Below are 72,089 nucleotides of genomic sequence, written 5' to 3' on the forward strand. Positions count from 1 at the left end.
ATTCAACATTGTGCTGAAAGTCCTAGCCAGAGCAATTAAGCTAGATAAAGAAATAAAGGGCATCCAGGTGGCAAGGAAGAAGTAAAACGATCTCTATTTGCAGATGACATAATCTTATACACAGAAAACCCTAAGGAATCCTCCAGAAAACTACTGAAACTAATAGAAGAGTTCAGCAGAGTATCGGGATACAAGATAAACATACAAAAATCAGTTGGATTCCTCTATGCCAACAAAAAGAACATTGAAGACAAAATCACCAAATCAATGCCATTTACAGTAGTCCCCAAGAAGATAAAATACTTAGGAATAAATCTTACCAGAGATGTAAAAGACTTATACAAGAAAACTACAGTACACTTCTGCAAGAAACCAAAAGAGACTTGCATAAGTGGAAGAATATACCTTGCTCCTGGATAGGAAGACTTAACTTTCTGAAAATGCCTGTTCTACCAAAAGCGATCTATACATTTAATGCAATTCCAATCCAAATCCCAGCGACATTCTTTAATGAGGTGGAGAAAAAAATTACCAACTTCATATGGAAGGGAAAGAGGCCCCGGATAAATAAGGCATTACTGAAAAAGAAGAACAAAGTGGAGGCCTTACTTTACCTGATTTTAGAACCTGTTATACCGCCACAGTAGTCAAAACAGCCTGGTACTGGTACAACAACAGATACATAGACCAATGGAACAAAATTGAGAATCCAGACATAAATCCATCCACCTTTGAGCAGTTGATATTTGACAAAGTCTCCAAAACAGTTATATGTGGAAAAGAGTCTTTTTAACAAATGGTGCTGGCATAACTGGATATCCATCTGCAAAAAAATGAAAAAAGACCCATACCTCACTCCCTGCACAAAAACTAACTCAAAATGGATCGAAGACCTCAATATAAAATCTAAAACTATAAAGACCATGGAAGAAAAAATAGGGACAATGTTAGGAGCCCAGTATACAAAACATTCTAAAGAATGCAGAAGAAAAACTAGACAACTGGGAGCTCCTAAAAATCAAAAACCTATGCTCATCCAAAGACTTCAGCAAAAGAGTAAAAAGACTACCTACAGACTAGGCAAAAGTTTTTAGCTATGACATTTCTGATCAGCACTTGATATCTAAAATCTTCATGATACTGCAAAAACTCAACCTGAAAAAGACAAAAAACCCAGTTAAAAAATGGGCAAAAGATATGAATAGACACTTCACTAAAGAAGACATTCAGGTAACTAACAGATATATGAAGAAATGTTCACAATCATTAGCCATTATAGAAATGCAGATCAAAACTACAAGGACATTTCATCTCACTCCAACAAGGCTGGCATTAATCCAAAAAACACAAAATAATAACTGCTGGAGAGGCTGTGGAGAGATTAGAACACTTATACACTGCTGGTGGGAATGTAAAGTGGTACAACCACTTTGGAAATCGATTTGGTGCTTTCTTAAAAAGAAAGAAATAGAACTACCATAGGATCCAGCAATCCCACTCCCTGGAGAAATAAGAGCCTTTACATGAACAGATACATGCACACCCATGTTTATTGCAGCACTGTTTACAATAGCAAAAAGATGGCAGCAACCAAGGTGCGCATCAGTGGATGAGTGGATAAATAAATCATGATATATTCACACAATGGAATACTATGCACCGATAAAGAACAGTGAGGAATCTGTGAAACATTTCATAACATGGAGGAACCTGGAAGGCATTATGCTGAGTGAAATTAGTCAGCTGCAAAAGGATGAATATTGTATAAGACCACTATTACAAGAATTTGAGAAATAGTTTAAACTGAGAAGAAAACAATCTTTTGTGGTTATGCAAGGGTGGAGGGAGGGAGAGTGTGAGGGGACATTCACTAATTAGTAGATAAGAACTACTTTAGGAGAAGGGAAAGACAGCACACAATACAGGGGAGGTCAGCACAATTGGACTCAACCAAAAGCAAAGAAGTTTCCTGAATAAACTGAATACTTCGAAGGCCAGTGTAGCAGGTGCAGGGGTCTGGGGACCAGGGTTTCAGGGGACATCTAAGTCAACTGGCATAATAAAATCTCTTAAGAAAACATTCTTCATCCCACTTTGAAGAGTGGCATCTGTGGTCTTAAACACTAGCAAGCAGCCATCTAAGATGCATCAATTGGTCTCAACCCACCTGGAGCAAAGGAGAATGAAGAACACCAAGGACACAAGGGAATTATGAGCCCGAGAGAGAGAAGGCCACATGAACCAGAGCCTACATCATCCTGAAACCAGAAGAACTAGATGGTGCCTGGCTACAAAGGATGACTGCCCTGACAGGGAACACAACAGAGAACCCTTGAGGGAGCAGGAGAGCAGTGGGATGCAGACCCCAAATTCTCATAAGACCAGACTTAATGGCCTGAATGAGAGTGGAAGAACTCCGGTGGTCATGTCCCCCAGACCTTCTGTTGGGCCAGGACAGGAACCATTCCTGAAGCCAACTCTTCAGACATGGATTGGACTGGACAGTGGGTTGGAGAGGGATGCTGGTGAGGAGTGAGCTTCTTGGATCAGGTGGACACCTGAGACTATGTTGGCATCGCCTCCTGGAGGGGAGATGAGAGGGTGGAGGGGGTTAGAAGCTGCTGAAATGGACACGAAAAGAGAGAGTGTAGGGAGGGAGCGGGCTGTCTCATTAGGGGAAGTAAATTGGGAATGTGTAGCAGGGTATATATGGGTTTCTGTGCGAGACACTGGCTTGATTTGCATTAAAGCACAATAAAAATTATTAAAAAAATATTTTATTGTTTCCATTGGGTCTATGGCATGGATGGTTTAAATATTTACAATTTTCTTTGTAATTTTTCATGTTGAGCTTAACTGTCATTGTGTTTCTTTGCTTTAAATTTAAAATGTATTTACTATTTTTGTTCAGTTTTATCAAGCACAACCATGGAAGGAAGCTTGACATAGGTTAAGTGAAGCTTTTAAACAAGGTAGACTTAGTATCCAATTTCATTTCCTCTACTTATTAGCTGTTTGAATATAAATATATCTTTAACCCATCTTAATCTCAGTTTTGTTTTCTTTAACACGGTGTAAGAACATCTGTTTTAAAATCTGTTTTAAGGAAAAAAAATGGTGTGAATAAAGGTTCCTGGTGGCAAAGTGTTTAAGTGCTTAGCCACTAACCCTAAGGTTGGTGGTTTGAACCCACTAGCCCCTCCAGAGGAGAAAGATGTGGCAGTCCTTCTGTAGAGATTACAGCCTTGGAAACCCTACGGGGAAGTTTTATTCTGTCCTATAGGGTCAGAATTGACTCAATAGCAAAGAGTTTTTTTTTTTTTTTTAATATGATGGCCCTACCCCAAGGTTGTAAATACTCCATCATTCGTATCTAGGATTATTGTTAATCATATTACCATAGGGAATAGATTGTTTCTGTAGTCTTTCTAGTATTTGTTTCATTATCTACAAAGTCACCATGAATCTTCCAATGACATGGTCTGGGGTAGAGTTGTCTTTAATCTTTGATTGAATTATGTCTTACGTGTCAGAATGGAAGTCAAATGATGAGTGTGTGAGTGCACATCTCTTCGGCACTGTAGATTTATGTGAACTCTTTTTTGAATCATGACAGCAGCCTTACTAGCTGACTTGTTGAAGTTTGAATCACCTCCGCCTTCTGATTCTCCGTTGACAAGGGAATCAACCTGGGAATGACAACACCTAATATATTTTTTTAGAGATCTCTGGAATTTATTCGGTATCGCTTACTTCTAATCCTCTGCATTAGTTAATTTACTTCAAATTCTACTTCAGACTATCCTTGAAGCACTTGTGTAAAAACACTTTTACACATTATTTCATTTCATAGTCTCTGCGTGTTTTTCAAAATATTGTCTGAAGTTACTTTTCTTTATAAGTCCCAGTGCTTGTAAAGAGAATGGGTTTATGGTTCTTAATGTTTGTGATAATTACCTAATAATACAAGAACAGACAAACCATAAATGACGGCACACTAGAACAAAACAAAGCAGCTAAAGCTCACATTTAAATCGTTAAAGTTATATATTAAAAAGTGAAAAATGGGATTAGAGGGAACCAACCCTGAGGTGCAGAGGTTAAAAGCTGGGCTACTAACCAAAAGGTCAGCGGTTCAAATCCACGAGCTGCTCCTTGGAAACACTGTGGGGCAGTTCTATTCTGTCTTACAGGGCCAGTATGAGTCAGAATTGACTCAATGGCAATGAGTTTTCCACCCCTATGGAAGAATATGGAAAGTGGTGATGAGAATAATATGCTGGGCTTACTCATATCTAGGTTTTTTGTTTCCATGTGTGCATCTGTGTATTCCAGCAGTTCTACACATATTTTAGGGCATTAGAGGTTGAACAGCACTTCCTAACGCCTTGGTGTTCCACTGATTTCTAACTGCACATGGGAAAATTCAACAAATATTAGCAGAACAAATACCAGATAATGGTAATGATATGGAAAATATGTGTGTGTATACACACACACACACACACGGAGGGAGAATGATAAAAAGAAATCCCTAGCCAGGGTTGATGTGGGTTCAATCAGGTAACGCTTAATAATAAAGTGATATTGAACAAAGGACTGAAGAAAATGAGGGAAAATTCCATGGGGATGGTGGAGGTAGCTTTCCAAGTGGAGAGAAAGCATGTGTAAAGTTCCTGAGGTGGTATTTTCAAGAAAAATCAGAAAGACAGAGTCTGGGGGAGAGAAATAGGAGATGAGAAGTCCAGATCATTTATATAGTTGTAGGAATTAAAAGGTTCCTGGATTTTGCTCTGTATGAATCAGAAAGTATTAGAGGGCTTTGAACAGAGAAGTAACACAGTCTCCTGGCTGCTGTGATGAGAATAGATTATAGGAGAGGCAAGGACAGAAGCCAGAAGATTTACTAAGTAGGAGGCTGTTGCAGTAAGTCAAGTGAAATGACAGTGGCTTAAAAGTGTTGTTGTGGAAAGAGCAGTCAGATTCTGAATCTACTTAACAAAGAAACAATAATATTTCCTGATACATTGGATGGAAGAATTGAGGAAAAACAACAACAACAACAACAATAACACAGTAGTCAAGGATAAGTCCAAAATTTTGGAACTGAAAAACTGGAAAGAACATTTTACTGATATGAAGAAGACTACAGAAGGGGTAGTTTGTGGGGTGGTGGAGAATAGGATTTCAGCTTCAGATATACTGAGTTTGAGATACCTATTGACTGGGCAAAATACCTATGAGTATCATCAGCGTATTAAAAAAAAGGAAAGCATACCCATTGACTTCGAGTCAATTTCAACTCATAGTGACCCTCTAGGGCAGAGCAGGACAGCCCCATAGGGTTTCCAAGGAGCCCCTGGTGGATTTGAACGGGCAACCTTTTGGTTAGCAGTCAAACTTTTAACCATTATGCCATCAGAGTATTAAAAAAATCCAGAGAATGTGTGTGGTGTAAGGGAGTAAATATAGACAGAGAAAAGGACTTAGCCTGGGGAACTCCAACATTTGGAGATCTAGGCAGTGAGGACAAATAGAAAAATAGTCTGAGAAGAAGCCAATGAGATATGGAAGATACCTCAGGGAAATGGGTGACCTTCATTCAAATGAAGAAAGTATTTCAAAAATCAAGGATGTATCAACTCAATCAAATACAGACCTAGTGACATGAGGACTTGGATTTGATCATTAGAGCTAGTAACTTGGAGGTCACTGACGACTTTTATAAGAGTAGATTTAGTAGCATTGTGGTAGAAAATGCCTGATTAGAGTGTATTCAACAAAGAAAAATGACGTTAGAGGATATGGAAGATTGAATAAGTATGGTGAAAGAATACGACTCTGACACACACAGACTTTCTGATTTTAAACCATGCAGTATCCCATTGTTCTGTTTGAACGACTGTCTCTTGGTCTATGTACAGTTTCTGCATGAGCATAATTAAGTGTTTGGGAATTCCCATCCTTTGCAATACATATATATGCGTGTGTGTGTAGTATAATATGTGTATATGTACATGTGTAAGTGTATGTATATATATATTCATCTATATTTATGATCTATATCTACCTTTTTATCTATCTGCTATCTAATAGTGTTTCTCTAGGTGGAGCAAATGGTTTGCATTTGACTACTAACTTAAAGGTTGGTGGTTCTAACTCACCCAGCAGTGTCACAGAAGAAAGGCCTGGCAATCTGCTTCTCTAAAGATTACAGCCCAGAAAACTCTATTGGACAGATCTACCCTGTAACACATGGGGTCCCATAAGTCAGAATTGACTTGATAACAATGTTTTTTTGTTGTCTTTGTTATCTATTTTGAGGAGATTTGATGAAAAGAGAAATAGAGAAATGGGGCAGAAGCTGGAGGCCAAGATACTTTTTTAAAAAATGGGATAAGTTTACATAATGACATTAATACGCAATAGAGAGGAAAGCATTGATGATTCAGGGGAGAGATGGTATAGATCAGAAGTTTTGGGATTCAGTATACAAATGGAAAGCTAACTATGAGCAGAAATGATTAGTCTACAGGTAGAGGTGCTGGTGAGTGAATTGATGCAATGATGGGAGCTTGAGAAAGCTCTCTTCCAACTGTGTCTTTTTTTGTTTTTCGAATGAAATAGGAAAAAGAAACACTTTCTGAGAAGAAGAAAGGGGATGGAGATTTTAGAGAGTTCAAGAGAGAGGAGAAATTTTGGAATAATATGGGAAAGTAGAAGGGTGAATGGACTTTGAGAATTAGTACAATTACCAGACATCGATTAGGAACTACTTGAGGTTACTAGCATTGACTTTACAAGACCCTTTTCAAGTAGTTTTGTTCCTCTGTATCCATATTCCTCTGAGTGGATAAAGCACAAATTATGGAATGGGGGGACGAGAAAATTAAGTTCCTTGACCAAGATCACAGAGCTAGTAGGTGGTACAGCCAGGATTCCAATCCTGGCAGTTCTATTTCAGAGTCTGTACTCAACCCACTGTGAATGAAAGAAAATTTTGGTAATTCCAAGTACTGATGAGTAAGGATAGAAAATAATGACCCAAAAATGAAAAGATTAGTTATAGCTGCAAATATATACTCCACATGTTTCTCCAGATAGAAAACAACCATTACAGAACAAGTTTGAGACCACTTTGGCAGACCACATGGCAATCTCTGCCTAACATAGGGCTGAAAGCCCAAAGATCTGATTGAAAATTTATTTTATGAAAATACTTTTTAATGCCTCTAGCTCATCTATATGGAAATAGCCCAGAAATAGTAGTGGTAATGCAGAGAAGTGTGTATGTTTTTGTTTCTTATTGCTATTGTTGTTTTAATATAATAATTCCTTGGAGAGTGTAAACCCTTCACAGTTAGATATGAACATATTGGCTTCTGTGTGTGTGTGTGCATATGTGCACAGGTGTTTGCAAATTTTTTTGTGTGTGTGTTTTTAATACATAGTCGGCTTGTTGTATACTGTTTTGTTGCTGGTTTTGATAAAACAACTGTAAGTATTTAATCTTTTGTGAGCTAATCCCTTTTATTAAATTATTATTGATCATAATTAGATAAACATAGATGTCTTGTTTTAGGGAAGACCTTACAGAAATTCTAAACTTGTAGCTATTAAACTGAAGGTCTATGGACCTTCCACAAACACCCTAAAGCTAAAAGCAAAATTGTTGTATATAAACAATTTCACTAAGTTGTTTGCATGTATGGACATTTTTCTTTGGAAGATTCTGTATCATTCATTGGATAACAGATTACTTTCAGCTGGATCTTCTTGAAGTAGTAAAATTATTAATATCAAGAGGGGTGTGTGTTGTGTTTGTGCATGTGTAATATGTAGTTTGACATATCAACTACATTAATATTTTGATATGTAGCATTATAGATGAAAGTAGACATTTTGATTGAGGGTCTTCTTGTTTTCTGACACATTCTGCTTTCTTCAGTTCATTATTCATTCTATAATTGAGGGAGTCTGAAATCCACTTTCCTGTGTTAAGTATATATAAATATAAATATATAAAAAACCCTATTACCATTTATTCAGTCAATTCCAACTCATAACGGCCCTATAGGATGGAGTAGAACCACCCTGTAGGGTTTATTGGCCTTGGTATTTTTGTTGAACTGATTCAAATAGAAACTTGAAGAGGAATTAGCTACGATTATAGTCTATCTACTGAATAAGTCCTAATCTGGTTCTTGAATATGAACTTTTTTATTGGTAATTAAATTTAACAGTGGGAAAATGTGCTGAAACTAAAAATGATCCCTGGAAGCTGACTTCTTCCCAGCTTTTACTGGAAAAATTCTCCAAAGAAAAGATACTCATGTCATGATTTTTAATAATAAGTGATTTGATTTAAAATGAAAATAAAAAATAAATTGAGGAGGTGGAGCCAAGATGGCAGAGTAGTCAGACACTTCTTGTGGTCCCTCTTACAACAAAGACCTGAAAAATAAGTGAATCGATTTTATATGACAATCTAGGAGCCCTGATCATCAAAGACAAAGTTGAGGGAATCAAACTAAGTGGCAGGCAGAGAAAGAGATGATTCAGAAGCAGTGAGGAGTAGTCAGACTGCAGGCTGGATTGGCTGGCACAAGTAGGTTGAGGCAAGCAGTGGCACTTGGGACACATTTTTCTACATTGAGAGAGACCAAGCAACAGACAGTCTTCTGAAGCCTCCAGAACTAGAAAGAAGTGGGTCTCAATCAGCAAAAGGTAAATATATACATCTAACCTACCCCTCGGGGAGGCACAGACATAAAGGATTCACAGACTTTGAATGCCTTTCACCCCTGCATAGACACATGTGGACTCATTTAAACAGTGTAAGCCCCCATTAGCACTGTACAACAGAATATATACCTGAAGCCTATTTTCAACCGTATCGGCTGTAAGGGGGAGTGACAAATTAGTGACATTTGACATTACCCTGCATATTAAGCAAGTTCCTCACCTACCCATATCAGGGGCCTGAGGACCGGTGGCTCCACTCATGTCACCTAGCCACCTGTGACAAGAGTCCAAGAATAAGCTGTGCCTCTCAATCCTTACAGCCAACATCGTTGGGTGCCCATAGTCCGGTTGAAAAATCTACCCACTTACACATTCTAGGAAACAGGGAAATACTTTCCTCACAGACACTCAGGGGTGGCTGTCAGCCTCCTGGCTTGCTCAGCACATGACCCCCTAATGCACTGAGATACCTGTGCCTACAGCAATCACCCCTGCTCATCTAGGGCTGTAGGTGAGAGTCTGAACCACACACTTGGTGGATGACTATCTGGACACCTGAGCTAAGTCCATACAAGAGTAGTAAACAGACTCCTGGGTTCACATACCTAGTAACAGATCTGACCACCTAATGACAGTACATTAGAGCTTCCAAGGTGCCAATAATCAAACTAGGTCATTCGAGCAGCCTATTTGGGCATATCAAAACAAAACAAAACAAGAAGCTAGTACACAGTAAGCAAACACAAAATAAATACAATAACTCATTGATGGCTCAGAGACAACAGTCAATATGAAATCACATAAAAAGGCAGACCATGTTGGCCACAGCAAGCTTCCAAAACAAAGAATCAAGAAATCTTCTGGATGAAGAGAACTTCCTGGAATTGCTGGAGGTAGAATACAAAAGATTAACCTACAGAATTCCTCAAGAGAGAAAGCAGGAGATCAGGCAAACTGCAGAACAAGCCAAGGAATGCACAGACAAAGCATCAGAGGAACATAAGCGGATTAGGCAGAGCATAATGACAAATTTAATAGGTTGCAAGAATCCATAGAGAGACAGCAAACAAAAATTCAGAAAATTAATAATAAAATTTCAGAATTAGACAATTCAATAGAAAGTCATAAGTGCAGAATTGAGGCAACAGATGTCAGAATTAGTGAGATTGAAGATAAAAGACTTGGCAGCAAAATATTTGAGGAAAAGTCAGATAAAAAAATTAAAAAAATGGAGAAACCCTAAGAATTCTATAGAACACTTTTAAGAGGAATAACCTACAAGTGATTGGAATACAAGAACAAGGGAGGATAACAGATAAACAGAGAGACTTATTGAAGGTCTGTTGGCAAAAACATCCCTGATATTATGAAAGAGGTGAAGATATCTATCCAAGAAGCTCATTGAACCTCAAAAAAGGTAGATCCCAAAAGAAAGTAACCAAAACATATTATAATTAAACTTGTCAAAACCAAAGATAAAGAATTTTAAGAGCAGCTAGGGATAAATAAAAAGTCATCTACAAAGGAGAGTCAATAAGACTAAGCTCTGACTACTCAGCAGAAGTCATGCAGGCAAGAAGGAAATGGGATGATATATATATAAAGCTTTGAAGGAAAAAAAATTGCCAGCCAAGAATTACATACCCAGCAAAATTGTCTCTCAAATATGATGGCGAAATTAGGGCATTTCCAGATAAGCAGAAGTTTGGGGAATTTGTAAAAACCAACCCAGAATTACAAGAAATACTAAAGGGAGTCCTCCAGTTAGAAAATCAGTAACATCAGATAACAACCCAAGACTAGAACAAAGGACAAAACAATCAGATATCAGCCCATATAGGGAAGCCACAAAAATAAATCAAAGCTAAAACACAGAAAATAGGGAAACAGAGATGTCAATATATAAAAAATGACAACATTAAAACAAAAAAGGGGGACTAAATAATGTAGTCATAGATCTTTCATATGGAGAGGAACTCAAGGAGACACGAAGAAATAAAGGATTGGTTTACACTTAGAAAAAATTGAGGTAAATATTAAGGTAACCACAAAGGAAGCTAACAATCCTACACATCAAAATAGAAAACAAGAAAAACATAAAGACAAATGATTCAGCACAGAAAATTAAGTGAAACAGAAACTGTCAACACCACACACACACACACACACAAATACATAAAAATGACAGCACTAGACTCATTAAAAAAAACTCATACATATCAATAATTACACTGAATGTAAATGGATTAAATGCATCAGTAAAGAGGCAGAGAATGGCAGAATGGATTAAAAAAAAGATCCAGCTATATGCTGCCTAAGGAAACATACATTAGACATAAAGACACAAATGAACTAAAACTCAAAGGACAGAAAAAAAAAATCAAGCAAACAACAATCAAAAAAGAGGAGGAGTGGCAGTATTAATCACTGACAAAACAGATTTTAAAGCAAAATCCACCACAAAGGATAAGGAAGAACACTACATAATGATAAAACGGTCAGTACACCAGGAGGACATAACCACAATAAATATATATGCACCCAATGACAGGGCTCCCAAATAGATAAAACAAACTCTAACAGCATCAAAAAGAGAAATAGACAGCTTCACAATAATAGTAGACTTCAGCACACCACTTTCGGTGAAGGACAGAACATCCAGAAAGAAGCTCAATAAAGACACAGAAGATCTAAATGCCACAATCAACCAACTTGATCTCATAGACATATAAAAACACTCCACCCAACAGCAGCCAAGTAACTTTCTTTTCCAATGCACGTGGAACGTTTTCTAGAATAGGCCACATATTAGGCCACAAAGCAAATCTTAACAGAATCCAAAGTATCAAAATATTACAAAGCATCTTTTCTGACCATAAAGCCATAAAAGTAGAAGTCAATACCAGAGAAAGCAAGGAAAAAAATCAAATACATGGAAACTAAACAACACCATGCTCAAAAACTACTGGGTAATAGAAAAAATTAAGGACAGAATAAAAAATTCACAGAATCAAATGAGAATGAAAACACATCCTACCAGAACCTTTGGGACACAGCAAAAGCAATGCTCAGAGGTCAATTTGTACCAATAAATGCACACATCCAAAAAGAAGAAAGGGCCAAAATCAGAACGTTAACCCTACAACTGGAACAAGTAGAAAGAGAGCAGCAAAAGAAACCCTCGGAACAGAAGAAAGCAAACAATAAAAATTAGAGCAGAATTAATTGAAATAGAGAATAGAAAAACAATTGAAAGAGTTAACAAGACCAAAAGCTGTTTCTTTGAAAAGATCAACAAAATCAATAAATCATTGGCCAAAATGACAAAACAAAAACTCAAGAGGAAGCAAATAACCAGAATGAGAAATGAGATGGGCTATATCACAACAGACCTAACTGAAATTAAAAAAATCGTAACATAATATTATGAAAAATTTACTCCAACAAATTTGAAAACCTAGAGGAAATGGACAAATTTCTATAAACACACTACCTACCTAAATTAACACAAACAGAGGTAGAACAACTAAATAAACCCATAACAAAAAAAGGGGTTAAAAAGGTAATTAAAAAACTTTCAACAAAAAAATGCCCTGACCCTGACGGCTGCACTGGAGAATTCTACCAAACTTTAACACATTCTCTGAAAATTAAACGTATTTCAAAGCACAGAAAATGGTGGATGCTCCCAAACTCATTCTATGAAGCCACCATATCCCTGATACCAAAACCAGCTAAGGACACCACAAAAAAGAAAATTACAGACATGAACTTTGATGCAAAAATCCTCAACCAAATTCTAGCCAACAGAATTCAACAACATATCAAAAAAATAATTCACCTTGACCAAGTGGGATTCATACCAGGTATGCAGGGATGCAGCAACATTAGAAAAACAACCAGTGTAATCCATCATATAAAAAAACAAAAGACAAGAACCATATGATCTTATCAATTGATGCAGAAAAGGCATTTTATAAAGTGCAACAACCATTCATGATAAAAACTCTTAGCAAAATAGGAATAGAAGGAAAATTCCTCAACATAATAAAGGGCGTTTATCAAAGCCAACAGCCAACATCATGCTAAGTGGAGAGAGTCTGAAAGCATTCTCTCTGAGGACAGGAACATGACAAGGATGCCCTTTATCATGGCTTTTATTCAACATTGTGTTGGAGGTCCTAGCCAGAGCAATTAGGCTAAAAAAAGAAATAAAGGACATAGAAATTGGAGGGAAGAAGTAAAAGTATGCCTATTTATACACAGAAGACTCCAAAGAATCCAGAAGACAGTTACTGGAACTAATAGACTATCTCAACGGCGTATCAGGATTCAAGATAAACATACAAAAATCAGATAGATTCCTGTACACCAAAGACAACTCTGAAGAGGAACTCACCAAATCACTTACAACAGCCCCCAAGAAGATAAAATACTTGGGAATAAATCTAGCCAGAGAAGTAAAACTATAAGACACTTCTGCAAGAAACCAAAAGAGACCTACCTAAATGGAAAAATATATCTTGTTCATGGACAGGAAGATTCAACATTGTGAAAATGTCGATGAACCCAAAGCAATCTACAGATTCAAATTCCAAGGACATTTTTTAATGAGATGGAGAAACAAATCACCAAACTTTGTATGGAAAAGGAAGAGGCCCTGGATAAGAAAAGCTAAGAAAAACATTTCTGAAGAAGAAGAACAAAGCAAGCGGTCTCATGCTACGTGATTTGAGAACCTATTATACTGCCACAGTAATCAAAAGAACATGGTACTGGTACAACAACTCATACACAGACCAAAGGAACAGAATTGAGAATCCAGACATAAATTAATCCACCTTTGAAAACAAACAAACAAAAAAAAACACCAAACCCATTGCCGTCGAGTGGATTCCAACTCATGGTAACCCTATACGATACAGTAGAACTGCCCCATAGGGTTTCCAAGGAGTGCCTGGTGGATTCGAACTGCCAACCTTTTTTTTTTTAGCAGCCATAGCTCTTAACCACTATGCCACTAGGGCTTCCAATCCACCTATGAGCAGCTGACATTTGACAAAGGCCTAAAGTTGATTAACTGGGGAAAAGACAGGTTCTTAGCAAATGATGCTGGCATAACTGGCTATTTATCTGCAAAAAAAAAAAAAAAAAAAAAGAAAGAAACAAGATCCCTACCTCGCACCATGTGCAAAAACTAACTTAAAATGAATCAAAGACCTAAATATAAAATCTAAAATGATAAAGATCATGGGAGAAAAAAAGGGACAACGTTAGGAGCGCTAATACAGGGCAGAAACAGAATACAAAACAACTAACAATGCACAAACACCAGTAGAGAAACTAGATAAATAGAGAAAAAAAAAAATCAAGCACTTATGCTCATTTACCAAAAGGGTAAAAAGGCAGCCTACATACTGGGAAAAAAATTTTGGCTAAAACATATCCAGTCAGGGTTTAATCTCTAAAATCTACAAGATACTGCAAAACTTCAACAACAAAAAGACAAATAACCCAATTAAAAAATGGTCAGAAGATATAAATATGTATCCGCCAAAGAAGACATTCAGATGGCTAACAGATAACACGAGGAAATGCTCACAATCATTAGCTATTTGAAACGCAAATCAAAACTACAACGAAATACCATCTAACCTCAACAAGGCTAGCATTAATCCAAAAAACACAAAATAATAAATTTTGGAGAGGCTGTGGAGAGTCTGGAACATTTATACGCTGCTGGTGGGAATTTCCACTTTGGAAACCGATTTGGCGCTTCCTTAAAAAGTTAAAAATAGAGCGACCATACAATCCAGCAATCCCACTCCTTGGAATATATCCTAGAGAAATAAGAGAAATCACATGAGTAGATATATGCACACCCATTTTCATTGCAGCACCGTTCACAATAGCAAAAAGATGGAAACAACTTGGGTGCCCATCAATGGATGAATTAATAAATTACAGTATATTCACACAATGGGATACTATGCAATGATAAAGAACCATGATGAATCCGTGAAACATTTCACGACATGGATGAATCTGGAAGGCATTATGCCGAGTGAAATTAATCATTCACAAAAGGACAAATATTGTATGAGGCCAGTATTAAAAGACATCAAGAGAAGGTTTAAGCACAGAAGAATATTCTTTGATGGTTACGAGGGTGGGAGAGAGGGAGAGAGGAATTCGTCAACTAGATAGTAGACAAGAATCATCTTAGGTGAAGGGATGGACAACACACACTACAGGGGAAGTCAGCACAACTGAACTAAACCAAAAGCTAAGAAGTTTCCTGAACACAACCAAACACTTTAAGGGACAGGGTAGCGGAGGTGGGGGGGTCTAGGTACCATGTTTTTAGGGGACATCTAGGTCAATTGGCTCAAGAAAGTTTATTAAGAAAGTGTTCTGGATCCCACTTTGGTGAGTGGTGCCTGGGGTCTTAAAAGCTAGTGAGCAGCTATCTAAGATGCATCAATTGATCCCAAACCACCTGGAGCAAAGAATAACGAAGAACACCAAAGACATAAGGAAAATATTAGCCCAAGAAAGAAAAAGGGCCACATAAACCAGAGACTCCATCAGCCAGAAGAACTTGATGGTGCCTGGCTACACCTATGACTGCCCTTACGGGGTGCAGAACTCAAATTCACATAAAAAGATGAAATTGAATGGTCCGACTGAGACTGGATGAAGCCCCTGGACTCTCTCTTAACTCAGAACTAAAACCATTCCTGAAGCCAACTCTTTAGACGAAGATTAGTCTGGACTATAAGACATATCTGTCCTATAGGGTCAATATGAGTCGGAATCGACTCGACAGCAGTGGGTTATTTCTGGTTTTTTGGATAAGAAATAAAAAGATACTTGTGAAGAGTGTGGTTCTTAGTTCAAGTAGATACATGAGACTAAATGGGCAGCTCCTGTCTGGAGGCGAGGTGAGAAGACAGAGAGGGACAGAAGCTGGTTGAATAGACATGGGAAATCTGAGGTGGAAAGGGGGAGTGTGCTGTCATGTTATAGGGAGAGTAACTAGGTTCACATAACAGTGTGTGTATAAATTTTTGTATGAGAAGCTAAATTGAGCAGTAAGCTTTCTTTTAAAACACAATAAATTTATAAATAAATAAATAATTTGAACTTTTGTTTCCAATGAGATTTCCCTTAAGCAAACATTAGGCATCAGTCACGTGAGCAGTGATTTTTTTCCTTTGCTCAAAATTTCCTTTGAGAAGTTCATTTAGTATCATGTTGATAAAATGCTATCTTCAACCTGGACCAATGGACACCAGGCTCCCAGGGTGGAAAGGGAAAGGAGAGAGTGCTGACACATTGCGGGGATTACAGCCAATGTCACAAAACTATTTGCGTATATATTTGTGAATGAGAAACTAAAAAAAAAGGAAGCGCTATCTTCAGGAGTTTTTTTCATTGTCTTGAAAATAATTTCAATACTTTAAGGGTGTGAAGAAAGTAACTCTGAAACAATTAACTGCTCTTTTCAGGCATCCTAGCCCAGTCTGTATTTATTTACCAACTAATATTAAAAAGCATGTTGACTAATGTATTAAAGATCTCAAAGTCTTAGTTCAAATTATATCTCTCACTTCTTTCTCAATCATTTTGTAAAATAAAACTGTATTGCCTTATTTACTTTATAGGTTTTATAATTGATACAGCTAAAGCAATTTCACTGTTAGAACTTTTTAGCAGAATTACTACACAAGGGCTAACTGCAATTATTGATTAAATTTGTACATGTTTTGTGTTGGAACTATACCAAAAATATTACTTACTGGGATTTTTCAGTGCTTATCAATGCAAATTCAGTCTAAGATTTATTTAGTTTTCTTTTGGAAATACTTCACAGACCTTATCTGTTTGCATATTCTGTTTTCCTTCACTGTGTGTATGTCCTATTATTGGCGTCTTTGTAAGTGCATTTGCTATACCTAGTTATAGGAATGTAGGACACTTTTATACAATTTGCATAACACTGGTATAAGCAATTGTCTTTACATTTATGTGATTGCTTCAATAAATATTTCTTACTTGGGTACATATTTAATGTTACTATTTATTTGATTGTTTTTGTTTGCTGTTTCTAAGGTTTGGGGCATGATCAATAAACAGCTTATTTGGGTATTTTAAAATATTGATGCAATTTAATTCTTTAAAAAAACTCCATATCATTTGATTTAAGCATGGTCTGTTTTGGAGAATGCAACATAAGGTGGATTTATCTTGTGAAACACAGGTACTGAAAAATGCTTTGAAAGAGCATGTACATATATGTATGTGATGTAATTTACTTTTTCAGAATAGAATTAGTATAAGTTTGTACAGCTATATATTTGGATTCACATTTTTAAACTCGTTATAAAAATTTCCGGGGGCCAACATGGCTGACTAGGTAGAAGCTCTTGCAACAAAGACTTGGAAAAAAAAGTGAATCAATCACATACATGACAATCTACGAACCTGACCATCAAACACAGATCTAAAGAGTTTACCTGAGTGACAGAGACTGAGAATGAACAACTACAGGGAAGCAACAACTGCTTTCAGAGCCAGTGTCCCAGTCAGAAAACCTTGGCGCCAGGCTTTAGACTGGGCACAGGGGAGCTGAGCACGGACATACTGAGATGGCGCAAACACCGGATGCAGCCCTAGCCCCCAGAAGTGACCTTGGGGGAAGCCCAGCCAGTGCACGCAGGCAGCACAGAGACACGGCTGACAGGAGGAGAACTCACCGGGAGGCAGCGACTGGTTTTGGAGCCTGGAGTGCGGCATTCCGCCTGGGAACTTGGCGTTGGGCTTTGGACTGGGAGCATAGGAACTGACCATGGCTTCTGAGACAGCGCGAGCCCGGGATGCAGGCCTGACCCTCAGGGGCAATCTCGACCCAGACAACACACGCAGGCTACACACCCCTCGGGAATCTCAGATAAAACATTCATCAACAAACAAGATAAGTAACTTTGTCTATATTCCGGGGTGCTATTCTCTCCTATTTATCTGAACCCTCCCCTCCCCTTCCCAGGCGTCTTCAATAACACTGGAATTTCCTGAGCCAGACAGTGCAATGCTCTGTGGTTTTTCTCTTTTTTTGGTCTTTTCCTAACCCATTCTCCTGGCCTGAGAGAAGCAGCTATAAAAAACCCAGGGACCAAAAATCATTCCCAAATTGGACTAAAAATACAGAACCAGCTCAGGCCAAACATATGTGATCCACAGTCTTGGGCTTTCATCCCTACAGGGAACAAAGTGGCCATTATAATGCAAAGGCAATTCTGATAGGGATCTGACTGTAATTGTTTTAGCAGATTACAAGTTTCCCAGGTCTGATATCTCTGCATATTCAACAGAGCCCTCACTGACCCACAACAGGGAACTGAGGGCTAAAGCTCCCCCCTAGAACACCTAGCCTCCTGCCTTAGGGGTCTAAGGAGGGTGACACCTACCAATCTGTAGAGGTACTGGCATTGGGGGCCTAAGGCACAGCTGCAGAGCCCACCCACCAAGGTGCCTTAGGAATAGAGACACACCTACCTCACTGGCACTTGGGGGAAGCCTGTCAGCATCCTGCTCCCCCTGGAGTGTGAAACCCTGCTGCTACTAGAATCTGGTGCACACAACTATCACCACTACTTCTCTAGGAGGATAGGTGACAGTCTGCACCACACACTTGATGACCCAAATTCAGATTCTACTCAAGAATAGTGAATGGACACTTAGGCTTATCTATCTGGGAACAGCCCAAAACGGCTGGTAATAGGACATAAGTGATTCAAGGGCTACAACAATCAAGACAGCACAATCTAGTAGCCCAACTACGTATATTGAAAGAAAACAAAACAGGATAAGACTCAGTAAGCAAATATAAAATAAATCACTGCAATATCTTAGTGATGGCTCAGAGATAGCAGTCGATATCAAACCACATAAAGAAGCAGACCATGATTGCTTCTACAGATCCCCAAACTAAAGAATCAAAATCTTTCCCAAATGAAGATACAATCCTGGAATTGCCAGATGCAGAATATAAAAAAACTAATTTACAAAATGCTTTAAGACATCAGGGATGACCTCAGAAATGAAATAAGACAATCTACAGAAAAAGCCAAGGAACACACAGTTGAAGAAATCAAAAAGATTATTCAAGAACATAGTGGAAAAATTAATAAGCTACAAGAATCCATAGAGAGACAGCATTCAGAAATCCAAAAGATTAACAGTAAAATTACAGAATTAGACAACTCAATAGGAAGTCAGAGGAGCAGAATCGAGCAATTGGAATACACAGTGGGGGAGTAGGAGGATAAGGCAATTGATACCAATATAGTTGAAAAAAAAAACAGAAAAAAGAATTAAAAAAAATGAAGAAACCTTAAGAATCCTGTGGGACTCTATCAAGAAGAATAATTTGCGTGTGATTGGAGTCCCAGAACAGGGAAGGATAACAGAAAATACAGAGAGAATAGTTGAAGATCTGCTGGTAGAAAACTTCCTTGACATCATGAAAGATGAAAGGATATCTATCCGAGATGCTCATCGAACCGCATATAAGATAGATCTAAAAAGAAAATCACCAAGACATATTATCATCAAACTTCCCAAAACCAAAGAGAGAGAGAAAATTTTAAAATCAGCCAGGGATAAAAGAAAGATCTCTTACAAAGGAGAATCAATAAGAATAAGTTCAGACTACTCAGCAGAAACCATGCAGTCAAGAAGGCAATGGGATGACATATATAGAGCACTGAAGGAGAAAAACTGCCAGCCAAGGATCATTTATCCAGCAAAACTCTCTCTAAAATATGAAGGTGAAATTAAAACATTTACACATAAACACAAGCTTAGAGAATTTGCAAAAACCAAACCAAAGCTACAAGAAATACTAAAGGAAATTGGTCAGAAAATCAATAATATCAGACACGAACACAAAACAAGGTCACAGAACAGAACATCCTGATATCAACTCAAATAGGGAAATCACAAAAACAAATTAAGATTAATTTAAAAAGGAAAAAAATGTTCAAAACAGGGCATCATTGAAGTCATTATGTAAAAGATCACAATAATCAAAAAGAGGGACTGAATACAGGAGGCATAGAACTGCCATATGGAGAGGAAAACAAGGCGATATAGGATGATACAAGTTAGGTTTTTACTTAGAAAAATAGGGGTAAATATTAAGGTAACCACAAAGAGGTATAACAACTCCATAACTCAAAATAAAAACCAAGAAAAACAAAATGACTCAGTAAACATAACTTCGACTACTATGAAAATGAGGAACACACAATTTACAAAGAAAAACTTTTCAGCACAAAAAAGTAAGCGGAAAACTGAAATTGTCAACAACACACACAAAAAGGCATCAAAATGACAGCACTAAACACATCCTTATCCATATTTACACTGAATGTAAATGGACTAAATGCACCTATAAAGAGACAGAGAGTCTCAGAATGGATAAAGGAACACGATCCATCTATATGCTGCCTACAAGAGACACACCTTAGAATAGAGACAAAAACAAACTAAAACTCAAACGATGGAAAAAAATATATCAAGCAAACAACAAGCAAAAAAGAGCAGGAGTAGCAATATTAATTTCTGACAAAATAGACTTTAAAGTTAAATACACCACAAAAGGTAAAGAAGGACAATACATAATGATTAAGGGGACAATAGACCGAGAAGATATAACCATATTAAATAATTATGCACCCAATGACAGGGCTGCAAGATACATAAAACAAACTTTAACAGAACTGAAAAGTGAGATAGACACCTCCACAATTATAGTAGGAGACTTCAACGCACCACTTTCGGAGAAGGACAGGACTTCCAGTAAGAAGTTCAATAGAGACATGGAAGACCTAATTGCTACAATCAACAAACTTGACGTCATTGACTTATACAGAACACTCCACCCAACACCTGCAAAGTAAAATTTTTTTTTCTAGCTCACATGGAACATTCTCTAGAATAGACCACATATTAGGTCATAAAACAAACCATTGCAGAATCCAAAACATTGAAATATTACAAAGCATTTTCTCAGACCACAAGGCCATAAATATGGAAATCAATAACAGAAAAATTTGGAAAAACAAATCAAATACTTGGAAACTGAACAATACCCTGCTCAAAAAAGACTCGGTTATAGAAGACATTAAGGAGGGAATAAAGAAATCCATAGAATGCAATGAGAATGAAAACACTTCCTATCAAAACCTCTGGGACACAGCAAAAGCAGTCCCCAGAGGTCAATTTATATCGATAAATGCACACATACATAAAGAAGAAAGAGCCAAAATCAGAGAACTGTCCCTACAACTTGAACAAATAGAAAGTGAGCAACAAAAGAATCCATCAGGCACCAGAAGAAAAGAAATAATAAAAATTAGAGCTGAACTAAATGAATTAGAGAACAGAAAAACAATTGAAAGGATTAACAAAGCCAAAAGATGGTTCTCTGAAAAAATTAACTAAATTGATAAACAATTGACCAGACTGACTAAAGAAATACAGGAAAGGAAACAACCCAAATAAGAAACGAGATGGGCCATATCACAACAGACCCAACTGAAATTAAAAGAAACATATCAGATTATTATGAAAAATTGTACTCTAACAAATTTGAAAACCTAGAAGAAATGGATGAATTCCTAGAAAAACACTACCTACCTAAACTAACACAATCAGAAGTAGAACAACTAAATAGACCCATAACAAAAAAAGAGATTAACAAGGTAATCAAAAAACTCCCGACAAAAAGAAGCCCTGGCCCGGATGGCTTTACCACGGAGTTCTACCAAACTTTCAGAAAAGAGTTAACACCACTACTACTAAAGGTATTTCGAAGCATAAAAAATGCCGGAATACTACCTAACTCATTCTATGAAGCCACCATATCCGTGATACCAAAACCAGGTAAAGACACCACAAAAAAGAAAATTACAGACCTATATCCCTCATGAATGTAGATGCAAAAATCCTCAACAAAATTCTAGCCAATAGAATTCAACAACATATCAAAAAAATAATCCACCACGACCAAGTGGGATTTATACCAGGTTTTATGCAAGGTAGGTTTAATATTAGAAAAACCATTAATGTAATCTACCATATAAATAAAACAAAAGACAAAAACCACAGGATCTTATCAATTGATGCAGAAAAGGCATTTGACAAAGTCCAAAACCCATTTATGATAAAAACTCTCACCAAAATAGGAATTGAAGGAAAATTCCTCAATATAATAAAGGGCATCAAAGCAAACAGCCAACATCACTCTAAATGGAGAGAACCTGAAAGCATTTCCCTTGAGAACGGGAACCAGACAAGGATGCCCTTTATCACCGCTCTTATTCAACATTGTGCTAGAGGTCCTAGCCAGAGCAATTAGGCTAGACAAAGAAATAAAGGGCATCCAGATTGGCAAGGAGGAAGTAAAACGATCTCTATTTGCAGATGACATGATCTTATACACAGAAAACCCTAAGGAATCCTCCAGAAAACTGCTGAAACTAATAGAGGAGTTTGGCAGAGTCTCAGGTTATAAGATAAACATACAAAAATCACTTGGATTCCTCTACATCAACAAAAAGAACATCGAAGAGGAAATCACCAAATCAATACCATTCACAGTAACCCCCAAGAAGATCAAATACTTAGGAATAAATCTTACCAAAGATGTAAAAGACCTATACAAAGAAAACTACAAAGTACTAGTGCAAGAAACTAAAAGGAACCTATATAACTGGAAAAACATACCTTGCTCATGGATAGGAAGACTTAACATAGTAAAAATGTCTATTCTACCAAAAGCCATCTATACATACAATGCACTTCTGATCCAAATTCCAATGACATTTTTTAATGTGATGGAGAAACAAATCACCAACTTCATATGGACGGGAAAGAAGCCTCGGATAAGTAAAGCATTACTGAAAAAGAAGAAGAAAGTGGGAGGCCTCACTCTACCTGATTTTGGAACATATTATACAGCCACAGTAGTCAAAACAGCCTGGTACTGGTACAACAACAGGCACATAGACCAATGGAACAGAATTGAGAACCCGGATATAAATCCATCCATGTATGAGCAGCTGATATTTGACAAAGACCCAGTGTCAGTTAATTGGGGAGAAGATAACCTTTTTAAGAAATGGTGCTGGCATAACTGGATATCCATTTGCAAAAAAATGAAACAGGACCCATACCTCACACCATGCACAAAAACTAACTCCAAGTGGATCAAAGACCTAAACATAAAGACTAAAATGGTAAAGATCATGGAAGAAAAAATAGGGACAACATTAGGAGCCGTAATACAAGGCATAAACAGAATACAAAACATTACCAAAAATGATGAAGAGACACCAGATAACTGGGAGCTCCTAAAAATCAAACACCTATGCTCATCTAAAGACTTCACCAAAACAGTAAAAAGACCACCTACAGACTGGGAAAGAATTTTCAGCTATGACATCTCTGACCAGCGCCTGATCTCTAAAATCTACATGATTCTGTCAAAACTCAACCACGAAAAGACAAACAACCCAATCAAGAAGTGGGCAAAGGATATGAACACGCACTTCACTAAAGAAGATATTCAGGCAGCTAACAGATACATGAGAAAATGCTCCCGATCATTAGCCATTAGAGAAATGCAAATTAAAACTATGATGAGATTGCATCTCACTCCAACAAGGCTGGCATTAATCCAAAAAACACAAAATAATAAATGTTGGAGAGGCTGCGGAGAGATTGGAACTCTTATACACTGCTGGTGGGAATGTAAAATGGTACAAACACTTTGGAAATCTACCTGGCGTTTTCTTAAAAAGTTAGAAATAAAACTACCATACAACCCAGAAATCCCACTCCTCGGAGTATACCCTAGAGAAATAAGAGCCTTCACACGAACAGATATATGCACACCCATGTTTATTGCAGCTCTGTTTACAATAGCAAAAAGCTGGAGGCAACCAAGGTGTCCATCAATGGACGAATGGTTAAATAAATTAAGGTATATTCACACAATGGAATACTATGCATCGATAAAGAACATAGAAGAGTCTGTGAAACATTTCATAACATGGAGAAACCTGGAAGGCATTATGCTGAGTGAAATTAGTCAGAGGCAAAAGGACAAATAGTGTATAAGACCACTATTATAAGATCTTGAGAAATAGTATAAACTGAGAAGAACACATACTTTTGTGATTACGAGGTGTGGAGGGTGGGAGAGGGTTATTTACTGATTAGTTAGTAGATAAGAACTACTTTAGGTGAAGGGAAGGACAATACTCAATACACAGAAGGTCAGCTCAACTGCACTGGCCCAAAAGAAGTTTCCCGGGATAAACTGAATGCTTCAAAGGTCAGCGGAGCAAGGGCGGGGGTTTGGGGACTATGTCTTAAGGGGACTTCTAAGTCAATTGGCAAAATAATTCTATTATGAAAACATTCTGCATCCCACTTTGAAATATGGCGTCTGGGGTCTTAAATGCTAACAAGCGGCCATCTAATATGCATCAACTGGTCTCGACCCACCTGGATCAAAGGAGAATGAAGAACACCAAGGTCACAGGATAACTATGAGCCCAAGAGACAGAAAGGGCCACAGAAACCAGAGACTTACATCATCCTGAGACCAGAAGAACTAGATGGTGCCCGGCCACAACCGATGACTGCCCTGTCAGGGAGCACAACAGAGATCCCCTGAGGGAGCAGGAGAACAGTGGGATGCAGACCCCAAATTCTCATAAAAAGACCAGACTTAATGATCTGACTGAGACTAGAGGAATCCCGGCGGTCACGGTCCCCAAACCTTCTGTTGGCCCAGGACAGGAACCATTCCCGAAGACAACTCATCAGACATGGAAGGGACTGGACAATGGGTTGGAGAGAGATGCTGACGAAGAGTGAGCTACTTGTATCAGGTGGACACTTGAGACTGTGTTGGCATCTCCTGTCTGGAGGGGAGATAGGAGGGTAGAGAGGGCTAGAAACTGGCAAAATCTTCAAAAAGGAGAGGCTGGAAGGAGGGAGTGGGCTGACTCATTAGGGGGAGATTAAGGGAGAGTATGGAGTAAGGTGTATATAAGCTTATATGTGATTGACTTGATTTGTAAACTTTCACTTAAAGCACAATAAAAATTATTAAAAAAAAAGAACAGAAAAAAGAATTTCCTTTGTTAGAAATCTGGATCAGTTACAATTTTCAGATTTTCAGTGAACTGTGGAGTTGGAAGAAGCACCCAGGCAAATATCAATTATACATAAACACATTGATTTCTAGTATTATACTACAGGTCCTTATCTGACTACCTTCTAGGGATGTTCATGAATTGTTTTACAAAACTTTTACTTAATCCCTAATGAGTCTGACATGGTAGTCTACAAATTGTTACAGTTTTATGTGGCTCTTTTAGTTAATGAGGTATCATGGGCTCACTAAATGAATGCCTCAATAAAAGAACTTCTATTTCTCCATATTTTGGCAGAGAAATGATTCACCTACCCTAACTGCTGATTTAGGGAATAAGTTTTAAATTACATAATTTCTAACCATGGGAGAAATCTAGTGCTTGCTGGCCTGATGTATGTTTTATGTATAACCCAGATATATACATTCATCTTTTGAAAAGTCTATTTTGCTAAAAGAATGGTAAGCACTTGTATTTCTGCTTCTATTAGATTTAAAAGGAATAAAACAAAGGGACGCTTTTTTATTCCTTATTTAATTCAATGTGGTTGTCATGCTTATCAACAAGCCATGATACTGTTGCAATTTCACTACGTAGACTATTTCTTGATTTATTAACTTTCAGACCCAAGCTCTGCTGTGCTGTTACATTCTTTGTCTTACACAGCACCTGTGTAGACCTCTGGTGATATAGTTTTATTTTTCATGCAACTTTCAGGGATAAAGAGGAGACAAACTGATTCGGAAGTCATCACCATCATTTCAGGTCAAACTGTTTGGCTTCCGAAGTCCCTTAGGTAATAGTCTTTCTGATTTCCTTATGAGTAGGAGCAGTCCAATCAGCTGAAATGTAAATGTAAAATGTCATAGCCTTTGGAAAATGGCTAACTTAAATGAAAAGAAATTTGCTTAGGACTTGACATTCCTGCTTGCTTTAACTCATCGCTTTAAATGTTGCTGTATCTTTTGTGGAATGGGTGGACACGTGGAGGCTATTGAGTATCATCAATCTCCAGACAGAGAATTTTGAAGAAAAGGGTTTTACCAAGCTGCATCTGACCATTTGTTATCATTAGGGAACTGTTTGTGAAAAACAGAATTTTCTTCTTAGCTGACAAGGCAGAAACATCAAAGACCCAGATAATCAAGAGTCAGGAAAGAATTTTTGACTCATTCATCATTCTTGAACAGAAATCTACCTTTCTAACTTGACAACATGTGTGCTTTGTGCATGATTACTCAGCCATTCCTTATAACCTACAATCAGATGGCACACCAGGAATCAGAATGAGATACAATTTGAGTAGAAAGTGACTTTAGAAGTGATTTATCATCTTTTCATTTTTAATGATGAGAAAATTGAGGAACTACTGTGAAACAATGACGTTCATTATAGTTTATGAAGAAATAAACAATTAAATATACCTAAAAACCCCTACAGTGACTTGCAAATTTGCAACTGTAGGTTTTTTAATGAATTCTTAAGTGTCCGCAGTGAGATTGAGAGAATTACTGTACAAATGTATTTTTTTTTACTTTTATTGTGATTTAGGTGTAAGTTTACAGCACAAATTAGTTTCTCATTCAAAAAACTTAAACACAAATTGTTTTGTGACATAAGTTGCAAACCCCCAATGGTTAGCATTTTCCTTTTGGACAGATGTTGTCCATTTGGTCTCATATAATTGACTGAGCTAAGAAGCACTTTCCTTACGTGTGTTATTGTTTGTTTTATAGGCCTGTCTAATCTTTGGCTGAAAGGTAGACTTCAGGGATGGCTTCAGATCTGAGTTAGGTGGGTGTTTGGGGCCAATGTCTCAGGATTCCTTCATTCACCATCAGACCAGTAAGGCTGGTCTTTTTTGATGAATTTCAATATTGTTCTTCATTTTTCTCCTGCTCTGCCTGGGACCCTCTATTGTAACCCCTGTCAGAGAAGTTGGACCTGGTAGTGGGGAACAATCTAGTTTTTCCTCCCACCTGTCTGTCAATTTGTCATACTGTGGGGGCTTTCATGTTGCTGTGATGCTGGAAGCTATGCCACTGGTATTCAAATACCAGCAGGGTCACCCAAGGCAGACATGTTTCAGCTGAGCTTCTAGAATGAGACGGACGAGGAAGAAGAACCTGGAAGAGTACTTCTGAAAAGAATTACCCAGTAAAAACCTGATGAATAGTGGTGAAACGTAGTCTGAAATAGTGCCAAAAGATGAGCCCCTGAGTTTGGAAAGCACTCAAAAGACAACTGGGGAAGAGCTGCTTCCTCAAAGCAGAGCCAACCTTAATGATGTAAGGGGATTCAAGCATTTGGGACCTTCATATGCTGATGTGGCACTAGTCAAAATGAGAAGAAACAGCTGCAAACATACATTAATATTCAAAACATGGTATATATGAAGTATGAATGTAGGAAAATTGTAAATCATCAAAAATGAAATAGAATGCATAAACATTGATATCCTACGCGTTAGTGAGCTGAAATGGACTGGTATTGGCTGGTAAGGACTGATATTTTGAATCAGACAATCATACAGTCTACTATGCTGAGAATGACAAATTAAAGAGGAACGGCATTGCATTCATCACCAAAAAGAACATTTCAAGATCTATCCTGAAGTACAATGCTGCCAGTGATAGGATAATATCCATACTCCTACAAGAAAGACCAGTTAATATGCTTTTTATTCAAATTTACACACCAATCACTAAGGCCAAAGGTGAAGAAATTGAAGATTTTTGCCAGCTTCTGCAGACTGATTGAACATGCGATCAAGATGCATTGTTAATTACTGGTGATTGGAATGCAAAAGTTGGAAATGAAGAAATATGGTCTTTGTGATAGAAACAATGCTGGAGATCACACGATAGAATTTTGCAACACCAATGAATTCTTCATTGCAAATGCTTTTTTCAAAATCATAAACAGAAATTATAAACATGGACCTCACCAGATGGAATACCCAGGAATCAAATTGACTACATCTGTAGAAAGAGACTATGGAAAAGCTCAATGTCATCAGTCACAACAAGGCCAGGGGTCAACTGTGGAACAGACCATCAATTGCTCATATGGAAGTTCAAGTTGAAGCTAAAAAGAATTAGAACGACTTCATGAGAGCCAAATTACGAACCTGAGTATATCCCACCAGAATTTAGAGACCATCTCAAGAACAGATTTGACACATTGAACACTAATGATCAAAGATCAGACAAGTTGTGGGATGATATCAAGGACATCATATATGAAGAAAGCAAGAGGTCATTAAAAGGACAGGAAAGAAAGAAAAGGTCAAAATGGATATTAGAAGAGACTGAAATTTGCTTTTCAACATTGAGTAGCTGAAGCAAAAGGAAAAAAATGATGAAGCGCAACAGCTGAACAGATTTCAAAAGGCAGCTCGAGAAGACAAAATAAAGTATTATAATGACATTTGCAAAGACCTGGAATTAGAAAACCAAAAGCAAAGAACATACTCAGTATTTCTCAAGCTGAAAGAACTGAAGAAAAAAATGAAAGCCTCTAGTTGCAGCATTGAAGGATTCTACAGGGAAAATACTAAAGATTCAAGAAGCAAAAAAAAAAGATGGAAGGAATACACAGAGTCACTATACTGCAAAGAATTTGTTGATGTTCAACCATTTCAGGAGGTAGCATATGATTAGGAACCTAAGGTACTGAACGAAGAGGTCCAAGCTGCACCAAGTTACTGGTGAAAAACAAGCCTCCAGGAATTGATGGAATACCAGTTGAGATGTTTCAGCACATGTCTGTAGAGCTGGAAGTACTCATTTCTCTGTGCCAAGAAATTTGGAAGATAGCTACCTGGCCAAGTGAGTGGGAGAGATCCATATTTATGCTTACTCCCAAGAGAGGTGATCCAACAAAATGTGGAAATTATCAAAGAATGTCATTAATATCACACAAGTAAAATTTTGCTGAAGATCATTCAAAAGTGGCAGCAGCAGTACATTCTCAGGTAACTTCCAGAAATTCAAGCTGGATTCAGAAGAAGATTTGGAACCAGGTATATCATTGCTGATGTCAGATGGATTCTGGCTGAAAGCAGAGAATACCAGAAGGATGTTTACCTGTGTTTAACTGACTATGCAAAGGCATTTGACTGTGTGGATCATAACAAGTTATGGACAACATTGTGAAGAATGGGAATTCCAGAACCCTTAATTATGCTCATGAGGAACCTGTACATAGATCAAGAGGCTGTTGTTCAAATAGAACTAGGGGATAGTGCATGGTTTAAAGTCAGGAAAGGTGTACACCAGGGTTGTATCCTTTCACCATGGTTTTCCAATCTGTATGGAGAGCAAATAATTTGATAATCAGGACTATATGAAGAAGAATGGGGCATTAGGATTGGAAGAAGACTCATTAACACCCTGGGTTATGCAGATGATAAAACTTTGCTTGCTGAAAGTGAAGAAGACTTAAAGCACTTACTCAAGAAGATCAAAGAGCACAACCTTCAGTATGGATTACACCTCAACATAAAGATAAAAAAAAACCCTCACAAATGGACTAAGAAGCAACATGATGATAAACAGAAAAAAGATGGAAGTTGTCAAGGATTTCATTTTACTTGGATTCACAATCTATACCCATGGGAACAGCAGTCAAGAAATCAAAAGACACATTGCATTGGGCAAATCTTTCTGCAAAAGATCTCTGTAAGGTGTTAAGAAGCAAAGATGTCACTCTGAAGACTAAAGTGCTCCTGATCCAAGCCATGGTGTTTTCAATCACTTCAGATGCTTATGAAATCTGGACAATGAATAAGGAAGATCAAAGAATTGATGCCTTTGAATTAAGGTGTTGGTGAAAAATATTGAATATACCAAGGACTGCCAAAAGAACAAACAAATCTGTCTTGGAAGAAGTGCAACCAGAATGCTCCTTAGAAGCAAGGATGGTGTCTTAGCTGGGTTCTCTAGAGAAGCAAAACCAGTAAAGTATATAAATATATATAGAGAGAAATTTATATCAAGGAAACAGCTCACGTGATTTTAGAGGTTGAAATGTCCCAAGTCTGTGGATCAGGATAGAGGCCTCTCCAAATTCACAGAGCCACAGAAGCTGGTGAATCCAAGATCGGCAGGTCAGAGAGCAGGGCTCCCACACACAGGCTGTGAAGGCCAAGCAATCCCAAAGCTGGCAGGCAAGACCACAAGGTTTCTCCTGATTCATGTAGCTGGTGGGGCTGGCAAACCCAAGTTCAGTAGGTCAGGGAGCAGGACTCTTGCATGCAAGCTGTGAAGATTGATGAATCCCCAAATCGACAGGTAACCTGCTAGCTCAAGTCCCAAAGACTGGAGGTCAGACAAGAGGCATGTACTGGATCCAAAAACAAGCCAAAAATCTTGGCATGGAGAGCAGGAAGGAAGTAGGTGGCGGAGGGCAGAAAGGTGAAGGCTGAGGGGCCAGACAGCCACCACAGGCCTCGCTTCTGCCATTACCACTTAGTAGATTCCATCATGGGGGTGATTACATATCAGATTTCAACAGGGAAATGATCACAACATTATACAACTGCCAAAACACTGAGAATCATGGCCTAGCCAAGTTGACACACAATCTTAACCATCACAGTCCACCCCTCGTCAACTTGGCACCTGTACACATCTCCCCAAACCATACATAATCTCTGAATAAGCACAATTACAAAGTCATACTTGTGCCTAACATATACAACTGAAACACACATACAACTGAAAATGCACTCCCAGCCCAGTGCTTTCAAAAATATCTGATATACACATACAAAGCAGAAATATTCATAACAATTACTGTCCTCGTTTCTACAACTGGTCACGTGGCCGTAATGGTATTCAGAACTACCTTCTTCCATCACTCATTCCGTATTCCCTTTGCCCTCAGCAAGAACCTCAGCTGGTTGTGGTTCTTTGCCCGGTAGAGTGACCTAAACCTTCATTCCTGAAGGGTCTGGGCTATTAATAGCCATGTCGGAATTGGGTTGCTGTAGTTTTCCATTGACTTTAATTACAGGGCATGTAGTACTGAGAGATGCCCTAACAAATCTCCTGCATTCCAGACATACTCTTCTTTAACTCTATTATGTAATATCAATCTGATTTCCTCTTGGTAATCAGGATCAACCACACCAGCCAGTATGGTAACTCTTTGCCTGTTGATCCAGATACATAAGGAGTCCTATGTGGCCAGGTGGCGTTCTTAGCTTCCGGTTCAATGGAATCAGTGATGTGTTTCCAGGTGAGAGCATTCCTCCCTTTAGAACTAAGACCTCTAGCCCTGCAGAGCATAAGGCTACAGAGACAGGAAGCAAAAATCTAGAGATAACAGTGAGTGGTGCCACTCCCATTTCTACCCCTTGATTCTGGACCCATGAATCCTGGCTATGGAAGAAACAGCACCATATATTGAATGCTTGTTTAGAGCATATACAGTCTCCTGGAGAACATTGCCCCCAAATTGCAAGGTATTGCTACCCAACTGGCACCATATTGTGTCTTTAGGAGCCATTCCATCATTCTATCAAGCCAGCTGCTTCAGGATGATGGGAAACATGGTAAGACCAGTGAACTCCATGAGCATGGGCCCACTGCCAAACTTCATTTGCTGTGAAGTGAGTCCCTTGATCAGAGGCAATGATATGTGGGATACCATGATGGTGGATAAGGCATTCTGTAAGTCCATGGATGGTAGTTTTGGCAGGAGCGTGGATTGCGGGGAAGGGAAATCTATATCCAGAGAAAGTGTCTATTCCAGCAAGGACAAAACGCTGCCCTTTCCATGATGGAAAGGTCCAGTGTAACCAATTTGTCACCAGGTTACTGGCTGATCACCTTGAGGGATGGTGCCATATTGGGGACTCGATGTTGGTCTCTGCTGCTGTCAGACAGGACTCTCAGCAGCAGCTGTAGCCAAGTCAGCCTTGGTGAGTGGAAGCCCATGGGACTGGGCCCATGAATAACCTCCATCCCTGCCACCATGGCTACTTTGTTCAAGAGTCCATAGAGCAATGACTGAAGTAGCTGGGGAAAGAGAATGGGTGGTTTCCATAGAACATGTCATCCTACCTCCTTGACTGTTAAAATCATCCTCTGCTGAGGTCATCCTTTGATGAGCATTCACATGAGACACAAATATCTTCACTATTTTGGCCCATTCAGAGAGGTCTATCCACATACCTCTTCTCCATAAATGGTTGTTTCTAATTTTCCAATCATGTTCCTTCTAAGTTCCTGACCATCCAGCCAAACCATTGGCCGCAGCCCATGCATCAGTATACAATCACACATCTGGTCATTTCTCCTTCCAACTAAAGTGAACAAACAGGTGCACTGCTCAAAATTCTGCCCATTGGGAGGATCTCCCTTCACCACTGTCCTTCAGGGTGGTCCCAGAAAGGGGTTGTAGTGCTGCAGCTATCCACTTCCGAGTGGTGCCTGCATATCACGCAGAACCATCTGTAAACCGGGCACAAGTTTTCTCTTCTTCAGTCAACTGGTCATAAGGGACTCCCCTATGAGGCCATAGGGGCAGGCAGGGAGATGGAACGTAACGTGACAGGACTGGAGACCATGGGCATTTGGGATAGTTCCTCATGCAACCTACTTGTGCCTTCAGGTCCTGCTCAGGCCCAATCTCATATATACCACTTCCATTTACTGATGGAGTGCTGTTGTAACTTTATGATTCTGTGGGTCAGACAACACCCAGTTCATGATGGGCAGCTCAGGCCCCATGGTGACTTGGTGTCCCATGGGTAAGCATTCAGCCTTTACTAAGGCCCAGTAACAAGCCAAAAGCTATATCTCAAAAGGAGAATAGTTACCTGCAGAGGATGGCAAGGCTTTGCTCCAAAATCCTAAGGTCTTGTGGTGTAATTTACCAATAGGGTCCTGCCAAAGGTTCTAAACAGAATCTCTATCTGCCACGAACACATCAAGCACCATTGGATCAGCTGGATCATATGGCCTAAATAGCAGAGCAGCTTGCACAGCAGCCAGAACCTGTTGTAGACCCTTCTCTTGTTCTGAGCCCCACTCAAAACTAGCAGCTTTTTGAGTCACTTGATAACTTGAGAACCAATTTAGAAAACTCTTCCTTGCAATTTTGTTTCTCTAGAACCACTCTCAGTTCTCTAAAGAAGCTAAACCCGTAAAAAAACAAAAAAACAAACCCGCTGCCGTCGAGTCGATTCCGACTCATAGCAACCAGTAAAGTATATAAATACATAGAGAGATTTATATCAAGGGAACAGCTCACGTGACTGTATAGGTTGGAATGTCCCAAGGCTGTGGATCAGGATAGAGGCATCTCCCAATCACAAAGCTGCAGAAACTGGTGAACCCAAGATTGGCAGGTTGGAGACCAAATAAAAACATATGAAAATATTTCCACACAGAAAGAAACAATCTTTGAGGGTTTTGAGGGATGGGAGGGGTGGGAAGGGAAAAACAGTAACTAAATATCCTTTGCTCATTTTTTGATTTTATTATTAGTCTTTTTACTGGAAGGTGTTGGACTTTCCTCTAGATTTCAGAGACTGGAACTTTGCAGGATATGATATCACCAAAAATGTTTTCCCAGTCTGTGGGTTCTCTTTTTACTTTTTTGGTGAAGTCTTTTGATGAGCTGAAGTGTTTAAATTTTAGAAGATCTCATTTATCTGACTTATCCTCCGGTATTTGTGTATTGTGACTTATGGTTTTTATCCTTTTTATACTGTCTATTAGGGCCCCTAATGTCGACCTTATTTTTTTCTTCCATGATCTTTAGTTTTGGGTTCTATATTTAGGTCTTGGATTCTTTTTGAATTAGTTTTTTGTGTATGGTGTAAGACATGGGGTCTGTTTCATTTTTTTACAGGTGGGCGTTCAGTTTTGCCAGGACCATTTATTAAAAAGATGATCTTTTCCACCTTTTAGTGGACTTTGGGCCTTTGTCAAACCTCAGGTTGCTGTAGGTAGATGGATTTACATCTGGGCTCTCCATTCTGTCCCATTTGTCAATGTGTCTGTCATTGCACCAATACCAGACTGTTTTGACTACCTTAGCTGTGTAGTAGGTACTGAGGTTAGACACTGTGAGGCTTACTACTCTGTTCTTCTTCTTCAATAATGCTTTACTCATCTGTGGTCTCTTTCCTTTCCATTTAAATTTAATGACTGTTTTTCCATCTTGTGAAAGAATGTTGTTGGTATTTGGATTGGGATGGCATTGTATTTGTAGATTGCTTTGGGTAGAATAGACGTTTCACAATGTTTTGTCTACCTGTCCATGAGCATGGTATGTTTTCTGTTTATGTAGGTCTGTTTTGGTTTCTTGCAATAGTGTTTTTTGTTTTTCTTTGTATGCTTCTTTTCTGTTCCTGGTTAGGTTTACTCTTTTTTTTTTAGACTCTTCTATCAATGATGTGGTTTTCCTGATTTCATTTTTGATGTTGTCTTTATGGTATATAGGAATCCAACTAATTTTTGTATGCTTATCTTGTATCCTGCTATTCTGCTGAATCTTTCTATTAGTTTTCTTGTGGAGTCTTTAGGGTTCTCTATGTATAGTGTCATATCATTCATGAATAGGGATAGTTTTACTTCTTCATTACCAATTTGTATGCTCTTTATTTATTGTTCTTGCCTTATTGCTCTTTTTTATTTTTATTGTGCTTTAAATGAAAATTACAAATCAAGTCAGTCTCTCATACAAAAATTTATATATACCTTGCTATGTACTCCTAGTTCCTTTCCCCTTAATGAGACAGCACACTCCTCTCCACCCTGCATTCCCTGTATCCATTCAGCCAGCTTTTGTCCCTCTGTGCCTTCTCATCTTCCCTCCAGACAGGAGCTGCCCACATACTCTCATGTGTCTACTTGAGCCAAGAAGCTCACTCCTCACCAGTATCATTTTCTGTCTTATACTCCAGTCTAATCCCTGTCTGAAGAGTTGGCTTTGGGAATGATTCCAGTCTTGGGCTAACAGAAAGCCTGGGGACCATGACCGCTGGGGTCCTTCTAGTCTCAGTCAGACCATTAAGTCTGGCCTTTTAATGAGATTTTGAGGTCTGCATCCCACTGTTCTCTTACTCCATCAGGGATTCTCTGTTGTGTTCCTTGTCAGGGCAATCATTGGTTGTAGCCAGGCACCATCTAGTTCTTCCGGTCTCAGGCTGATATAGTCTCTGACTTATGTGACCCTTCCTCTTGGACTCGTAATTATCTTGTGTCTTTGGTGTTCTTCATTCCTCTTTGCTCCAGGTGGATTGGGACCAGTTGATGCATCTTAGATAGCTTCTCACTAGCTTTTAAGACCTAGACGCCACTCATCCAAGTGGAATGCAGCACATTTTCTTAATAAACTTTGTTTTGCCAATTGACCTAGATGTCCTCTGAAACCATGGTTCCCAGACCCCTGGCCCTGCTACTCTGGCCTTCGAAGTGTTTATTCAGGAAACTTCGTTGCTTTCGGTTTAGTCCAGTCATGCTGAGCTCTCCTGTATTGTGTGTTGTCTTTCCCTTCACCTAAAATAGTTCTTGACTACTCTCTAATTGGTGAATACCCCTCCTCCTCCCTCCCTCCCCTCCCTTGTAACCAACAAAGAATATTTTCTTCTCTGCTTAAACTATTTCTTGAGTTCTTATAATAGTGGTCTCATATAATATTTGTCCTTTTGAAACTGGCTAATTTCACTCAGCATAATGTCTTCCAGCTTTTTCCATGTTATGAAATGTTTCATGGATTCATCATTGTTCTTTATTTATTTATTGTTCTTTGGCCAATGGTTGATCAATTTTGATAGTTTTTTCAAAAACCGGTTTTTGGCTTGTTAACTCTTTCAATTGTTTTTCTGTTCTCTATTTCACTTAATTCTGCTCTAAGTTTTATTATTTGCTTTCTTCTGGTGCCTGAGGGTTTCTTTTGTTGTTCTCTTTCTATTTGTTCAAGTTGTAGGGATAATTCTTGATTTTGGCCCTTTCTTCTTTTTGGATGTGTGCATTTATTGCTATAAACCGACCTCTGACAACTGCTTTAGCTGTTTCCCAAAGATTCTGATAGGAAGTGTTTTCATTCTCATTGGATTCTATGAATTTCTTTATTCCATCCTTAATATCTTCTATAACCCAGTCATTTTTGAGCAGGGTGTTGTTCAGTTTCCACGTGTTTGATTTCTTTTCCTGCTTTTTCTGTTATTGATTTCCACTTTTATGGCTTTATGGTCAGAGAAGATGCTTTGTAACGTTTCAAAGTTTTGGATTCTGTTATGGCTTGCTTTATGACCTAATAAGTGGTCTATTCTGGAGAATGTTCCATGTGCATTGGAAAAGAAAGTATACTTGGCTGCTTTTGGGTGGAGTGTTCTGTATATGTCTATGAGGTCAAATTGGTTGATTGTGACATTTAGAACTTCTGTGTCTTTATTCAGCTTCTTTCTGGATGTTCTGTCCTTCACTGAAAGTGGTGTGATGAAGTCTCCTACTATTATCGTGTGGCTGTTTATTTCACTTTTCAATGCTGTTAGAGTTTATGTATCTTGAAGCCCTGTCATTGGGTGTGTAAATATTTAATATGGTTATATCTTCCGGGTGTATTGTCCCTTTAATCATTACGTTGTGTCCTTCCTTTTTGCTGGATTTAACTTTAAAGTCTATTTTGTCGAAATTAAATTGCCACTCCTGCTCTTTTTTGTTTGTTGTTTGTTTGATATATTTTTTTCCATCCTTTGAGTATTAGTTTGTTTTTGTCTCTAAGTCTAAGGTATGTTTCTTGTAGACAGCATATAGATGGATCATGTTTGCTAATCTATTCTGCCACTCTCTGTCTCTTCATTGGTGCATTTAGTCCATTTACTTTCAGTGTAAATATGGATAGGTATGAGTTTAGTGCTGTCATTTTGTTCTTTTTTGTGTGTTGCTGACAGTTTTTTCTCCACTTAATTTTTTGTGCTAAGCAGTTTATTTGTATATATTGTCTTTTCCTCTTATTTGTTGTTGTTGATTTTGTTTTTGCTGAGTCTTTATGTTTTTCTTGTATATTATTTTGATGTGTAGGATTATTAGTCTCCTTTGTGTTTACCTTAATATTTATGCCTATTTTTCTAAGTCTAAACCTAACTTTTGTTTCTTTGTATTACTTGACTTCCTCTCCACATTAAAGATTTATGACTACATTTTTAAGTCCCTCTTTATTGTTTTAATGTATTCATCTTTTACATAATGACATCACTGTTTCCCTGTTTTGAGCATTTATTTATCTTGATTTTTTTTTTTGGATTTCACTATCTGGGTTGATGTCTGGTGGCTGTGACCTGTGTTCTAGTCCTTGGCTGATATCTGATATTATTGATTTTCTAAGCAGAGAACTCCCTTTAGTATTTCTTGTCATTTTGGTTTGTTTTTACAAATTTCCTAAACTTTCGTTTATCTGGGGATGTCCTAAATACACGTTCATATTTGAGAGACAGTTTTGTTGGATACATGATTCTTGGCTGACAATTTTTTTTTTTTTTATGTGAGTCATCCCATTGCCTTCTTGCCGGCATGGTTTCTGATGAGCAGTCTGATTCATTCTTATTGATTCTCTTTTGTAGGTGACATTTCATTTATTCCTTGCTGCTCTTAAATTCTCTCTTTATTGTTGGTTTTGGCAAGTTTGATTATAATATGTCCTGGTGACTTTCTTTTGAGATATTCCTTACGTGGCGTTCAATGAGCATCTTCTTGTCTTTCATGATATCACGGAAGTTTTCAGCTAACAAATCTTCAACAATTCTCTCTGCATTTTCTGTTAACCCTCCCTGTTCTGGTACTCCAATCACTAGTAGGTCATTTCTCTTAATAAAGTCCCACATGATTCTCAGGGTTTTTTTTTTTTAATTCTTGTATCTGATTTTCTTTGATTATATTGTTGCCAAGTGTTTTATCTTCAATCTCACTAATTCTGCCTTCTGGTTCCTCAATTCTGCTCATTTGACTTGCTATAGAGTTGTTATTCTGTAACTTTGTTGTTAATCTTCTGAATTTCTGATTGCTGTCTCTATGGATTCTTGCTGCCTATTAAATTTTTCATCATGTTCTTGAAGAGTGTTTTTAATTTTTTTCAGCTGGTTTATCTGTGTGTTCCTTGGCTTTTTCTGTATTTTGCCTGATCTCCTTCCTCATGTCTTGAAGATTTCTGTGCATTAATCTTTTGTATTCTACATCTGGTAATTCCAGAAAAAAATCTTCATCCAGAAGATTCCTTGATTCTTTGTTCTGAGAGCTTTTTGAAGCAATCATGGTCTGCTTCTTTATGTGATTTGGTATTGACTATTGTCTCCAAGCCGTCTAAAAGTTATTGTAGTAATTTATTTTATGTTTGTTTACTATACCCTAGCTACTTGCTTTGTTTTGTTTTGATGTGCCCAAATAGGCTGCTTGAGTGAGCTAGCGTGATTATTTGCACCTGTAAAATTCTAACGTCCTGTCACCAGATGGCTACAGTTGTTACCAAGTATATGAGCCTAGGAGTCCATTCACTTTTCCTGTATAGATTCAGCTCAGGTGTCCAGGTAGTTGGTCATCAAGTGTGTGATCCAGCTTGTGTCGTTGAGTCTTAGAGGGGCATGGTTAATTGGTGTAGGCTCAGGTATCTTGTTGCAGCAGGAGGTCACACTCTGAACAAGGCAGTGGGCTGAGAACCATCCCCTGAATGTATGTGAGGACAGCACTGAAGTGGGTGGAGCCGCCAGTCCTCAGGCCCCTGATGTGGGTAGGTGATGACCCTGTTTAATAGACAAAGCGGTTTCAAACATCAAAAACCCACCTTTCCACCGCACAGCTGAAACAGTTGAAGTCAGAGCTCAAGCATTCTGCCAGCGAGGACCTGGTCTCCTGAAATGGGCCCACACATGTCCATGTAGGTGTGAATGGTATTCAAAGTCCATGGACTGTTTGTGCTGGACAGGAGCCATTTCTGTTCTGAGCTTCTCAGCTTAGCGGAGCTGGCAGATAATCTTTTCCCCCAATTGTTAATTTATGCCTTCTCCAAGGCTGGGAAAATGGCTCAGGGCATGCAGAGGGACTTATCTCAGGCCCTGGGAAATTGACAACCACTGATGCTAGCTTGGGGGCTGGGAGCATGGTAAAATAAGTGCAAGTACTTAGCTTTTGCTGAGAGTGCTGATTTTCTCTGGTTAAGGAGTTGTGAGTAGACTGTTAGGCTTGCTGTCTCTCCCTGAGGAAGCCATGTCCCAAATGCTACTGCCAGCCCCACTCTGGTCATGCCAGGGGATCATTTCTGACAGGTGCTGGTTCCTGCCCAGTCAGCCCGGCAACTTCTTGTTGCTTATGAACTGTCTTTCTCTCCACCTGTCGCTCAGTCCGATTTCCTAACTTTGCCTTTGATGTTCAGGGCTCCTAGCTTGTCATATATATAATCGTTATTATTGTTTTGGGAGGCCTTTGTTGTAAGAGGGATCACTGGATGCTTCTGACTACACTGCTGTCTTGGCCCTGCCTCTTGCCTTATTACTATTGCTAGGACTTCTAGCACAATGTTAAATAGGAGTGGTGATAAAGGGCTTCATTGTCTTGTTTCTGTTCTCAGGGAGAGTATTTTCAGCCTCTGTTGAGAAAGATGTTGGCTATTTGTTTTGTATAGATGCCCTTTTATCAGTTAAGGAATTTCTCTTCTATTTGATCTTGTTGAGAGTTTTGGCAGGAATGTGTGTTAGAATTTATTGAATTCCTTGTCTGTTTTGATTGAGATGATCATGTAATTATTCTCTTTTGATTTATTTATGTGGTGGATTCCATTGATTTTCTAATGTTGAACCATCCTTGGATACCTGGTATTGAATTCTACTTGTTCATGGTATATTATTTTTTTCATATAATGCGGAATTCTATTGGCTAGAATTTTGTTGAGAATTTTTGCAGCTCTATTCGTGAGAGATATTGATGTGTAATTTTCTTTTTTTTTGTGGTATTTTTGCCTGGTTTTGGTATCAGGGTTATGCTGGCTTCATAGAATGAATTCAAAAGTATCTCTTTCTTTTGAAAGTTCTGAAATATTTTGAGTAGTATCAGTGCAAGCTCTTCTCTCAATGTTTGGTAGAATTCTCCAGTGAAGCCATCTGGGCCAGGACTTTTTTTAGGAGGAGTTTTTTTTTTTAATTACCTTTTCAGTGTCTTGTTATGTGTCTGTTCAGGATTTCTACCTCAATTAGTGTTAGTTTCATAGGTAGCGTGCTTCTAGAAAGTTGTCCATTTTCCCTAGGTTTTCAAATTTGTTGGAGTACCTCTTTATAGTACTCTGTTATGAACCCTTTTATTTCAGTTGGGTCTGTGGTGATGTTCTCCGTTTCACTTCCTATTTGGTTTATTTGCATCCTCTCCTGTTTTTCTTTTGTCAATTTGGACAGTGGTTTGTCAATTTTTTTGTTTCTTTCAAAGAACCAACTTTTGGTTTTGTTGATTCTTTCTATTGTTTTTCTATTTCGCTGATTTCTTCTCTGATCTTTAGTATTTCCTTCCTTCTTGTTTGAGTTGAAGGACTAACATTTTGATTTTGTCCCTTTCTTCTGTTTTCATGTGTGCGCCTATTGCTATAAGTTGACCCCTGGACACTGCCTTTGCTGTGCTTGAAAGGTTTTGGTATAATGTGTTTTCATTCTTGTTTGATTCCAGGAATTTTTTGATACCATCTTTGATTTCTTCTAATACCCAGTGGATTTTAAGCAGGGTGTTATTCAGTTTCCATGTATTTGCTTTTTTTTTTTTTGCTTTGCTTTTCCTGTTATTAATTTCTACTTTTATGACTTAATAATCAAAGAAGATGCTTTGTATTATCTCAATGTTTTGGATTTTGCTGAGGGCTGCTTTTTGACTTAATGTGTGGTCTATTCTAGAGAATATTCCATGATGTTGGAAGAGAATGTATACTTTGCTGCTGTTGAGTGGAGTGGTCTATATATATATATATTAGGTCAATATGGTTGATTGCATTGTTTAATTTTCTTCATCTTTGCTGAGTTTCTTTCTAGATGGTCTGTCCTTTAATGAAAGAGGTGTGTTGACATCTCCTACTATTATTGTGGAACTGTCAATTTCTCATTTCACTTCTGCTAGAGTTCGTTTTATATATTTTGGAGACCTGTTTTTTGGGTGTATAGATATTTATTATGGCTACGTCTTCATGATGAATTGTCCCTTTAATCTTTATATAATTCCCTCCTTGTCTTTTACGGCAGATTTTGCCTTAAAATATATTTTTTTCTGAGATAAGTATTGCCACTTCTGCTTTTTTTTGGTTGCTGTTTGCTTGATATTTATTTTTACATCCTTTGATTTTTAATATATTTATGTCTTTGTGTCTACAGTGTGTCTTAAACAGCATATTGAGTTCATTTTTTTTTAATCTATTCTGTTCCACTCTGTCTCTTTATGAGTGCATTTAAACTATTTACATTCATAGTGAGTATTCATAGATGTGTGTTTATTGTTGTCCTTTGGTAGTGCTCTTTTTTTGTAGTGTTGATGTTTTCTTTTTTCTTCTTATTTGCCTATGCTGAGTTCCTTTTGTTTGTGGGATTTGTTTTTGTTTCTTTCCTATTATAGATTTTATGTTTACTGACACTTTATATTTTTCTTTTTTATTTTGATGAGGTTTGTTAACTTTCTTTGTGGTTACCTTGAAATTTACCTTTACCTTCCGAAGTTTGAACCAATCTTTTACAATTTGGTATCACCTTGACTCTCTCGTCATTTCAGAGTTCTATATCTACACCATTTATTCCCCCTTTTATATTTTGCTGTTTTTGTCATTTGTAGATTGATGTCCCCGTTTCCCTGTTTTAAGCCTTTTAGCTTTGCTTTATTATTGAGAGTTCTTTACCTGGGCTCATTTCTTGCTGATGTTGTCCTTGTCCTAGACTCCAGTTGTTTTCTGATGTTGTTGGTTCTCTTATTGAAGGACTCCCTTTAATATTTTTTGTAAGTTTGGTTAGGTTTTTAAGAATTCCCTTAATTTATATTTATCTGGGAACGTCCTAATTTCCCCACTGTATTTGAGCAAGAGCTGTGCAGAATATATTATTCTTGGTTGGCTGTTTTTTTTTTTTTCCTTCCAGGGTTTTATATATGTTTTCTCTCTGCTTTCTTGCCTGCATAGTTTCTGCTGAGTAATCAGAGCTTAGCCTTATTGTTTCCCCTTTTTAAGTGACTTTTGGTTTTTCTTGAGATGCTCTCAGGATTTTTTTGTGTGTGTGTGCCTTTGGTTTGGTAAATGTAATTATAATATGTCTTGGTGACTTTAATTTGGGGTCTATCTACTATGGGGCTCACTGAGATTATTGAATGGTCAGGTTTTTGCTTTCATGATATTTGAGAAGTTTTCTACTAGCAAATCTTCAACAATCTTCTCTAGATTTTCCATTTTATCCCCCATATTCTGAAACTCTTATCATGTGCAAATTTTTGCTCCTGTTTGTGTTCCACATGATTCTTAGGTTTTCTTCATTCTTTTTTCTGATTTTTCTCAGACACTTCTGTTCATTTGTCTTCAATCTGGCTAATTCTGTCTTCTTTTGTTTCAAATTTGCTCCTAAAACCTTCTATCGTGTTGTCCATTTCTGAAATTTTGTTGTTTATATTTTGGATTTCTAGTTACAGTTTTCGTATGATTTCTAATTGTTTATTTATTTATTTATTGTATTATTTTCCTGAATTCTTCTATCATTTTGTCTGTGTTTCCCTTGATTTTGTCTGTTTTTTGTTTTGTTTTGTTTTGCCTGTGTTTGCCATGGTTTTGTATATTTTTTGCTTGGCTTTGTCTTCATTTTTCTTGATCTCTCTCCTAATCTCTTGGAGAGTCCTAAATATTAGTCTTTTTAAAAATTATTATTATTTTTCATTGTACTTTAGATGAAGGTTTATAGAACAAACTAGTTTCTCATTAAAGAGTTAGTACACATATTGTTCTATGACATTGGTTAACAACCCCACAACATGTCAACACTCTCCCTTCTCAACCTTGGGTTCCCTATTACCAGATTTCCCATTCCCTCCTGCCTTCTGAGTCCTTGCCTCTGGGCTGGCAAGCCCCTTTATTCTCATTTTGTTTTACGGGCCTGTCCAATCTTTAGCTGAAGGGTAAACCTCAGAAGTGACTTCGTTACAGAGCTGAAATTGTGTCTGAGGGCCATACTCTCAGAGTTTCTTCAGTCTCTGTCAGGCCATCAAGTCTAATCTTTCTTTTTGAGTTAGAATTTTGTTCTACATTTTTTTCCAGCTCTGTCTGGGACCTGCTACTGTAATCTCTGCCAGATCAGTCAGTGGTTGTAGCTGGGCACCATCTAGTTGTACTGGACTCATTCTGGTGGAGGCCATGGTAGATGTGGTCCATTAGTCCTTTGACTAATCTTTCCTTTATATCTTTAGTTTTCTTCATTCTTCTTTGTTCCCAAAGGGGTGAGACCAGTGGAGTATCCTAAATGGCCACTCACAGACTTTTAAGACCCCAGATGCTACTCACCAAAGTAGAACGTAGAACACTTTCTTATAAACTATGTTATGCCAATTGAGCTAGATGTTCCCTGAGATCATGTTCCCCTCAGCTCTCAGCCCAGCAGTTCAGTTCCTCAGGGAGTTTGTATGTGTCTATGGAGCATCCATAACCTTGCCTTGGACAAGTTGTGCTGGCTTCCCCAGGATTGTGTACTGTCTTACCCTTCACTAAAGTTACCACTATTTAGTGTTTTTCCATCCCCACTCCTCCCCTTCCTCAACCATCAAAGATTGTTTCTTTTGGTGTGTAAACCTTTTCATGAGTTTTTACAATCATGGTCTCATAGAAAATTTATCCTTTTCTGATTGACTCATTTTGCTCAGTATAATGCCTTCTGAATTCATCCATGTTATGAGATGCTTCACAGATTCATCATTGTTCTTTATGATTGCAGAATACTCCATTGTGGGTATGCACCACAGTTTGTTTACATATCCATCTGTCGATGGGCATCTAGGTTGTTTCCATCTTTTTGCTATTGTGAACAATGCTACAATGAACATGGGTGTGCATATATTTATTTGTGTGATGACTCTTGTTTCTCTAGGATATGTTCCTAGGAGTGGGACTGCTGGATCATATGGTATTACTATTTCTAGCTTTTTAAGGAAGTACCATATCACTTTCCAAAATGTATTATTTTGCATTCCTACCAGCAGTGCTTAAGAGTTCCAATCTCCCAATATTAATCTTTGAGTTCCATATCAGGTAGTTCCACTGCCCTTTCTTCTATTGGAAAATCATTTGATTCTTCATTTTGGTCACCTCCTGGAGCCATCGTGTCCAGCTTTTTAATATATTTTGTTATTGTCTGCTATCTCCAAGACATTGAGGTATTATTTTCTTTATTTATTGAATGGATGTTCATTTGTTTTGTCCTGCTTGTTTTGTTTTTATATGTCATGTTGGGTGAGCCAAGTATGCTTTGCTACTTAGTCATCTTTGGGCATGATAACTCTCAGCACCTTGTACCATTGGGCAAGACAGCAGCAGGCAGGGTGATCCTACTTCACTGTACACTGATGTGGTGATATGGCTGAGGGCAGACTGGGTGGGCATTGTCTGTCTCCCGATTTTTGTCCAGTGGTGTGGGAGAACTTACAGCCCCTCACCAGACAAGAGGGAGTGTCAGACAGGGAGTTTTAAGGGCTTGCTTCTGTCCATTCAGTAGCTGGTCAGGTGGTGAGAGGGGAGGGGCTGGTCTGGGCCAGTGGATTGGTGGCCCTGAGCCTGGCACTGTGAGCACCAGTGGGACTGGGTGGGGCTGGCATCAGTCAGTGTCTCTAACCAAGGCACCATGGACTGGCCCAGTGGGAAGGGATAGAGGTGGGGCATGTGGCTAGGTGGGAGGGAGAAAGGGGGAAAAAAGAAAATAGAAAATAATTGAGCAAAAAAAGATGGCATAGCAGGAGCTGGCAGGTGGGAGTAGGGCCAACCTGTGCTGATGGAGGGCTGGTGTCTCTCTAGCCTTGCCTAGCCAAGGTGGTGTGGTGTAGGGTGGCAGGAAGGGGCAGAGATGAGTTATGGGCTAGGTGAGAGGAAGAACAAAAAAGCCTTAAAGGGAAAAATAAAAAATGATGTGGCCGGAGCCAGCAAGTGGGAGTGGCATGGACCTGGACTGGTGGCAGGCCAGGGGCTCTCTAGCCAAAGGGGTTAGGTGTGGCCCATCAGAGTGTTTGGAGGTGTAGGGGGTAGAATGGTGAAGGATGGGAAAGTGTGTTTCTCGGTTTACTGGGTATCCTGTCTCCTCTTTGGAGCTCTGTGAAATTGCCTTCCCATACCCCTTGTCCAGGTTCATTAATGACTCTTCTCCAAGACAGCAGCACTTAGTTGGCAAGGGATCTCCACTCTGTCTTTTCTCATTTTCTCTTTTCCTTCAGTTTCTTCTTCTATTCAGTGTTTCATCTATTTCTTTATCCCTTGATTTGATGCTTAACATTCCAGGATTGACATTTACTCGGTTTCTTGGGCCTTTGTTGGTTGGTATGATGTGTCTGTCTAGGACACCATGTTGGCTTGGCCTCCCTCTGTACAAATATTTAATTTTCATTTCAACAGATATTTAAGAAAAGCTCTTGATTTTTTTCCAGAACAATTATTTCTGTGAAATCTTCATCTACAGAAGTTGTACAACCATAAGCTGGTTCCTCCATTCAAAACTTAACGTTCTTTCATGTTCCAGCCTTTTTCTTACCTCCCACCTTCATGCTTGCACAAGGCCTCTAAGTTCTAACTACAAACATACATCATTAGTTTTCTCCCTATCTGTATGTTACTACTGTGGTTCAAGCCACTTTTTCTCCTCACCTGGACTACTGTAGTCCTAACTGACCTTTCTGATTTCATCTTTGCCACTATATACCGAATTCTGTACAAAGAAGTTAAAGGCATATTTTTTAAGAATATAAATCATATTAGTCACTCTGTGCTTAAAATCATTTTACATCTTCTTATTTCACTGACAGGTAATTCCAAAGTTTGCTTTATGGTCACCAAGGGCCTCCTGAGCTTGCCTCTGCTGACGTCATGTTGTACCATATTTCCTGCATCACTTGCAAAGCTGTTTATATTTGTGTAATAAATAATCACACTTTGTTTTTGATGTTAGATTTTTAATAGACTTTAAACCTCATCCCTCATCTCTTCCCTTTCTGCCCCTCATTGGAGCAAGCTGATTAAAATGCCTAGGTGATCCATCCTTCGGCCCCATTGGAAGGTTCAAACCATGCAAGCCCTTGACCAGGTGCAGGAGCCCTCACTCCACCCCTGCCAATCAAACCACCATAAAAATCCCAAGTCAGTCTTCTTTCTCTGCTCTCTCAAAACATTTTTGGACCTGCTTGGGAAATGCCATACTCTGCCACAAAGCCTCATTATGTAAATAACAAATTTTTCATCCTCTTTTTGAATGTGCATGTGTGTGGTGTCATCAATCTCTACATACTAACCAAATTTTGGATAGGAGGCCATCTTGATTCTGCACAGGGGCTACATCAGTTTGTTATGATATTGTCAGTAGATAATTCCTTCAGATGATACATATGTTAAATAGCAAATAGTAATGTGTACGACCTTACTCATTAATATTATTTTTGATTCTTTATCTTTATGACCTTTAATACTCAGAAGACAGAATTTAATTGCTTTATCCAAATTTAATGGTATTTCCTTACTGTTAGTTGAGAAACAAGCCTTTGTATAGCACTAAATGAATGTCTATAATTGTATAATATGATTATATAACACCAATCAACATAACATTTAATTTATTTTAATTTAAAAATTATGGATGAAAAAGATCAAGAATAATTTTGACTTCTAATGCACCCTAATATGGCTTATTCTCATTTTTCTGTCATTATCCTCTGATTTCTAAAATTCTGTTGTTTTTCCTTCCTTGAATAGCAATTTACAAAAACATAAATACTACCATTTTTCAGATAAGAAAATCCAGGCACTGATATGACTATGTGAATTATATAATGGATGCATACTCTGCATTTTCAATTTTATGGGCTTGTATAGGTGACTATATTAAACAAAGTATTTTAAAAGTCTTGCAGAAAGAGTATTTTGAACTCTTAAGACCATTTCATATAGAAAGGAACTTTGGAATGTTGTCAAAAAGTGGTGGAGTTATTAAATGCAAAGTTTAGTAAAATAAATACTCTCAGTGATAATTAGGGTTAATTAGAAAATAAAGGTGGATTTATAAAGGTAAAAAACAACAAACAAAAAACCTGAAGTTTGGTTATTTAACCATTACAGTTAGAAAGAAATCTATTTCACATATGTAAGAGCAAGAAAATCCTTAGTTCCCCCCCCCCCCGTTAGATTTGGAACCATCACACTGATGCCATGTGATATAAGGACAACAGGTTGTTTTTTCATCTTTAATCTAATACATCTGGAATATTTATATGGAAAGATAACTTTCTTCCTCTAATATAAAAGGAAACCTGCAATCTTAACTGGAAGCAAATATTTTCAGGGGACAGGATACATTAGGCTTTCAACTTTCAAAAGTGATCACCTTCATATGAAGTCGTGACTTTTGAATCAAGCCAGGAAAGAGATAATGGTATGAGCAAACATACCAGTTGCTGTTGAGTTGATTCCTACTCATGGTGACCATATGTGTTGCAGAGAGGAACCCCATACCATGGGGCTTAGAGGATTTGAACTTTCAGAAGCAGATTGCCAGGGCTTTCTTCCAAGGTGCCTCCAAGTGGGTTTGAACCACTAAGCTTTCAGTTAGCAGTTGAGCATTTAACCATTTGCACCACCCAGGGATTCCATAAACAGGATTAATAGGCAAGAAGCCTTAGGAATAAGGCTAAGATGAATTTGTGGAAGATGTGTGTAAGAGAAGATAAGCTTACTTATATATTTATAGCAATGAACTGTAAGGAGAGAAAACAGAACATTTTGCTGAATACATTATATCTTTTGAATTCTCCTGAAATGTCATCTCCTTTAAAGCATCTCCATGTTGGTCACTTCTTTTTCGCTCCCAACACACCATAAGCCAAACTCTAGGAGAGCTCCTACTATAGTGATTGTTAGAATTCAGGTGTCAGACTACCTGGGTTCAAATCCTGTCTCTACTACACTCTACCTAGAGGAACATTGGCAAGCTAAGTTATTTAACATTTTGTACCTCAGTGTCCTCTTTGAAAGACAGAAATGATAATTTTGCATTTAATCTCTAAAATCTATAGTATACCTCCACAGCTCAACAACAAAAAGACAATCCAGTTAAAAAAATGGGAAAAGGATATGAACAGGCACTTCGCCAAAGAAGACATTCAGGCAGCAAACAGACACAGGAGGAAATGTTTGCAATCATTAGCCATTAGAGAAATGTAAATAAATTCTGCAATGAGATAACATCTCATGCTGACATTACTGGTATTAATAAAAAAAAAAAAAAAACAGGACATAATAAATGTTGGAAAGGTTGTGGGGAGATTGGAACTCTTAGGCACTGCTGGTGTGAGTGTGAAGTTGTACAAGAACTATGGAAAATTTTATGGCACCTACTTAAAAAGCTAGAAATAGAAATAGAAATGCCATATGATCCAGCAATCCTACTCCTAGGAATACTTCCTAGAGAAATAAAAGCCATCACATGAATAGACATATGCATACCCATGTTCATTACAGCATAATTCACAATAGCAAAAAAGATGGAAAAAACCTAAATGCCCATCAACAGATGAATAAACTATGTTACATATACACGATGGAATACTTAACAACCATAAAAAACAGTGATGAATCCTCAAAACATCTCACTACATGGATGAATCTGGAGGGCATTATGCTGAGTGAAATAACTTAATCACAAAAGACAAATATTGCATGAGACCACTATTATAAAAACCCAAGAAAATGTTTACACATAGAAAAAAAAAAAACAACAGTCTTTGATCATTACAAGGGAAAGGAAATCACTGACTAGATAATAGACAAGTTTTAACTTCGGTGCAGGGAAAGGCAACATACATTATAAGGGAAGTCAGCAAAACGTGAACAAGGCAGAGTCATAGAAGCCTCCTAGACATATCCAGGCACCCTGGGGGACTGTGTTACTTGGACTGAGGGCTGGGGATCATTGTCTCGGGCGACATCTAGGTCAATTGGCACAACATAATTGCTAAAGAAAATATTCTACATCCTATTTTGGTGAGTAGCGTGGTGTCTTAAAAGCTTATGAGAAGGCGGGGCTAAGATGGCGGACTAGGTGGACGCTACCAGATCCCTCTTGCAACAAAGACTCGGAAAAACAAGTGAATCAATCACATACATAACAATCAACGAACCCTGAACAACAAACACAGATTTAGAGACGGAGAACGAACAAATACGGGGAGGAAGCGATTGTTTTCAGAGCTTGGAGCCAGCGTACCAGTCAGGTGAACTTTGGTACCCGATTTGGGGCAAAGCCCAGGGGGGCAGACGGCACAAACAAGGGGCCTAGCCCTAGCCCCCGAACTCATTCCGGGAGGGGGCCCAGCCGGTTCGCACGGGCGGCGTGGCGGTGCAGCTGGTGGGACAAGTCCCCGGGAGGCAGTGACTGGTCTTGGAGCGGGGAGAGCAGCGTCCCAGCCGGGGAGCCGTTCCGCCAGATTTTGGCGGATCACGGGCGCGGCATAAGCGCGGGGAGCAGCTCCATCCCCCTGAACTGACCCCGGGAGGGGGCCCAGCTGGTTCGCATGAGCGGCGTGGCGACGCAGCCAATGGGAGAAGTCCCCGGGAGACAGTGACGGGTCTTGGAGCGGGGAGAGTGGCGTCCCAGCTGGGACACGCGGTCATGGCGCAGGCGCGGGGCGCTGCTCCGCTCGCCTGAGCTGACCCCGGGGGGGAGCCCAGCCAGTTTGCAGGGGCGGCGCGGCAATGCGGTAGGCGGGATGGGGAGTCCCCGGGAGGCAGCGACTGATTTTGGAGTCGGGAGTGCACCGTCCCAGGCTGGCAGCGGAGGATCTGACCGTGACTCCTGTGGGCCAGACCCCCCGGGGGCAATCTCCACACAGCCAGCACATATAGGCGACGCGCCCCGCGGAAATCTCAGATATAATAGTCATTCCAAGCAAGACAAGCAACTCTGGCTATATTCTGAGGTGCTACTCTCCTATCTCTCTGTTCCCTCCCCCACCCTCCCCAGGCGGCTTCATTAACATCTGAATAGCCTGAGCCAGAGGGAGAACTCTGATAGGGATCTGACTGCATTTTTTTTTTAGCGGTTTTTCTGGAAAAACTAGTTTCCCAGTGATGGCTCGGAGACAGCAGTCCATATCAAACCACATAACGAAGCAGACCATGACAGCTTCTCCAACCCCCCAAACAAAAGAATCAAAATCTTCCCCAAATGAAGATACAATCCTGGAATTATCAGATACAGAATATAAAAAACTAATTTACAGAATGCTTCAAGACGTTAGAAATGAAATAAGGCAAACTGCAGAAAAAGCCAAGGAACACACTGATAAAACTGTTGAAGAACTCAAAAAGATTATTCAAGAACATAGTGGAAAAATTAATAAGTTGCAAGAATCCATAGAGAGACAGCATGTAGAAATCCAAAAGATTAATAATAAAATTACAGAATTAGAAACGCAATAGGAAGTCAGAGGAGCAGACTCGAGCAATTAGAATGCAGACTGGGACATCTGGAGGACCAGGGAATCAACACCAACATAGCTGAAAAAAAATCAGATAAAAGAATTGAAAAAAATGAAGAAACCCTAAGAATCATGTGGGACTCTATCAAGAAGGATAACTTGCGGGTGATTGGAGTCCGAGAACTGGGAGGGGGGACAGAAAACACAGAGAAAATAGTTGAAGAACTTCTGACAGAAAACTTCCCTGACATCATGAAAGACGAAAGGATATCTATCCAAGATGCTCATCGAACCCCATTTAAAATTGATCCAAAAAGAAAAACACCAAGACATATTATCATCAAACTCGCCAAAACCAAAGAGAAAGAGAAAGAGAAAATTTTAAAAGCAGCCAGGGAGAAAAGAAAGGTTTCCTTCAAGGGAGAATCAATAAGAATAAGTTCAGACTACTCAGCAGAAACCATGCAGGCAAGAAGGGAATGGGACGACATATACAGAGCACTGAAGGAGAAAACCTGTCAGCCAAGGATCATTTATCAAGCAAAACTCTCTCTGAAATATGAAGGCGAAATTAAGATATTTACAGATAAACACAAGTTTAGAGAATTTGCAAAAACCAAACCAAAGCTACAAGAAATACTAAAGGATATTGTTTGGTCAGAAAACCAATAATATCAGATACCAGCACAATACAAGGTCACAAAACAGAATGTCCTGATATCAACTCAAATAGGGAAATCACAAAAACAAACAAATTAAGATTAATTAAAAAATAATAATAATAACATTACCCATAACAGGGAATCATGGAAGTCAATAGGTAAAAGATCACAATAATCAAAAAGAGGGACTAAATACAGGAGGCGTTGAACTGCCAGATGGAGAGTGATACAAGGCGATATAGAACGATACAAGTTAGGTTTTTACTTAGAAAAATAGGGGTAAATAATAAGATAACCACAAAAAGGTATCACATCTCCATAACTCAAGATAAAAGCCAAGAAAAACGTAACAACTCAACTAACATAAAGTCAACCACTATGAAAATGAGGATCTCACAATTTACTAAGAAAAACGTCTCAGCACAAAAAAGTATGTGGAAAAATGCAGTTGCCAACAACAAACATGAAAAGGCATCAAAATGACAACACTAAAAACTTATTTATCTATAATTACGCTGAATGTAAATGGACTAAATGCACCAATAAAGAGACAGAGAGTTAAGGACTGGATAAAGAAACACGATCCATCTATATGCTGCCTACAAGAGACACACCTTAGACTTAGAGACACAAACAAACTAAAACTCAAAGGATGGAAAAAAAATATATCAAGCAAACAATAAGCAAAAAAGAAGAGGAGTAGCAATATTAATTTCTGACAACATAGACTTTAGACTTAAATCCACCACAAAGGATAAAGAAGGACACTATATAATGATAAAAGGGACAATTGATCAGGAAGACATAACCATATTAAATATTTATGGACCCAATGACAGGGCTGCAAGATACATAAATCAAATTTTAACAGAATTGAAAAGTGAGATAGACACCTCCACAATTATAGTAGGAGACTTCAACACACAGCTTTCGGAGAAGGACAGGACATCCAGTAAGAAGCTCAATAGAGACACAGAAGACCTACTTACAACCATCAACCAACTTGACCTCATTGACTTATACAGAACTCTCCACCCAACTGCTGCAAAGTATACTTTTTTTTCTAGCGCACATGGAACATTCTCTAGAATAGACCACATATTAGGTCATAAAACAAACCTCTGCAGAGTCCAAAACATCGAAATATTACAAAGCATCTTTTCAGACCGCAAGGCAATAAAACTAGAAATCAATAACAGAAAAACTAGGGAAAAGAAATCAAATACTTGGAAAATGAACAATACCCTCCTGAAAAAAGACTGGGTTATAGAAGACATTAAGGAGGGAATAAGGAAATTCATAGAATGCAGCGAGAATGAAAATACTTCCTATCAAAACCTCTGGGACACAGCAAAAGCAGTGCTCAGAGGCCAATTTATATCGATAAATGCACACATACAAAAAGAAGAAAGAGACAAAATCAGAGAACTGTCCCTACAACTTGAACAAATAGAAAGCAAGCAACAAAAGAAGCCATCAGGCACCAGAAGAAAACAAATAATAAAAATTAGAGCTGAACTAAAGGAATTAGAGAACAGAAAAACAATTGAAAGAAATAACAAAGCCAAAAGCTGGTTCTTTGAAAAAATTAACAAAATTGATAACCCATTGGCCAGACTGACTAAAGAAATACAGGAAAGGAAACAAATAACCCGAATAAGAAACGAGAAGGACCACATCACAACAGAACCAAATGAAATTAAAAGAATCATTTCAGATTATTACGAAAAATTGTACTCTAACAAATTTGAAAACCTAGAAGAAATGGATGAATTCTTGAAAAACACTACCTACCTAAACTAACACAATCAGAAGTAGAACAACTAAATAGACCCATAACAAAAAGAGATTGAAATGGTAATTGAAAAACTCCCAACCAAAAAAAGCCCTGGCCCGGACGGCTTCACTGCAGAGTTCTACCAAACTTTCAGAGAAGAGTTAACACCACTACTACTGAAGGTATTTCAAAGCATAGAAAATGACGGAATACTACCCAACTCATTCTATGAAGCCACCATCTCCCTGATACCAAAACCAGGTAAAGACATTACAAAAAAAGAAAATTATGGACCTATATCCCTCATGAACATAGATGCAAAAATCCTCAACAAAATTCTAGCCAATAGAATTCAACAACACATCAAAACAATAATTCACCATGATCAAGTGGAATTTATACCATGTATGCAAGGCTGGTTTAATATCAGAAAAACCATTAATGTAATCCATCACATAAATAAAACAAAAGATAAAAACCACATGCTCTTATCAATTGATGCAGAAAAGGCATTTGACAAAGTCCAACACCTATTTATGATAAAAACTCTTACCAAAATAGGAATTGAAGGAAAATTCCTCAACATAATAAAGGGCATCTATGCAAAGCCAACAGCCAATATCACTCTAAATGGAGAGAACCTGAAAGCATTTCCCTTGAGAACGGGAACCAGACAAGGATGCCCTTTATCACCGCTCTTATTCAACATCGTACTTGAAGTCCTAGCCAGGGCAATTAGGCTAGACAAAGAAATAAAGGGTATCCGGATTGGCAAGGAGGAAGTAAAGTTATCACTATTTGCAGAGGACATGATCTTATACACAGAAAACCCTAAGGAATCCTCCAGAAAACTACTGAAACTAATAGAAGAGTTTGGCAGAGTCTCAGGTTATAAAATAAACATACAAAAATCACTTGGATTCCTCTACATCAACAAAAAGAACACCGAAGAGGAAATAACCAAATCAATACCATTCACAGTAACCCCCAAGAAGATAAAATACTTAGGAATAAATCTTACCAAGGATGTAAAAGACCTATACAAAGAAAACTACAAAGCTCTACTACAAGAAATTCAAAAGGACATACTTAAGTGGAAAAACATACCTTGCTCGTGGATAGGAAGACTTAACATAGTAAAAATGTCTATTCTACCAAAAGCCATCTATACATATAACGCACTTCCGATCCAAATTCCAATGTCATATTTTAAGGGGATAGAGAAACAAATCACCAGTTTCATAGGGAAGGGAAAGAAGCCCCGGATAAGCAAAGCATTACTGAAAAAGAAGAAGAAAGTGGGAGGCCTCACTCTACCTGATTTCAGAACCTATTATACAGCCACAGTAGTCAAAACAGCCTGGTACTGGTACAACAACAGGCACATAGACCAATGGAACAGAATTGAGAACCCAGATATAAATCCATCCATGTATGAGCAGCTGATATTTGACAATGGACCAGTGTCAGTAAATTGCGGAAAATATAGTCTTTTTAACAAATTGTGCTGGCATAACTGGATATCCATTTGCAAAAGAATGAAACAGGACCCATACCTCACACCATGCACAAAAACTAACTCCAAGTGGATCAAAGACCTAAACATAAAGACTAAAACGATAAAGGTCATAGAAGAAAAAATAGGGACAACCCTAGGAGCCCTAATACAAGGCATAAACAGAATACAAAACATTACCAAAAATGATGAAGAGAAACCCGATAACTGGGAGCTCCTAAAAATCAAACACCTATGCTCATCTAAAGACTTCACCAAAAGAGTAAAAAGACCACCTACAGACTGGGAAAGAATTTTCAGCTATGACACCTCTGACCAGCGCCTGATCTCTAAAATCTGTATGATTCTGTCAAAACTCAACCACGAAAAGACAAACAACCCAATCAAGAAGTGGGCAAAGGATATGAACACACATTTCACTAAAGAAGATATTCAGGCAGCCAACAGATACATGAGAAAATGCTCTCGATCATTAGCCAGTAGACAAATGCAAATTAAAACTACGATGAGATTCCACCTCACACCAGCAAGGCTGGCATTAATCCAAAAAACACAAAATAATAAATGTTGGAGAGGCTGCAGAGAGATTGGAACTCTTATACACTGCTGGTGGGAATGTAAAATGGTACAACCACTTTGGAAACCTATCTGGCGTTATCTTAGACAGTTAGAAATAGAACTACCATACAACCCAGAAATCCCACTCCTCGGAATATACCCTAGAGATACAAGAGCCTTCACACAAACAGATATATGCACACCCATGTTTATTGCAGCTCTGTTTACAATAGCAAAAAGCTGGAAGCAACCAAGGTGTCCATCAACAGATGAATGGGTAAATAAATTGTGGTATATTCACACAATGGAATACTACGCATCGATAAAGAACAGTGACGAATCTCTGAAACATTTCATAACATGGAGGAACCTGGAAGACATTATGCTGAGCGAAATGAGTCAGAGGCAAAAGGACAAATATTGTATAAGACCACTATTATAAGATCTTGAGAAACAGTAAAAACTGAGAAGAACACATACTTTTGTGGTTACGAAGGGGCGAGGGAGAGGGTTTTTTATTGATCAATCAGTAGATAAGAACTGCTTTGGGTGAAAGGAAAGACAACACTCAATACATGGAAGGTCAGCTCAATTGGACTGGACCAGAAGCAAAGAAGTTTCCGGGATAAAATGAATGCTTCAAAGGTCAGTGGAGCAAGGGCGGGGGTATGGGGAACATGGTTTGAGGGGACTTCTAAGTCAATTGGCAAAATAATTCTATTATGAAAACATGCTGCATCCCACTTTGAAATATGGCGTCTGGGGTCTTAAATGCTAACAAGCGGCCATCTAAGATGCATCAATTGGTCTCAACCCACCTGGAGCAAAGGAAAAGGAAGAACACCAAGGTCACACGACAACTAGGAGCCCAAGAGACAGAAAGGGCCACATGAACCAGAGACCTACATCATCCTGAGACCAGAAGAACTAGTTGGTACCCGGCCACAATCGATGACTGCCCCGTCAGGGAGCACAACAGAGAACTCCTGAGGGAGCAGGAGATCAGTGGGATGCAGACCCCAAATTCTCATAAAAAGACCATACTTAATGGTCTGACTGAGACTAGAGGAATCCCGGCGTCCATGCTCCCCAGACCTTCTGTCGGCACAGGACAGGAACCATCCCCGAAGACAACTCATCAGACATGAAAGGGACTGGTCAGCGGGTGGGAGAGAGACGCTGATGAAGAGTGAGCTAATTATATCAGGTGGACACTTGAGACTGTGTTGGCAGCTCTTGTCTCGAAGGGGGATGGGAGGATAGAGAGAGAGGGAAGCTGGCAAAATTGTCACGAAAGGAGAGACTGAAAGGGCTGACTCAACAGGGGAAGAGCAGGTGGGAGTACGGAGTAAGATGTATGTAAACATGTATGTGACAGACTGATTGGATTTGTAAATGTTCACTTGAAGCTTAATAAAAGTTAATAAAAAAAAAAAAAGCAATGACCCTAAAAAAAAAAAAAAGCTTATGAGCAGCCATCTAAGGTACATCTATTGGTCCCATTCTGTTCAGAGCAAAGGAGAATGAAGAAAACCAAAGACACAAGGAAAATTTTAGTCCAAAGGACTAATGGACTACATGAACCATGGCCTCCACCAGACTAAGCCTAGAGGAACTAGATGGTGCCTGGCCACCATCACAGACCACTCTGAGACAGAGAGGGAGGAAAATATAGAACAAAATTCAAACTTACATACACATACACACACACAAAGACCAGACTTGTTATTCTGACAGAGACTGGAGTAACCCTTGAGACTATGGTCCCTAGACACCCTACTAACTAAGAACTGAAGCCACTCCCTAAGTGCACTTTTCAGCCATAGTTTAAACAGAACTATAAAACAAACAATAATACACATGGAGAATGTGCTTCTTATTTCAATCTGTACGAGGGCAAATGAGCAACATCTGCCCAAAAGCAAAGATGAGAAGGCAGGAAGGGACAGAAAAATTGGATAAATGGACATGGGGAACTCAGGGTGAAAAGGGAAAGAAGGAGAGTGCTGACACAATATGGAGATCACAACCAATATCCCAAAACAATTTATGTATAAATTTTTGAAAGAGGAACTAATTTCTGTTGTAAAGTTTCACCTAAAGTACAATAAAATCAAGAAAAAAAAAGTAACACCAATGCAACCTGTTACTCATGATACTAATAGGTGACACTGGGGTAGGAGGAAGGCAGGGACTTCCTGTCCTAGTCGGGCTCTACAGGACCAAAAAAAAAAAAAAATTTCTCATAAATCCAAATACGCTTTGTAATGATTCCAGGAGTCATGTACCTCGGATCCTTTTTGTTCTGAAGATAAATCACGTATTTGCTACAGGGTTCACTCCTATTTGGATTTCCCTTGGATGGCATTTGTTGGGACCAACTAGAAAACAGTGGATAATCTTGGAGAATGCTTTTCTCCCCTCCACACTGGGTGTGCTGCTACATTAGAACAAGGAAATATTATTCACTACCCATACTTCAAGTGGGTTTATAGGCAATATAATTCACTTTACAAGCCTGCCATTAGTTTTGTTGACTCAACAAATGACAACCAAGCCACTTAGACACCATGTTTAATACTGAAAGAGTTGTGAAGGCAGTGTATTCCAAAACAATAATATGCAATATACTCAGTTCTTCCTAAACAAAGTCTGGTTTTAAAAAGTAAACTTTGTTAACTGCCATTGTCAAGAGAATGGATAACAATCAAATATCCAAAAGATTTTAGGTGAACTTGAGCGACACAGGCTTGTGCAGGGCACCTGAATGAAGTTCTTCAAGGACATACAAAGAATGTAGACCCTTGTTTCTTCACTTTAGGAAAAGAACAACAGCAAAACAAACCTGGGAAATAATTTTTTCTGTGACTAACAGAGGTTGGTATTGTGCTGTATTTGGTTTGACTCAACGTAAAGGTCTGTAATTTGTTCTTATGCAGCTGAAAAGACAGATTGGATAGCAGCACAGTGTTCTCCTAGAGGAGACATAGGAGGTGATATAAGGCTAGTCCTCGTGGGCAAACAATGTAGCGAGGGATGTGTATCATGGATTGCTTCGCTGGGTGAATTGCAGCATTCAGGGTGTAATCCTTGGACAGGAGGGACTCTTGCTCCTGATCAACACATTATTCATCCTATGTAGCCCTATAGGGAGACCAGATCACACTTATTTTCTGCAGTTGGTAACCAGACTTCCTAATGCGTTGACAGGTAAACTGAGTACACTACATAATAAACCAGAACTGTCTAAACACTGTTAAGCTTATTTCACCAATTAAAATGTAAACAGACGAAAAGAAAAGATATTAACATAAAAGTAGGTTAGGAATGTCTTAGTCTCCTGTAGTGATCTACACAGGTTTCCGTAAAATGGTGTAGCACAAAACATCATCATTGATTTAATGCCTAAATACAAAGCAGGTATGCAACTCAGTCCTCAGGGACTAGGGTTGGTGCCTAACAACATAATCAAATCTCCTGGCTGGAACTGCTGTTGTAGAGGAGAGTTAGTTGGCAAGCCTGTTAGACACCACTTTCTCTTTTTCACAGACACCTCAATATTTATCATCCCTTCAGTCCTTTTAATTGCTCTGAGCAAGGATTTCTTTTTTCCATTTAGCCATAGGGACCAAACTCATCAATACCCAATTTAAGCAAGACACTCATAAAGACAGCAGTGAAATTGCTGCTCTACTGCTTTTCTAAATATGAAGACATTTTGGTTTCTAAAACCAATCCTTTTCCTTGATTGCAGAATAACTTTTCTGATACACAGTGTTTCTAATTAGCTAAATCAAAATCTGGAAAGACACATTTTGCATTTGCTTTATGTATCTGTTAATCTGTTATTCACTTTTATTCGTGAATAGCATACAAATAATTTGGATCCATTGATTCATTCATAATTGTAAAAACAAGGAACAGTTGTACTGTTTGCTAAATACCAAGTCTACTTAAAATTTACCAAAAATGAAAACCAATTACGCTACTTATTAAAAATTAAACTAGAAAACAAAAATAGATTTTCTTTTGACTAATACAAATTTATCAAATTTTCAAAATACAGTCTGATGATTTATAAATTCAAAGAATACAAATAATACTAGATTGTCAATTTGATAAAACCTCATCAAGAATATAGTTTTTATATAATAATATATGTAGTTAAGCATTGTATATGTCTTAGTTATCTAGAGCTGCTGTAACAGAAATGGCAAAAGTTGATGGCTTGAAAAAACAGAAGTTTATTCTCTCACAGTCTAGTAGAATTGAAGTCCAAATTTAGGGCACCAGCTCCAAGGAGAGGCTTTTCCTCTGTGCTCTGGAGGAAGGTCCTTGTTCTCAATCTTCCTCTGGTTCAGGAACTTCTCAGCACAGGGATCCAGGGTTCAAAGGACACCCTACGGTCCCAGGGATTCTTTCTTGGTGATATGAGGTCCCCCACTCTCTGCTTGCTTCTGTTTCCTTTTATCTTTTCTAAGATAAAAGGTGATGCAGGCCACACCCCAGGGAAACTACCTTTACATTTGAATCAGGAATGTGACTTGAGTAAGGGTGTTGCACCACACCCTAATCTTCTTTAACATAATCTAATCTTGCCTCACTTACCACAGGCAAAGATTAGGATTTACAACACATAAGGAAATTACATCAATCACAAAATGGAGGACAACCACATGATACTGAGTATTATGGCCTAACCAAGTTGACACGTATTTTTGGGAGATATAATTCAATCCATGACAGTATATTTTAATTTTTATGAGTTGTAATTCATAATTTCTTAACCTACATTGAAAATATCCTTTATTCATACAAAACAGTAAGAAGTAAACATTATTTTCTAAAATATTTTGTACATAACTTATCATGTCAGATGTTTTGAAGTATTTTTTAATTTCATTATAATATTCAATATTGAATCATTTGTTTATTCTAATTGATTTTCAAAAGCTTTATAAACCACTTTCTCATTTAAAGTATCCTTGACTAAACTAAGGTCACACAGTGGGAATATTAAAAATTTAATCATACAACTCTAAATGTTGGTAGGTTATTCTACTTATGCTTGGTAAAATTTTCAGTGAATTTATTCTTGTCTCTACTTTTTATACTGGAAAAAAGAAGAACTAAATGATATGGAGAAAAACGTATTTTCTCACACATGTACAATGGGTTATACCTATGAGAAAAGATTCAGTGAATGTGTGCACATGTGAATTTGAGGAATAGTGGAAAAAATAAAAGAGGGACCTAGATCCTTTAATAAAAGACACAAATACCAGAAAGCTCAAATAAAAGCTGATAACCTAGGGTGGAATATTTAGGAAAACCATGCCATTATATCATGAAAATCTCCAGATATAGGTTAGGTTGTTGAGATAATATAGAACAGACAAAATAAAGGAATAGCTCAGGAAAGCTGATTATGGCATATGCTCACCTAAAAAAAGACCAGAGTACTTATAAAATGCTTAGACAGCTCTTTGAAGTTCCAATGGGTCTATTCCTAATATCCATAAGATTTAGCTATCCCTACTCTACAGCACTGGGGTGGGGGGGCGGGGAATTGTCACTTCTCCTTTAAAATTCTGATAGGTTGGTTTGCATCAGATCAATCCAGTCAATTATTATTTAAAAGTCTAACAATAATAGTGAGTGCTTAGCTTGTGTTAGGCTCTGTACTAAAGGATTCACCTAAGAGATTTTATTATTATACCCTTTTAGAGATGAGAGAACTATGACTTGAGGTTGACATGACTTTCCCAACAAGTCAAACTCCTAAACAAAGATGTCGAACCCTGACTATCTGTATCTGGCATCCAAGATTTTTTTTAAAACTGCTAGCTATAGTAGCTCAAACCATGTCACTGTGTAAAGATCAGGAAAAGGGAGAGGGAGCATTGGGACAGCATTGTGAGTTAGGATCTGTGGCTGTAAGAAGATAAAGACAGGCCATAAGATGGAGAGAGAAGAACCATATTATTCATGTTACCTAGGGCTCATGAATTGTTCTGGATGACAATGCCTACTCTATATCTGTTAGTAATCTTGAGAGACTTGGGGAGATCCAGTGGAACGGTAGGATATGGAAAGACAGCCAAATAACCAAGGAGCTTGGGATGAGAAGGTTGAATTCTCATGCTCAAAGAACATTGTTTGTGCACTGGGAATTAAAGGTTCTAACAGAAGGACTGCTTCAGATCGTTCAAGAGAAACTGGCCACTCAATACCCAGCAATCATCCCTTGGAGCACTCACAGCCTGGGCATAGTAACAAGCTCAAGCCTGGAAACACTATTAAAACACACTAGATTAACCTAGATTAACCACCTAGACCAGGTGAATACATCATTCTAGATACAGTGGCCAATTCAGAGGTGGTACTTATTGTTTATTAATTACCGTAGGATTTTCCTATACATCACAAATTACTGTGTGTGTGTGCTGTTGGTGGGCAGGGATGCCATCTTGTGATTCCTTCCAGATTTCAGCTTGCCACTTTCTAGCTTCTACTCTTACTACCCTTATATATGCTTTCTTGAGTCTAGTCTGGACAGAGTTTTCACATAATAATCACCAGATCAAATTAATGTATGAGCCTGTGAATTTGTAAGAATTAACACTGATAGGTGACAGAGAGGTAATGTCATTATATAAGAGTTGTTTGCATGTTTAGTAGTTATTTACTGCATTTATGTCAAAATAATCCTAGTATTCCTACAACGTGTAATTTTTAAGCATATCATCTGATCTGAACTTTATACAGTGCATAAATGTATACAAGTTGCATTTGTTTCCAAATCTATCACAGTGACAATCTTTTGAGAAAATCTGGTTATAACCACTAAAACCTATAGCAAATAACATAAAACTAAACACTCTTTCCAGAGCTTAAGCATTGGGCTTATTAAATGTTGACTCTGAAAAAGATGAGTTGGTTTACTGTGTTTACAACAGTATTGATAAACCAACAAAGAAAAATAAGGAAGGAAGGGAAGATGGGAAGGATGATGAGAGTGAAGTGAAAAAGGGGAATGGAAGGTAAAGAAGAAAGAGTTAAAACATTTTATAGCATTTACGATTTTCTTAGATTCTGCACATTATGTCAGTATATTTAGGTTATGCTCATCCCTGTTCAAGGAATTCTAGAGAACCTTGTAAATTTGCTTAATGAAGATTTCCTGAAATTTATATTAAATGTGAGTAAAGTGAAGGTATCAAGACATTAGTAAGAATTATATATATATTTTTCTTGGACTAGGGAGCCTTAGAGAAATGGCTCTAGTTTACACTGTGGGTAGATGGAATTATAGGACATAATATTGGAAGTGGCAGATTCAGGCGTTGAATTCTAGAGTTTCACTTAAACAAAGTGTCTGGAATATATTTGTGCTTCTGAATGCATTTTATTACACTTGTGGAAAAGATCATTTTTTTTGCAGGAAAAAAAGGGTATTTCACAATTTGGAGAAAAATGTTAATAGTTTAAAAGTATAAAAAAATAGATTATAGTTTTTCAGTGATTTTAAAGTTTATTTAAAAATAGATGATGCAAACCACTTTCAATTGTTGTGTGAGGAAATTTTTAACATTCTGTAAATAGATTTATACTGATCTCTTAACTCTCAAGGAACTGATTATTAGAATTATTTTGCTACTTAAAATGTAAAATATTTGCAATTTGTGTCTATGTCACTACCTTTAGACTTGGCTACATTATTTCAAAGCTATTGAAACACAAAGTTATAACACTGACTCTTCTTTTGTTGTTGTTAGCTGCTGTGAGTCTGTTCCCCAACTCACGGAGCCTTCAGGCACAACAGAACGAAGAGCTGGCTGGCTCAGTGCCATCGCCATGATTGGTTGCAGATTGGACTGTTGTGATCCATAGGGTTTCATTGGCTGATTTTTGGGAGTGTATCAAAAGGCCTTCCTTCCTTGCCCATCTTAGTCTGGAAGCTCCACTGAAACCTGATCATCATCATAGCGACATGCAAACCTCCACTGACAGACAGTGGTGGCCATGCGTGAGATGCGTTGGTTGGAAATCATACCCTGGTCTCCCACATGGATAATGAGACCCACCAATGCTTGTTGCTTCATCTCTAGGCCACTGGATAGCTCTCTCCCTCTGTGTTCAAAAATATAGTCCTAAAACAAGTGTATTAACTTGGACATGAAAGAAATATCGTAGACACTTTACAATTTGAAGATAAACTAACAAACTTACAAAATCTTTGCTTTTAGAGATCTTTATGAATACAATAAGCAACTGTCTACCTTGATTCATTTAGATACATTAGCAAATGTAGGATGTCAGATTTAGAAGCCCTGGAATTTTCTTATTTTCATAATTAAAATGATGTACTGTATTTTGAGTTGAGTTTCCCCCTAAAAATCTCTTAAATATTGTACAGAAATAAGTTATTCAAACCTTTCTTGACCATGTGGTTTCATAATGACAATGATTCTGTTTACCTTTTCTTCTTCTCCTGAAGAGAAGGAGAAGGAAAATAAAAGTCAACCTCTTGGACAGGTGAATCCAATAACTACAATTCTACTTTGCTGGACAGTCCTCAGCAATGGCTGGAAAACACAGTTCTGGACTCATTTCTTTCTCCAAAACGTTTAGTTTGGCCAGCAGTGCTGATGCTTCAAGGGTTCTGAAAACGTTCATTGTTCTAAGAATTAGTTAGGGTCTCTGGAGCTGAATAATTGTTCCTTCCTGAGGTGATTATTTTTTCAAAAAAAAAAATATAACACATACGAATTAAATTATATCATTCCATATCAAAATGCACAAACAAACAACAAAATCTATAGATTTAGCTTTGTGGCAATTATGAAAGAGTATACCACCCTAAGTCACCACTCATTTATCTTTTTGCTCAACCATTCAACCAATTTTTATGAGTTTCTAGTATTTGTGTAATACTGCTCTCGCCATTTAGTCAGGGATTATTTTGATGTTGAGAAGAGGCTAAGAATTCCTCAAATTAATGATCTAATTTTAGAATGAAAATAAGCACATATACATTTAATTAATACAAAAAAAATTAGCAAAGTCTTGCTGTCTTAGTTACCTAGCACTGCCATAACAGAAAATCATAAGCAGGTGGATTTAATGAACAAAAGTGTATTTTTCCACAGTTTAGGAGGCTAGAAGTCCAAATTCAAGGGACAAGCTCTAGGGGAAGGCTTTCACTCCTTGTCTCTTTTCAGCTTCTGTTCCTCTGTTCATTGGTGATCATCGTGTGACTTGGTATCTGGCTTCCCCTTGTGTGTGCTTCCCTGCTTCTGTGCCTTTTATATGCTCTTTTATATCTCTAAATTGATTGATATGGCCTCACTAACATAACAAACAAGTCGTCTAGTCCCAAATGGGATTATATCTACAGGTATAGGGATCAATATTCCAATACACATTTTGGGGACACACATTTCAATCTATAACATTTGAGTAATGCATGTGTAGAGGAAAAATGATCAGAATGGCAATGTGTTAACGGCAATGTATTGAACAAATACTCATTGGAAACCCATTCCATGCCAGACACTGTTCTAAGTGCTCATGGCATATCAGTTGCTCAAACAGTCAAATTCCTGCCCTTGTGTAATTTATATCCTAGGGAGACAATAAAAAATAGACATATACAAGATAGATAGCTGCCATCAAGTTGACTCTTATACATGGTGACCTTGTGTACAAGCAGAACAAAAGATTGCCTAGTCCTGCATCGTTCTCAAAATTGCTGGCATGTTTGAGTCCATCACTGTGGGTACTGTGCCAATTCATCTCACCTAGGGTCTCCCTCACCATCACTGGCCCTTCACTTCACCAAATATGATATCCTACTCCAGCAATTGATTCCTTCTGATGATTCAAGGCAAGTGAGTCAAATAATGTTCTGTCGTGATCCATAGCATTTTCATTGGCTAATTTTACAAAATAGATTCCTACACCTTTCTTCCTAGTCTATCTTAGTCTGCTAGCTCCATTGAAACCTGCCCACCATGGGTGACCCTTCTGGTATTGGAAATGATGGTGACATACCTTCTAGCATCGTAGCAACATAAGGTACCACAATATAACACAATGGCAGACACTGGTGGTACATATAAAAACAGTATATTGTATAGCACAGTAAAAGAGGTTAAGACCTTCATGAAAAAATATAAATAAAGAAATGGAACAAAAGAAATTAAGAGTGCTGAGAGAAGGATTTTAATTTACATATAGTGACCATGGTAGAGGCAGGTATATTTAAAGGGTGGAATTTACTTTCAACTGCAACAATAATGAAAAGGAGAAGGTAGAACTGAAGCTGCAGAGGCTTTTGATACAGAGGATAAAGGACTTTCTAGAATGTAGGCAGTGTTATAAGTAAGAATAATTCAGAAATATTTCTTTGAAATTTTAGTAAAGCAGAGATTGTCAAATAAATTTCTTAAAGTTCAGTTACTTGTAATAGTGCTCATGACTTACAAACAAGATAAAAAAAGAAATGTGTTAATTTAACACATTTTTTAGGTTATGCACAGATCAGTGATCCTGGGAGGATTAGGGAAGCTTCTTTATCTCCGAGAAATTATCACAATTGTGCTAGTTCAGAGGTGTCGATGCAACAAAACCACCACCCAAGGATGAAGTATTGCATGTATGGCCAAATAATTACCTACCGAATCCCACTGTTACGTTTTTAAGAGAATTCATTTAAGTATAGTCTTAAGATAAAATGAGATGCAGACAGTTCTAGGCATGGGAATGACGTTTCCTTTAAATTGTGTATCAGTTGGTCTCTTGTCTTCGTTGTACAAACAAGGACTGTGTGGCTCAGGTAAGTGACTTGGCCACAACCAAAACTACTGATGTATTTGGAAGCTGAACTCATGTCTCTTGGATCCAGTTTCAGGACCTTTCAAGTGCAAAACTCTTTTTCACAATTATTCATTTGAAAAAGATTGATTGAGTGTTTAGAGGAATTTTAGTAGGATCAGAAAATTCAGCAATGAATCAAGAAGATGGTCACTGCAATCATAGAGCTTATATGCTAGTGGGGCAAGAGGAAGGGGTAACTAATGAATTAATTCACTAACTAAATAAATGTCAGGTAACAATAAGTACTAAGCAATGTGGGGAAACAGTGATGGGAAGGCACTGTTTATTGAGCATTTATTGATCATTTATTGTGTGCCATGCACCGTTATAATTGCTTTATATATATTATCTCATTTAATGAAATATCAGCATAACTTTAAGTAGACAGTGTTATTCTAATCCACTTTCTGGAAAGTAAGGCAGAGTAATTGCTAGAGCCAGGAGAGCTGACAGAGCCAAAGGAGGCACCAGAGCAAGTAGATTTAAAACCAAGCTTCCTCATTAACTTCCTATACTGCTTTCAAAAGTAGCCCTTGTGAAGCACTAGTTAAAGATCAATTGCTAACCAAAAGATTGGTGGTTTGAAACCACCAGTGGCCCCACAAGACAAAAATGTGGCCGTCTGCTTCTGTAGACATTTACATACTTGGAAAACCCATGGGGTCGCTGTGAGTCAGAATTGACTCCATGGCAGTGGGTTTATATTGCTTTCAGTGGACGTGATGTTTTGCCCATTGCCCAAATTTACCCCACCTCCTCTGTTTTGAAAATAAAGTTTGATAGGAACACAACAGCACCCATTCATTCAGGTCCTATTTGTGAATGATTTTGGGTTGCAGTAAAAGTTCAGTAGTTGTGACAAAGACCATGTGGCTCACAAACTTAAGTATTTATTCACAGAAAAATACTTCCAGCCCCTCGACTGAAGAAAAGGACTAAATCATTTGATTTATAGAGAAAAAGCATACCAGGCAGAGAGAAAAACAAGTGGAAAAGCCTGAGGAGAGACTGTGGTTGACATAGCCGAGGAAGAGAAATGGTGCAGTGGGACTGAATGAATGACGGTAATAATGTTGGGAGACATTATCAAAATGATCAGTAGTCAAGTCACCAAGGTCTTGACGGTGCTGGGAAGATTTTGAACTTTATTCTCAGTAAGATGTGAAGCCACTGAAAGATTTTCATCAGAGATGTGACATGATTTGATATAGCGGGCACTGTGAAGTGCCTCCCAAATCCCCCTTCAGGACTGAAAGCCTTTTCCCCTTAGAGAACGGGAAAGTTGCAAGAAGAAAACCCTCATCTGTCAGCCCTCTTCTAGAATTGCCTTGACTGAAGAGAGTTGCCTTGCTCAAGGTGTGACTCATTTCTGGGGAAGACTGCAAAGATGACTGGCTGATGTGGGAGGATGAAGCCTCAGTCTTTCTGCCCTAACTTGGAACAACTATTTGAGGCCATTCCAATTTCAGAATTCCCTGTAGCGTCAGCTGAAGCCTTCATCGAGACTGCATTGCAGCTCACCTTTCTCTGCCCAGTCCACAAGTGATGACCTTCAGGGCACTTTCTTAAAAACTGCCTTCATGTTCGTCTCTGTAGTAGAATCTGCTTCCCTGGGAACCCAACCAGCAATACCTGCTTTGCCTAAGAAAAAAACTCACCAAATGCACAGAATATTATAGGTGGGCAAGTATGGAAGAAGCAAGGTTGAAAAGAAAAATATCAAAGTAGATTAGACAAGACGATGATGAGTAGATCAAAAGATGTGGTGATATACTTAGAATATAAATTATTTTGAAGGTTGCCACAATAGAATTTGTAGGTGATTGGGGGTGGTGTGTGGAAAAGAGGAGTCTAGGATGACTGTAACCTTTTTAGCATGAGCAACTGACAGATGGTCAGAGTGTGTGTGGATTTCTAGCATGTAATCAATGAAAATGCCTTGAATAGAGAATAACAGGAGTCTTAAAAAAGTAAGCCTTGGCTATCTTCACTAGTATAATAAGTCAGGTCCAAAGGCTCTAAAAAGACTAGTGAAGAAAAAATGTATGACAGTGATGATTCTAATAATGTTAGGGGAAAAAAAAAATAGACATCAGGAAAATACAGCAAAGTACCTACCAGTGTATGAAGTAGATTTGCTCAGTAGCTTCTAGACATTTCAGGTTTTTTTTTTTTTTAAGTGCTGAAGCTCTATGTCCTCTTTTAATAGAATATTTTTCTCTCCCCTACCCAAGAAAGTTTCTGTGATGTATTCTAAGATCAAGAATATACCTGGCTGCTGTTGGAACATCCCTTCCAAAGGGCTTGGTCGAAATGAACATAATCAGATTTTGGACAGGATAAAGCAAAACACAAATTGACAGTGAAGGGAACATTTTTATTATTGCTTCATTTCTTGCAGTCATGTAGACAATTGAAGTAGAGTAGGAAAAAGATGCTCAGGAACAAATAACCCCTACACTTGAAAACAGAAGCGCCTGAAAGGGGTGAGTGATATGAGATTGAAAGTGTACCTGGCACTGTTTCTTTGACTGGTTGTGACAGCCCGAGCTCTTGGGTAAAAATTAAGGCAGAAAAATCTTGGCTCATTAGCACTCAGTCTACATGAAGTGTTAATATGATGATTACTAGAGATTTTTCTGAAACAGGGCTTATTTGAACTGAATGAAGAAGGAATTACAACAAATTGAAAATGGCATGGATTTTTATGTTGTAGATCCTTGTGCTCTTCAATTGCTGGAATGGAAGGATGATATTCTTGAGACCCTTCTTCATTGCTCTTTATTCCTTCTTGCGTTTACCAATCTTTCTGCATTCCGAGTAACTAATACACGTATTTATAGTCACTTGCTTTAAAAAAAAACAAAAAAACTTTCTTCTTCCAATAATGTTGCAAGTGCTTACCGATAGAATATTTACAATAGGTGGTGGATGTTGTGGTTGGATTTCCAAAGATGCATGACCCCGTGTCTGTTGACTATACCATCTGTCCTTCTGGCACTAAATTAAAGGAAAAAAAAAAGGATAATTAAAAAACTTCTCTCCTTGCACGTGATTTTTCTTTCCTTTTTCCTCTTTGGATGACTCCTGCATAAAGAACAGTAGGAACTGGGTTTCAAAATGGCCTGATAATTCAAAGCTGCAGAGATGAATGAGTTTTTGGATTTCCAAATGAACTTATTGAGATTTCCTAATCTAAAGCACATTCTGAAGGCAGTCCTGTGAGTGGAAGGTAGCTGGTAACAGCAAGCGTTCTGCTCAAAAGCCACATTCACATGGCAGCATTCTGAGGAAAATGGAATTTGCAACTGCAGATTTTCTGAAATAAAATCACATCGGAACAGCAGGATTTCTAAACAGAAGGTGCCTTCTAACTATGTTCTAAAATTAAACCTCATTTAAACTACATTCATTCTAAATGGAAGATGTACTGTAGTTGTTTCTACATTAAAGTCAAATTCAAATCATTGTTATTCCAAAAGCTAAGTAGCTTAAATAACTTCTGCCACATAACGAAGATTAGTGTGTACTTCATATTAGGATTGCAGAGTAAATTTGGGGAAATATTTTCTTTTCACATTTGTTTCATATATAATACAACAGGAAAAATTCATCATTTGGGGCAGACTATCAGTAAGATGAGATACTTGTTTCAAGTTTCAAGCTAGTGGAAGACTATACAATATGTGACATGTTATTGGTCAACCTACTTCTCAGAGAAAGAAACCATTTTGGAGACCGGCTATTTGTAGGTTAGTAGGGAGCTTATAATACAGAAGTCAATATTGAGTACATACCTTTTTCTGTCAAAAAAATTAAGATCCTTTAGAAGAGATAAGATTCTCCAGCACATGGTCCAGAAAAATTATGGCATATAGTGAATTATTCCAACAGAATCAGGAGACAGGAGAAGGCGGTAAAGCTATTTCAGTGTTATAAATCTCCCTTTCAGAGATGTGGAGCCAATGTTACAAAAGCCACAGGACCAGACCTTGGTATATCCTTTAATGGAAAACAAAATACTAATTGAGCAGAGATGAGGCTTTTTTATTCATTTGTCTGTACTTACAACAAACACAAGGAAATAATAACAATAGCATATTTAAACACTAGCAATTTTGTTTTTTTTTCAAATATTTTCACCTTAACTGAAATTCTGAGTAAGACATCATATTTATCAAATGCAGAGTTATCTCTTTCAAAGTGTCTTTAATCCAGGTGTTTGAATAATGAGGATAAAAATTCTCCAGTGCTATGTTGTATATGTTTTGTACTTCTTTTGTAAAGCTGGTGCTACTCATCATGCTCACTCTCCATCTGCAGGGTGTGTATTCAAGATTCTAATTCATGGCTGTTAACATTTTCACATTTTCCTACATAGAAATACTGCCCTTTGACTTGTTGCTGCAGCTGCTATGACCACAACCTGGTGTGTTTTCAGATGTGATTTTTCATAATTGTGTTTTATCTAAAATCAGAGTGAAAAAATAAACTCTCCTATCACCTTTCAGTTCTATGAGACTAGCATGGCCATTGTCATTAATCAGCTGAGATTTATAACTAAGCTTGAGTGTCCACCTCTTTCAAGGATGAGTCTCATTCCTTTTGTGTAACCTTAGCACTTGAATGTACACAGAGAGGAGCTGCTTAGACATTTGACTGTACAGTCTTCAAGTATATTAATTTTTACTGAAATTGAACAATAAGTTGAGATGAGCATTGTCTTGATGTTTATACTACTATTAAGATTTATATTCTGCTTTTCTGAAAGGACTTAAAGCACATTTTAGATGAAAATACCTTTAACGGAGGGACGCTAAAGTGGAAGGTGTTTGAAGCACCTGAGTAAAATTTATTCAAATACATGGTCCTTATATTTGTACCACTTTTTAGGAAATAAGGTACAAATGGAGTCATGTGTTATTTTTATTTCCCAAAAGTGAATACAAGGCATATACATTTATTCACTGTGAAAAATATTTTCTACAACTAGGTTGAAGCTAGCATTTACCAAGTGTGTAGCAACATACAGTGTACTGAGTTGCAAACTGAATTTTAAGTGAAAAGATTTGAGATTGTGTATTTCACTGGACTGTATCCTTAGCCACCGTTATCCTTGGACCAGAAGATTGCAAGAAGCCTGTCCAAGTCAATTCTACTGGAGAACTGACCTATTGTGGTAAATTGTTGTGACTTTCTTTCTGCCCTCTAGGCTTGATATCGTGGATTAATTATTTTTGTCAACTTTACAGAGGTATAATTACCCAGCTTCAGTGTCCTGTTTTAAGCTAAAGGTCAGAATATGAATTGTATTTACCAATAAACCTACTTACTATCTTGTTATCCAACATTTCACATTTATGACAATAGTAAAAAAATCTACTATCCAGCTACTCTGTGCATTAATAACATATATCTGGCAGTAAGGAACACTGAGGTGCAAGGTGAGAGTAACACTGGCTGTGATGGTTAAGGTCATGTGTCAGCTTGGCTGGGCCATGATTCTCAGTGGTTTGGTTATGTAATGATGTAATTTGGCAGCTATGTAATGATATAATTTGGCGGTCATGTAGTGATGTAGTCATCCTCCATTTTTTGATCTGATATGGTCATTCACATAAGGCTGATTTTTGCATAACGAGCTGGTCTTTAGAACCTAACCATGTCAATAGGTGAGGGGTGGGTACAATGTTTGTTTTGATCCATCCTCATTCATAAGAAATACAGTTACTGGAAATTCTGCCTCAATTGTCCTATGCTTTGTTGACCACAATTTATCATTTTGCAGCTATATTTTTGTTCTTTCCCTTCTCCTTCTTTTCTTTATTTTGTATGTCTGCATTTCCTAAAAAGGGCTCTGGTTGAAGTACACCAGAGAAGTGCAATCTGCTACAGTATTACTGTTGTTTAGCTGCTGTAGAGTTGGCCTCCAACTCCTGGAAATCCCAGGCAAAATGGGATCAGATCATTGTGATCCACAGGTTTTATATTTCATTGGCTGATTTTTGGAAGTAGATTGCCAGGCTTTTCATCTTAGTCTGTCTAGACCAC

Source organism: Loxodonta africana, chromosome 13, assembly GCF_030014295.1.
Source record: "Loxodonta africana isolate mLoxAfr1 chromosome 13, mLoxAfr1.hap2, whole genome shotgun sequence".
Classification (NCBI taxonomy): domain Eukaryota; kingdom Metazoa; phylum Chordata; class Mammalia; order Proboscidea; family Elephantidae; genus Loxodonta; species Loxodonta africana.